General features: G+C 43.5%; 1 protein-coding gene across 2 annotated transcripts; it reads right to left on the reverse strand.

Moving 5' to 3' along the window:
* Window positions 1-4,989: 4,989 nt before the first annotated feature.
* CLTB (clathrin light chain B) lies at window positions 4,990-59,578 on the reverse strand. Of its 2 annotated transcripts, XM_073620452.1 has the most exons (6): window positions 59,203-59,578; window positions 36,211-36,260; window positions 34,547-34,664; window positions 22,647-22,758; window positions 10,976-11,029; window positions 4,990-7,964 (listed from the first exon to the last, which is right to left on the reverse strand). In XM_073620452.1, the coding sequence occupies exons 1-6, from the start codon at window positions 59,387-59,389 to the stop codon at window positions 7,793-7,795; spliced, it is 693 nt and encodes a 230-aa protein (XP_073476553.1). In that variant the 5' UTR covers window positions 59,390-59,578; the 3' UTR covers window positions 4,990-7,792. The 2 variants fall into 2 exon arrangements, with proteins under 2 accessions (XP_073476553.1, XP_073476554.1); XM_073620453.1 differs by lacking the exon at window positions 10,976-11,029 and having other exon boundaries at window positions 59,203-59,577.
* Between the last annotated feature and the right edge of the window lie 12,511 nt (window positions 59,579-72,089).

Below are 72,089 nucleotides of genomic sequence, written 5' to 3' on the forward strand. Positions count from 1 at the left end.
CGGCCAGCTGTCCACGGGTCCCTGTATCCCAGGATGGCTTTGGTGCTGTCTCTGGTGTCATTAGCCCCTTTATATGAGATACATCCTAGCTGTATGGACACCCAAGGGCATTGGTTCGTCCTTTGCCCGCCTCTGCCACTGCGCATTGGTTCAACTTTCTTCTTCCAGGTATCTCGCTGCCTATTGCGGCATCTGCATACTGCGCAGTGTCTGTGATGTATTTTCACATCACCATGGACACCACCGCTGTGCCTTCTGGACCTTGTAGGACCGGATGGACAGCGGGCGGCGCATGCGCAGTGGCCCCTTTTGTCTGCTCACGCGCGCGGTGACGTCAGACGCCGCTCGTGTGAGGGGGACATAAGAACACCGGCATCCCAGGCCATTAGATACGCCAGGGAACCACAGGACTCGGTCACACGAACTGTAGCACTATCGGGTAAGCACTTCTTTGCCTTGTTGGCTGTTCCCCCTCACTCTCCCTTGGATCAGGCTTATATTAAGCTGACAATACATACTTTTTATCCCCCAGCTTGTTCTGATTGGTGTTTCTATTGGCTGCAGATTGGCTTTTCTAGCCATAGTTTTCCACTCTCAATTACACTATTGGTGAGTGTAAATCTATTTACATTTTGATTTGTCACTTGCCTCAGTTGAATCGCAACTAGCGTTGCCCACTTACATTTTCCGGATAGCATTACCTGGCACATAAATGTTCCCTCTTTTTTCCTCCCCCTCTCTTACCATTTCAGTGACACTCTTCATCCTATAATTGAACTACTCCTAATATTGGCTGTTTCCCGATGTCCTGTTTCCTAATTTGGATATTCTACGTGTAAGTAAAATTAGAGACTATATTAGTCCAATTTGAAATTTCTTACCTCTACTGATATATGGTCCCCAGGCCCAGCTATATATACGTAACTTTGCCTGTATATATTTCTTTAGGCATATTCTCCGTCAGGTCTCTCTTATTGTCCCCTGCAGCTACCTACTTTGATCTTTATTTTTGAGGCTCTGCTCCAGAGGCATGTAGCATCTATCCCTGGTGAACTGCAGGTAATCCACCTTTTAGATAGCCTGTTTTGGGGCATTCCTGGCACCTTGGGGTGTGGGAGGGCTTCTAGAGGCCATTTTGGGTGGTGGGGCATAGTCCGCCTTGACGGCTCGCAAACATATGGTGATATGTGTATATATATATTATTTTGTATCTTAATGTATCAACTGCTCTAAAACATTCATTGACTGCTATATCTTTCTTTATAGAAAACTCTGTAGCTTCTTAGGTATCAAACAACTGTCCTTGAAGAACCCAAAACTGGCGAAACATGTCGGACATCTGAATACCCACTCACAGAACTGGCCGTCACAATCATCAGGCCAAGTGATGTGAAATATTTCTTGCTACAGAATTGATTTTAGAATTTCTCCGCACACCTCGTCTATGTGATTGTTATGTCTAAATTTTACTGAATCTTGTTAAATAAATAGAATTTTTTATTCTCAAGTATTGTATCCTGTTTCTCTTGGCACCGCCATAATCCCTATACTTCCTCCCCCTCCAATCTGATTTACATCCAAAGCATAATGTTTCCATCTCCATGTTTGACGGTGGGGATGGTGTTCTTGGGGTCATAGGCAGCATTCCTCCTCCTCCAAACACAGCGAGTTGAGTTGATGCCAAAGAGCTCGATTTTGGTCTCATCTGGCCATAACACTTTCACTCAGTTCTCCTCTGAATCAGATGTTCATTAGCAAACTTCAGACGGGCCTGTACATGATCTTTGTTTTTTGAAAATGTATTTTTATTAGACATTTTCTGTCATAAAACAATACAAGCAAAAAGAACAAAAACAACCCAGCAACCTCCCTGCCCCCCTCCCCCCTTTCCAATAGTGCAATATTCCAAAAGGTGCATAAAAATAAATAGGGACAATTAGCCCTTGCAGCTACACATGTGACTATACCAGAGCAGTTTTTAACAGATAAGCAATCAGAATAATGATCCCTTGGTCAGAGCTAATAACTCCAGTCTACATAGTATAATAAAATGTCAATACTGTTATAATACCATCAAATAAACATTTCAATCAAGAGTATCCGTAGCTGAGAGCCATCACTGCCATACCTTTTCGAACTTTTGGGGGCATCCCCTACTTAAGAACGTGGCTTTATATAGAGGTAAAATTTTGTTGACTATACCCTTCCAGTAAGATAAGGAAGGAGCCTCTGACTTCCAGCACAACAAAATGGCTTTGCGCGCATAAAAGAGGGAAAGTGATAGGAGGGTCCTATTGAGCCATGCGTGGTGCTACCTCCTTCACTAGGCCCAGCATGCAGACCGAAATTCTCAGAGGGACGGGAAGGGAAACCAGGACTTGAGTTTGAGTAACCCCTGTCCAGAACTTCTTGGCGTAGTCTGTCACCAATTGTTTTCTTGGTGATGATGGTCCCAGCTGCCTTGAGATCATTGACAAGATTCTCCCATGTAGTTCTGGGCTGATTCCTTACGTTCTCATGATCATTGAAACTCCACGAGGTTAGATCTTGCATGGAGCCCCAGACCGAGGGAGATTGACAGTTATTTTGTGTTTCTTCCATTTGTGTTTAATTGCACCAACTGTTGTCACCCTCTCACCAAGCTGCTTGGCGATGGTCTTGTAGCCCATTCCAGCCTTGTGTAGGTTTACAATCTTGTCCCTGACATCCTTGGACGGCTCTTTGGTCTTGGCCATGGTGAAGAGATTGGAATCTGATTGATTAATTGTTTCTGTGAACAGGTGTCTTTTATACAGGTAACAAGCTGAAATTAGGAGCACTCCCTTTAAGAGAGTGCTCCTAATCTCAGCTCGTTACCTGTATAGAAGACACCTGGGAGCCAGAAATCTTGCTGATTGATAGGGGATCAAATACTTATTTCACTCATTAAAATGCGTATCAATTTATAACTTTTTTGAAATGCGTTTTTCTGGATATTTTTGTTGTTATTCTGTCTCTCACTGTTAAAATAAACTGACCATTAAAATTATAGACTGATCCTTTCTTTGTCAGTGGGCAAACGTACAAATTCAAAAGAGGATCAAATACTTTTTTCCCCTCACTGTATCATTTTCCTTTCACTTTTCACAATTATGTGCCACTTTGTGTTGGTCTATCTCATAAAATCCCAATAAAATCCATTTACGTTTTTGGTCGTAACATGAGAAAATGTGGAAAATTTCAAGGGGTATGAATACCTTTTCAAGGCACTGTATTTTTGTATTCACTACATTACTATTTGGACTTTTATTTTATTACATATTTTTTGCACTTTTATATTCATCACCTAATTGGGATATCACGTTTATAATTTATAATCTAGCGCAGCACCTTTTATTGTTTGGGTATGCAGGAACCAGCATTAGGTCTCCCGAGATCAGGCTGTGTAAGGCCTCATGCACACTGGACATTTGCCCAGCTCTCCTGAACGCCTTTCCCGTGGTAGGAGAAAGGCAGAGTCAACATTTTTGTAAACGCGTTTAGGTGCGTGAAGCGCTTGAGACATTTCATTGGCCAGAATTTGGCCATTGAAATTAATTAGCGTTTAAGCACTAAACATGCTTATGCCCCGTACACACAGTCGGATTTTCCGACAGAAAATGTGTGATAGGACCTTGTTGTCGGAAATTCCGACCGTGTGTGGGCTCCATCACACATTTTCCATCGGATTTTCCAACACACAAAGTTTGAGAGCAGGCTATAAAATTTTCCGACAACAAAATCCGTTGTCGGAATTTCCGATCGTGTGTACACAAATCCAACGCACAAAGTGCCACGCATGCTCAGGATAAATAAAGAGATAAAAGCTATTGGCTACTGCCCTGTTTATAGTCCCGACGTACGTGTTTTACGTGTGTGTATGCAAGACAAGTTTGAGCCAACATCCGTCGGAAAAAATCCTAGGATTTTGTTGTCGGAATGTCCGATCAATGTCCGACCGTGTGTACGGGGTATTAGTGTTAATGAGTGTTTAGAGGCGTTTACATGTGTTTAGGCGCATCAAGCATTTTTCTGCTGCTGCTCCTGACCTGAACGCGCTGACAGTGGGGTTTTATTTCTGCCTCTAAAGACCTGTAAATGCCTATGCGAACATTGAGGGACGTTTAGAGACAGAAAAAAACCCCGCCAAACTCTCCTAAACGTGGCGTTTTTAACACCCCATGTGCATGAGGCCTAAATGAAACAATTGTGATTCCAGCAAAACTCAAGCTGGAACTACAGTGACTGCTGCTGTTTTCTCAACTTACAAATCACATCAGCTCTGCAGATTTGTAAACATCTCTGACCTTAAAGGCATTCACATTGTTATGTCTATGTGTTGCAGATGCTACCAAAAAATGCTAACATAGGAAGGCGTTGATACAACTAGGAGAAGCATAAGGACCCAGAAGAGCCAAAAATGCTTGTTTTAACATTTATCTAAACCCCAAAACAAAAAAATGATATATTACAGCTTTCCAGTAGATAGGGTGGCTGCATAAGTTTTCTTTTTTTTTAAGCTAAGAATATTTTCAACAAGTACAGAAAATATCTGTTGATTTTGGCAGAAATGCAATATTCTTGTCTCCTCCAGTGAGCTTAAAAGAAAGCACAAAGAGTCTTATCTTTATTGTGTAAACTACAAGTCCCATTAATCTACCATCTAGTGGAGATAAACAAAGGCAGATATGTTTGAAGCCCAGCCTATGTGACATCCATAAATACAATGGAGAAATTGCCCAGCCTATGTGACATCCATAGATACAATGGAGAAATTAGTGTAGACAAGAACAGACATGAACTAACTTATTTGCAGGAAGACCAGGTGAAAATATAGGGGAAAAAAAAAAATCTATGGACCGGTAAGCTGTAATATATAATTTTCTTTGTTTTTGAGGGTACATCACAGATGTCATGTACTTTTACAATTATAGATTAAATCTCTTTATGTCACAAAAACACCACAACAAATTTAAAGTTTATCATTTTAGATTTATTGATTTGGAAATGCATTGTGCACAGATCATGTGTCCTTTACAATGCAGTACTTTTCTCCTGCTTAAAACTCTTGTTCATTATATAGTGAATCCAACTTGTATTGCCATGGCTATAAACAACATTCCACCAAGAGACAGATTGCCTTGATGATCTATAGGAGGATGTGCAACAGGAATCCTTTAAATACCATTCAGCAAAGCAGAACAGAATGCTTACATTCAGCGTTATGGAACAGAATTGGAAAGATATAGTCCTCCACAGCAGCTGCTGCTGCATTTGCATGTTGGCTTTAGAGAAGACCTGTCAGCATTTTTAAATGGAAGATATGAGATGAGACTGATAGGTATGTATCACTAAATTCTATTTCCGTCTGTCTAGTGGAACTTGTGTGTTGTGCATTATATTGTTCAGTTCTCCTGCAGCTGCATCTGGTTGGGTGTAGGAAACCATGTACCTCATTGGATCCCATAAATGTTTTAGACCAGGGGTCTCCAAACTTTTCAGTGCAAGGGGCACATTGTGTATTTTACAAATATTTGTAGGCCACAATGAGTCCCCCCTTACATTAGGGCTCCCATAAGGGTCCCCCTTTACATTGGGGTCCTTGTCACAGCCCCCCTACTTTAGGAACCCCATTAGCATCCCCCTTACCTCAGAGTCCCCATCAGAGTGCCCAAATATATCGGGGTCCCCAACAAGGTTCCCTCCTCCCTCCTTACATGACAGTCCCTATCAGAGTCCCTCTTACCACTGTAAGGCTTACAGGAAGACTGTAGCTTCAGGGCGGGAGCGGTGGCAGGTCTGGACAGAGGAAGTTCCTAGTGGTCCTACCAACCAACAATGGGGATAATGACAACAAAACAGGGGGGAACCTGTGCTGGAGACTGGGGGAACCAAAGGCAGCCTCTACTGACCTGAATCCTCAATCTTGAGGATACACTACTGACTTTAACTGCGGCCTGGATATGACTTATGGGCTGTAGTTACTTTGGAGACCTCTGTTTTAGACAGGGAGAGCTGGATGAAGTCTGGATCTAGAAGTACACAATGCAAAATTGTATATGGGCAACCACTGCAGGGGAGGAATCCTCGTTGATGGATAATACATCAGCATTTTACTTGCAATATATAGCATTTCAGCACTGCAAAAACAGACATGACTGAAAAAGAAGAACTACACCAACAAATGCAGCTCCATATTTTGATCCAGCAATAAAGACTTGTGCCAAATTATACTTAAGCGATTGGACAAAACTGCCGCTTTTCTAAAAGCTATACCGAAACATATCTTTAAATTATATGAAATATTGATAGTATCCCACCCTTTAGAAATGAAAAAAAAAGTCATGTTTGTTGACATAAAAATAAATTAAAAGATCATTTTAGAGACTGCTTTTAAAATACTGGAATGACTGAGAGAAAAACAAACCCCACAAAAGCCTTTGTTCAAAATAATACTGGATTAGAACAATTTTATGTTTTAATACTACCAATAAATATAGCAATAGGATAGATGCTTGAAAGATGTATTGTGTATTATTAGTTTTAAATTACAGCTATTTTTTTCTTTTTCCATTGAAAAAAAAAAAGGCTTTGTAGATCCCAAAGTTGGTTTAATTGAAATCTGTTCAAAGGCTGAATAGGTCACCACTACAGGTAACATACAAGTCAAATACTTATCATAGTACAATAGGTAGGTAGGATCAAAAATATAAGCGTTCTATAAAAGGCAAAGCCTAGTACACACGGGCTGAGTGTCGGCCGGCACACTGGTACACCGGTTCGGCCGGCTTCTGACGAAGGCTCATGACAGAAAAAGTTCCACTAACAGGTCTCCCAATCAGAGCTCTCAGCCAATGTCTGAGAGGGCTGACTGGAGTCTTCTGGCCCATCCCCCTGTCAGAACACAATAGCACAGCAGGGGAGATTGATGTACTAACATCATATTGTTAGTACAGTGGCTCCGACCTGAGCTGTCACACTATTGGTGTGTACGAGGCTTAAGTTTCACCATTCAGCTGAGGATTCCTCTAGCTTCCAGCTAAGTGTCTCTGGAAACTGGTGCAAGTCAGCCATTCAGAAATTGTTCTGTTATTGGTTATGACAGAACTCTCTCTCTTAGCTGCTAAACAACCGAGAAGATCAATAAAGAAGACTGTTCTGTCAAGATACAGCTTACACATGTGTCAAGAGACCAGTTAGATAGAAGATAGAGCCAGACAGAGAAACTTGTGCAGTCTTACTGAAAGTGTTGTACAACTAAAATATTAAATTTTCTTTAAATAAAGGATCAGTTTTGTTAAAGAATGAACTTATTTGATGTTGGCTAACATATTTCTATCAAGACTATTGTCATAATGCCTCTGTGCATAGTTTTTGTACCCTATTTAGAGGGGATTTACAGTACTTCGCACCTTGCCTCACAAGCTTTACTTTTCTCAAACAGTTTATGACCAATATACAAGCAAGCATTCTAAAAAGACAGGCACACAGAGAAAAATCAAAATATCTCATAAGCTTCTCATCTACCCACCACATGCTTCCGTAACAACAGCCAGCATTCTTAAATGATCAAATCACAACTCAAAGTTGAAGTGGTGACGCTGTACTGAGAGTTGTAGTTTGAGTTCATTAATAGGTGTCTTAATGAGGGGACAATGCGGGATTGGTGCCTTGGTCATGTTTATAACATAAATGCATGGGCCTCCGACCAGTGTGGATGGATTCTTTGGTATAATGTGAAGCAGGGAGGTGAAGTGAGGTTGGATAGGAAAAGTTAGCGAGACAGAGGTGTCTGTTTCATGGAGATAAGCACGGATCTCATGCGGGACACATCTTTTGACTGCTTGCTGCTCTTGGGGTTGAAATCGCAAAGTCGGGCAACGCGTTCCCATTCAGTGCCGGTCTCCTCATCCTTGGTCTCAGAGACAAGAACCTCATCTGATGCTCTGGTATAAGAACAATAGAAAGGTTAGCAACAATACCTGTGCAGATTGCCAGTGAGCATGCTTCTAACATCTATACATGTTTACGTTAAATCTTTTCCAGGAGAAATATGGGAGCGGTCACTGTTAACCCCCTTCTAAAAATTCTACTTACCTAACTGTTTTGCAACCAAAGTGAAACAATATGCAAAGGGGCACACAGAAGAAGATTTTTTTAATAATAAACATAATAGGCACCTTGTGATACCTGGTGCTATGCAATACTTTTAAAAGTTTAGCACAAGGGATGGTACTTACATTGAATGAGAAGTGTCCCTTGTGCTGGTGTCTGCTCTCTTAGTTGAACTCTTCTGCCCTCTGTCTTCCTCCCCATTCCTCTGCAGCAGTAATCTTCCAGTGCTGTGGGGCTTAATACGAGCCACTGGACCTGCCATGGGCACTCGTCAAGAGAGCTGGTTATGCCGACCCTTTTGACCCACCTCCTTTATTCACAGAATCTGCACTTTAGCTTCCAGCAATGAAAAATGCTCTATGATCGGTCTAATTCCTCCATTAACAGTTAGCTTTTCATTGCTGGAAGCTAAAGTACATCTTCTGTAAATGAGAGAGGGGTACAAAAAGGGCAGGTATAGACAGCACTCTTAATGAGTGCCTAGAGCTCACCCGCAGCACCAGAAGATTACCGCTGTGGGGGTATGGGGCAGCAGAAGATGGAAGATTCCAACTAAGAGAGCAGCCACCAGTACAAGGAACACTTCTCATTTAATGAAAGTAATGTTCCTTGTTCTTGTATAACCTTAGAGAAATGAAGTCTACCATGTGGAGTTAGTTGGTCATGTGGTCTCTCCTAAAGAGAAGGATCAGTATTCAAGCATAGTTACTGATTGGATGGCTTTACACAAAAATTCATTTCTCCATTTCCCTTGGTAGAGACCACGACTGGGGCTGAAAAGGTAAAGAACTGTAAGAGCACTTTCACACTGAGCAGCACCAGGCGTTGGTGGTAAAGCGCCGCTATTTTTAGTGGCTCTTTACCGTCGTTTTTGTGGCGCTTTTTCGGCCGCTAGCGGGGTGCTTCTATCCCCGATAACAGTTGAAAAAGGGTTAAAAGCGTTTCGGCATACACCGCTCCTACAGCACCTCAAAGATGCTGCTTGCAGGACTTTTTTGAGCGTCCTGCCAGCGCACTGCTCCAGTGTGAAAGCCCTCGGGAGTAAAAGGAGAGGCGCTTTACAGGCGCTTTGCAGTCGCTATTTTTAGCGCTATAGCACCTGTAAAGTGCCTTTATGTGAAAGGAGTCTAAGTATGCCACAACGTTTTTCATGTTGGTTATTTTACAGTACAGGTCCACCGCCATGTTTTTTATATGTCTATATTTACAACAGGCTTCACACACAAAATGCAGATGATCTAAAAGAAATGAATAACCTAACATTTTTTTTGTTTTTCTCCATTTAATAAATAGAAGATCAGTTAGCATTTTCATTAACTGATGTTCATTTAAGAACCAATGTTGTGAAAAATATTGCATTTTTATGACTGTGAAATTAAAAAAGGAACCCATCTCTTGAATTCTATCACTGTATATACTAACCCCAAACATCTATATACACAGATCAGTCACAACATTATGACCACTGACAGGTACAGTGAATATCGTTGATTATCTTGTCACAATGGCATCTGAATGTTGGTGGGATATATTAGGCAGCAAGTAGGCATGCTGTCCCTGAAGTTGATTTGTTGAAAGTAGAAACAATGGGCAAGTGTAAGGATTTTAGCGACTTTGACAAGGACCAAATTGTAATGGCTAGGCAACTGGAACAGAAGTCAGAGCATCGCCAAAACCGCAGCTCTTGTGGGATGTTCCCAGTCTGCAGTGGTCAGGACCTACCTAAAGTGGTCCAAGGAAGGAAAACCAGCGAACTGGCGACAGGGTCATGTGTGGCCAAGGCTCAATAATGTATGTGCAGAGAGAAGAATGGCCTGTGTAGTCTGATCCAACAGAAGAGCTATTGTAGCTCAAATTGCTGAAAAAGTTAATGTTCATAGTATCATAGTATCATAGTTAGTAAGGTTGAATAAAGACACCAGTCCATCCAGTTCAACCTGAGTGAATGTCAGAATGTTGGTTCTGATAGAAAGGTGTCAGAACACACAGTGCATCGCAGTTTGTTGTGTATGGGGCTGTGTAGTTGCAGACTGGTCAGGATGCCCATAATGATCCGTGTCACAGCCAAAAACACCTACAATGGGCAGGTGAGCATCAGAACTGGACCACAAGAGCAATGGAAGAAGGTGGACTGGTCTGATGAATTCAAGAATGGTTTGAGGAACACAATAAAGACTGTGGGGTGTGCTGGAAAAACAAGTCTGACCCCTTAACTGACCCACCTTGCAACATACAGAATTTAAAGGATCTGCTACTGACAGCTCGGTGATAGATACCACAGCATACCTTCAGAGGTCTAGTGGATTCCATGCATCCATGGGTTTTGGTGAGTGGTCATAATGTTATAGCTTATCGGAGTATATAGCCTGTCATTGCCAAGTAAGCTTTGGCAACCATCTTGTTTCTCTCATGACCACATCATCACATTCTTCTCATGATGTGCATCTCTACTGGGTCACATTCTTCTGAGCCCCTGAAAGTTATAAAAAGGGTGGGGCTAGAGTATTCTATTGAACTCCACCCATACCTGAAATGAGCTTTGAAATAACACTTTATATCAATTTACATTTGAACACATGAAACGTAATTTTACCTAAAATGGCAAGGAAACTAACAGGTTAATAAACCGGGCACCAAACAGTAGTGCCATATAAATCCATTTCAGATGTACTACTACAGTATATATTTTACTAGACAGACATACAAAGCTATGCACAGGAACCCGATTATACCATATGACCACTATACTGTGATATTGGTAGTGGTTATCTAATCAGCAGCAGAAATATAGAAATATTACATCAAGAATTAAGAGATAAAGGATAGAATAAAGAGAACATACACGTAGCCAATGACCTCAGCATTAGGCTGGTGGTAAAATGCTTTGTCCGCAATCCTGGGTTAACAGCATGCAAAAGACAATAAGAGAGAAAGATGTGAAGAAGAAAACAGAGAGTTAGTGCACACTAATGTCAAAGTTAAAGCAGCTGCAACCAAAAACTGAACATAGACTTTAAGGACCCGTTTTTTCCTCCCTAAAACAAACCTCTTATAACATCAAAAAGCACATCTAAAATAGTCCCCTTTAAATGCTTACATCTGTGCACTGTGATTTTATATGCTGCGCTAGCTGCACCCTCCAATATATTTGATAGTGCACAAAAAAACTCAAAAAACGTTTTTATTAGGGCCCTCTTTAGGGGGAGACATCAAAATATTGAGACATATAAAATATCAAAGTTTTTATTTATCTCATTACCATTTAAATAATTATCTGAGTCACGTGACAATTCCTTTCCTTACCTATTGTTAGACTTGTTATTATTGGCTCTATCTACAGTAATATTTTTTTTAGATTACTGAATATCTGACCTTTTGTTTGCCTATTCTCATTTGTGAGGACTGTAATACAAAGGCCTTGCTGTATTATACCCATGAAACTATTTCTAATAAAAATTACATTTAAAAGAAAAAAAAAAGATAGAAATATTTAAAGAACACAGCATATAAAAAGCCTGCATGCTTGATTATTTTCCTTGTGCCCAATATACATGTCTGTGTTTGGTTTTTGGCTGTAGCAGCTTTTTCAAATGTCTGGATGTGGGACGATTAAGGGGAAGCCTACCCACAGACAATTTAAAAAAAATTGATATCAAAGTTATACCGCTGACCAAATGTTACTGATTTGAACAAGAACGAGTGGTGGAGATTTACTAAAACTAGTGCACACAGAATCTGGTGAAGCTGTGCATAGGAACCAATCAGACAGATTTTTAAATGAAAATTTGAATGAAAATTCAGTACATTCGATGACTGTCGTTTGAAAGTACTTTAAAATTTATTTGCTTTTAACATTTGATTTTGGAGTGAACGGATTTTCCTGAAGGCATACCCCACTTTTAAGTACGCAATGGGGTTTATTTACTAAAACTGGAAAGTGCAAAATCAGGCTCACTTCTGCATAGAAACCAATGAGCTTCCAGGTTTTATTACCAAAGCTTAATCGAACAAGCTGGGGTTAGAAGCTGATTGGTTTCAATGCAGAAGTGAACCTGATTTTGCACTTTCCAGCTTTAGTAAATAAACCCCATTGTGTACGTATAAGTGGGGTATGCCTGTACACTGTTAGAAATTAGTTTGTTCGAGAAAAATGCAGCGAATACCTGTGGATGACTGGCCCTGGACGCAGACAAACTGCATCAAGGGTCAATAATTTGCAAGTTATCGCTGCATAAGCAATTACATACGATTGGACCCCAATAGCTGTCAGATTGCTTTCAATTGGGCTGTCCACCCACAGCTAAATCGCAGGGAACCCACACTGGGTCCCCTGCAGCTAATCACAATCACCCCAATTCACAAGCGTGAATGGGGTCTTAGGCAGGCCATACACAGAGCGAATTTCTTTCCTGTAACCACGGGTTGCAGGAAAGAAATTCACTAGATTCCCCCATCAACACAGACAGTGTTGACAGGGGAATCCCTCCTGCTGATCCATTGTATTCTCCCGGCAGGGGTCAGGAGAAGCCATCCCCACTAGGAGAAGACAGTGATTATTGTTGGCGGCTTTACCAGCCACTAGCAATAATCTCATAGAAAATCCAGCAGGCTGGTTGTATCCAAGTTGATCGATCAACTTGGTAAATTCAGCCTGCCCATACATGGTTCGAATCTCGGCCGGTTCTATGGCCGGCCTTAGTTTTAATTTTTCAAGCTTTTTTTCCCCTTTATTTTCACCTGGTAATACTGACAGTAGCACACTTTCTGTCCTAGGTTGACAATGCTCCCTCACCATACTGTGTTAAAAGAGGAGCAGCTTTGTCACCCTAGAACAGAAAGAGGGAGGTGTTTTGTAGTCCACAGAGGTAACCCCTGAGAGGTTAACAACTCACAAGACAGCACTGGGTTTTTGCACTTTTTGAAAAGATGTAATAAAATGCTTTCAATTGTACATTTAACAGACCAATAGAAAGTATATAAGAGATGGTCATCATTAGGGTTTACATACACTTTAGGATCACTGGAATCACTGTAGGAGGAATGCTTTGCTTAAACTCACCTCCCATCACTGACAGCTATGACATAATGAAGGAGAAGGGCAGCAACAAGGAGTTCTTATTGCTTCTAATTCTTCCACATGTGTTATGACTGTTAGAGCAATGGCAATATTAAAAACATAAAGTGGCCCATCTACAAGGCGGTGAAGTCAAAATGATTTTGATTCTCCCATGGAATTCAGTAACGTATATTACAGCGAATAATAACTCTGCTAAGCATATCCCTTTAACAGAAGTTGATAAAACAATCAACCTCTGTCGAGAAGGGGAGCCCACTCTAAAATTTAGCCGGTCCAACTGAATTTTGATCAGTGTATGGCCAGCTTTAGTTGGACGGCATGGTACAAAGCAGTAGAGCCTTGACTGGTTTACAGTACTGCCCCTTCCACTCCCAGACCAAATGCTGCTGAAAAGAGGATTACAGGAGGCTGTTATTAACTGAGATTCTGGATCTTTTGCCAGCTCTGTGTAGAAATACGTTTAATGATTGTTCATGAAACAGTAATTGAATTAAATAATGTCTTTTTATATCTGCTGAATTTTCTGCCGACTCCTGAACTGGACTGAATCCAAATGTCTGCATTAATTCCTGTTCAGCTAGTTCCAGGTGTCTCCGTAGAGTACCATCTGTCTTCTACTGCACTCTAGTGGTCTCAACACCTACAGTGCTCCATTATGCACATACTGACGTTAATTAGAAGAATGGAACCCTTTTCTGCACCTCACTAGTACCTCATTACTAATAGTGAGGTGCCTGAAAATGATCAAAGCCATAACTTGCTTTTGTTCTTTGATTAAATCTGATCTCCAAGGAAAATAAAAGTCCACCCTTACAGTGGGGCTACCTTACTTAGTCTAGGACAGGGATCTCCAAACTATGACCCTCCAGCTGAACTGCTGCAGAACTTCATGTCGCATGAGGCATTGTAAACCTCTGACATTAACAGACATGACTAGGCATGATGGGAATTGTAGTTCCTGAACAACTGGAGGGCCGTAGTTTGGAGACCCCTAGTCTAGGAGATGGAAAAGCACTTTTACTTATTTGGTTCTTCACTTTCCCAGCAGATGGACTGTCCCTCAATATCCTCACGTCCAATGACAGAGGACCTTATCCCAGACCACCAGAGTGCAGAAGAGAATGGCTGCAGGGATCAGTCTAGCAGCACTGCACATAGGTTCCTGGAGATCGGAGGATCAGGTATGTAAATCTGCTTTGCTCTGTGCCATACAGTGGCTTGAAAAAGTATTCACACTCCTTGAAATTTTCTGCATTTTGTCAAGTTACAGCCAAAAACATAAATGTATTTTATTGGGATTTTATGTGATAGACCAACACAAAGTGGCACATAAACTGTGAGGTGGAGGGAAAATAATAAATGGTTTTCCAATTTTTTTTTTACAAATAAATATATGAAAAGGTGTGGCGTGCATCTGTATTCAGCCCCCCTGAGTCAATACTTTGTAGAACCACCTTTCACTGCAATTACAGCTGCAAGTCTTTTTGGGGATGTCTCTACCAGCTTTGCACATCTAGAGAGTGACATTTTTGCCCATTCTTCTTTGCAAAAAAGCTCAAGCTCTGTCAGATTGGATGGTGAGCGTCTGTGACAGCAATTTTCAAGTCTTGCCACAGATTCTCAATTGGATTTAGGTCTGGACTTTGACTGGGCCATTCTAACATGAATATGCTTTGATCTAAACCATTCCATTGTAGCTCTGGCTGTATGTTTAGCGTTGTTGTCCTGCTGGAAGGTGAACCTCCGTCCCAGTCTCAAATCTTTTGCAGACTCTAACAGGTTTTCTTCTAAGATTGCCCTGTAATTGGCTCCATCCATCTTTTCATCAACTCTGACCAGCTTCCCTGTCCCTACTGAAGAAAAGCACCCCCACAATAAGATGCTGCCACCACCATGTTTCACGGTGGGGATGGTGTGTTCAGGGTGATTTGCAGTTTTAGTTTTTCTGCCACACATAGCGTTTTGCTTTTAGGCCAAAAATTTCAGTTTTGGTCTCATCTGACCAGAGCACCTTCTTCCACATGTTTGCTGTGTCCCCCCACATGGCTTCTCGCAAACTGCAAACGGGACTTCCTATGGCTTTATTTCAACAATGGCTTTGTTCTTGCCACTCTTCCATAAAGGCCAGATTTGTGGAGTGCACGACTAATAGTTGTCCTGTGGACAGATTCTCCCACCTGAGCTGTGGATCTCTGCAGCTCCTTTAGAGTTACCATGGATCCCTTGGCTGCTTCTCTGAATAACGCTCTCCTTGCTCGCCCTGTCAGTTTAGGTGGACGGCCATGTCTTGGTAGGTTTGCAGTTGTGCCATACTCTTTCCATTTTTGGATGATGGATTGAACAGTGCTCAGTGAGATGTTCAAAGCTTGGGATACGTGTTTATAACCTAACCCTGCTTTTAACTTCTCCACAACTTTATCCCTGACCTGTCTGGTGTGTTCCTTGGCCTTCATGATGCTGTTTGTTCACTAAGGTTCTCTAACAAACCTCTGAGGGCTTCACGGAACAGCTGCAATTATACGAAGATTAAATTACACACAGGCACTTTTTCAAGGCACTGCAGGTACAAACAAGCAGTTTACCCCTGAAGTGCAGGTGCAGACTTTTAGTTTTTCCAGAGTTCCAGTTTTAAAGTGGAACTTTATTCAGAAAATGAAGCCCTGCTATATCACTTCAGGCTGGCCCCTTTTGCAGGTATAGCTGCAAAACATTACAAATAAGTGCCTATATTGTTTAAAATCCAATAATACACCTTGCTGTGCACATGCTCATTTGCAATCCATTTTTGGTACTGTGCCAAAAACCAGAGCCACTAGAGCAGGCATGTCCAAAGTTTAATGCGGCCCCACTGGAAATTTGGATATATATATCTTTTGTGGCCCCCAACGAATCCCCAAGCTCCGCATTGCAGCTTTGGAGGGGACAGGGAGGGAGCGGGATGAGTACCGTCAGATTACATACAGGAGAATCTCCTGTTTACTCAGCGGCCTCTGTATAGGAAGTCCTGTATTCCTGGGCTGGCATTGGACGACTGTTCTGTCTATCATAGGAGGTGGGACCTTGTATTAAAGAGGCCGCCGAGTAAACAGGAAATTCTCCTGTATGTAATCTGTTGGCGCTCATCCCGCCCCCTCCCTGTCCCCTCCGAGGCTGCAGATGGGCATCGATCAGGCTGCACTGATGGCAATGGTGAGGCTGCACTGATGGCAATGATGAAGTTGCATTCAGAGGCTGCATTCATGGCAATGGTGAGGCTGCAGATGGGCACTAATCAGGCTGCATTGATGGGCACTGACCCTTATTTTGCTTCACAGTTCTTTATTTAAAATTTAAGTTTTTTCCTGAAACTTCCCTCTTAAAGTGAAGGTGTGTGTTATGCGCCGATAAATACGGTATATCCAAATAACATGCCCAAGCTCATCCTTAGACTCTTCACCACACACAGCCACAAAGGCAAGAGAATTCTTGTTGGGCAGTGTATTAGTTCATTTGCATTTCATTTTAACGGTTCAAAGAATGTCAGGCAAAATGGTCGGCCCTCACGCATGTTCACTTCATCAAATCTGGCCCTCTTTGAAAAAAGTTTGGACACCCCTGCACTAGAGGCTAATCTGTTGACAGCCTAAAGATTTACTGCTGCTCAGGTGCTCTGGCTTCAGCAAAATGTCAGCCTCCAGTAAAAAGAAACAGGTGCAATACTGGCAATTTACAGCATACACTCATTTTGGCAGCATAATTATTAATATGGAATGTATGTTCCTTGCTAAAGAACATGACTTTTTTTTTATCAAGTTGTTATGGGTAAAGTTCTGCTTTAACTTTTTTTTAATTAACATTTGTAATAATCTATTACTATTATTCTCACTAAACTACAGCCAGCATTACTGAAAGTACATTCAAGTTTATTAAAGTAAATGTAAACCTAATCACTAAAATCTTATATTAGCTTTAACATACATTTCATAAGTCATTCTCATATTTTTAAATCTGTAGCTTTCATCTAAATAATACCTAGCAATCCTGTCTTACAGGTTCTTGTTTACACATTTCCTGTTATAGGGTGACAATGCCATTTCCCTGTTTCCCAACTGCGCTCTTACATTGTCATCCTGTGCTTTTAGACAGGGGACTGTATACAAATGGTTGTTTAGATACATTATGCAGGTATAGTCCACTGTTTTGACCATCAAGAAACCCACCCTGAGAAATGTCATGCATCCATTAGACCCCTTTCACACTGGGGCGGCGCCGGTGGTAAAACGGCGCTATTTGTAGCGCCGCTTTACTGTCATTTTAGTGGCGGTATTTGGCCGCTAGCGGGGGCAGTTTTACCCCCCTGCTAGCAGCCGAGAAAGGGTTAAATCCACCGCAAAGCACTGCTGCAGCAGCGCTATGCCGGCAGTATAGCTGCACTGCCCCATTGATTTCATTGGGTAGGAGTATACACCGCTCCTTCACCGCTCCAAAGATGCTGCTAGCAGGACTTTTTTGGACGTCCTGCCAGCGCACCACTCCAGTGTGAAAGCCCTCGGAATTTCACATTGGAGACACAGCAGCTGCTCTTTCAGGGCGCTTTGCATGCGCTATTTTTAGCACTGTAGCACCTGCAAAGTGCCCCAGTGTGAAAGGGGTCTTACTGAAATGCATGCAGGCAGACATAAAGTGGCTGCAAAAATGGTGTAGGAAATCAGCAGTAAGGCTGGCCATACATTATACAGTTTTCTTGTACATTTTTACTTTAGATTTACCAAAGCCATATAATATGAGATCAAACCTAAAGACTTTCAACATGTATGCAATCAGGCAGACCCTTGCACTACATAGTTGAAGGTAAATCTAAAGGAAATTGAATAGGAAAATTGTATAATGTATGGCCAGCTTTAATCAAGTGGAGCCTAGGTTCACATTGGTCCAGTTTGTAATGCGATTTGACATGTGAAATCGCATGCCAAATCTGTAGCTATTGCCGGCAATGGCACTGTCCGAAGTCTGTGCCGCACCCGTTTCCCAAAAGTAGTTCCTGTACTACTTTTGGCGACTTCGGGAGGCGATTCGTATAGACATCAGTGCAGGAACGTGCACAGATGTCTCTGAAATCGCTCCCAAAGTCGGACTGACATGCGAGTATGAAATGGTGCGAGTTCAGCTGAACTAGCATGATTTCCAACCCGTAGTCAGTGTGAACCTGGGCGGGCTGCAACTTTACAAAGTTCCTGAAATCTATGCTGCTTGAGTAACTCTTTGATCATGCTTTTACTGCATATACGAAAATAGGTGTTGCCTTACAGAACAATTGACTTTAGCTTAATGATTAACTCTGGCATCTGTTAGTGTTAGCTCATTGTCTGGTACACACCTTACTACTACTTAGTACAAAGTACAAGCAAGACAAAAAGGAGCAGAGTGCAAGAATTATACCGGCCATACGCAGCAATCTTCAGGCAATTGCAGCTTCTTCCATCCACTTTATAAGCACACAATGACAGAACATATCAATGCGAACTACCACCAACAGTTTAGATCATTTCATGGCTTCAACTGTAACTGCTGGAGGAAGGTTGCATTGATCTGGCATAGTACATTTTGCTGATCTCAGCATGACCTGAGCGGGAATCTGTCACATCTTCTTGGATGACTGCTGGAGTAAAGGCTTAGACCCCATACACTACTAGATTTTCTACAGATTTTTGTCTTCAGATTTACCAAAACCATATAATATGAGGTCAAACCTTAAGAGTTTCAATTTGTATCCAATCAGGCAGGCCCTTGCACTACATGGTTTTGTTAAATCTGAAGACAAAAATCTGCAGAAAATCTAATAGTGTGTATGGGGCTTTAGTGTAACCACAGTCTGACAGCAACACGGAGGCTGCCATTGATCATATACAGGGACAACATGACTTGAGATTACTTTTAGAGATACAGTGGTGATTTATTCTGCTTACTCAGGGAAAACATTACACTCTGCAGCAGGTCTCTATTATAAGCTATAATCTAACCCTAATCATTTTTATGCAAAAAGTTATGCAATGTGTCTAAAAAGTATAAATATTTCAATACATATTTTTTTAAAGAACAATTGTAGGCAAAAAAATCAACTGTTAATAATTCAATGGTGTTAAACAAAAAATCATATGGTTTATCTTAAATGTGACTTTTATGTTAGTACTTTACATTTTTTAATATCAGGCTTTCTGTACTATAGACAGCCATGAGCCTGCAGTGGGTGGGTTTGGTGATAATAACTCTCCTGTATCACAAGGGAGATTTGTAATGATCACCAATAAAATGAAGCAGAGTGGTCTGCTGCACTTCTGAAATGCCTGGATTAAAACCTGAATACGGATTAGGGATGAGCTCAGGCATGTTCCACCAAGAAGCTTTCACTGTACTGGGCAAATCATAAGTGACCGAGGCATTCCCTACCTTGCAGCCATACATGCTCCTTGGATACATGCGGCTGCAAGGCAGAGAATGCCACAGGTGATTGGCCCAGTATTCTGGCAAGCTCCCTCAGGTGGGCTCGTACTAGGATGCAAACACACCCAAGCTCATCCCCAAGGCTTCATTCACACCAATGCGTTTTATACTTTTTGCAGAAATGCAGGACATTTTTTTTAACATGGGTTCCTATGGAACATGTTTACATCAATGCATTTTTGTGCCTCTTCGTTTTTGGAAAGGGTCAGGGACTTTTTTAAATGCAAAACGGTGCTTTTTTTTTAGTTTGATAGATTTTAATGGAGAAGCTGCAGAAAAGCATGTAGTGCGTTTATACAGCGATTTGTTGTTTTAAATCTGCCAACAACAAATCCCCCAGAAAAAAAAAAAAGCATAAAAGACACAAAATGCAAATCATGGTAAAATCACATTAAACCCGCGGTAAAAAAACGCAGAAAGCACAGCAAAAAGCACTGCAGAAACACTCAAAAGCAACACTCACAATGGAATCAAGCCTAATGCCCTGTACACACGATAGGATTTTCCTACGGAAAATGTGTGATAGGACCTTGTTGTTGGAAATTCCAACTGTGTGTGAGCTCCATCACACATTTTCCATAGGAATTTCCGTCACAAAATTTTACAGCTTGTTTTCAAATTTTCCGACAACAAAATCCGTTGTTAGAAATTCCGATCGTGTGTACACAATTCTGACGCACAAAGTGCCACGCATGCTCGGAATCAAGCAGAAGAGCAGCACTAGCTATTGACCTTCATTTTTCTCGGCTCGTCGTACGTGTTGTACGTCACCGCGTTCTTGACGTTCGGAATTTCCGACCAACTTTGTGTGACCGTGTGTATGCAAGACAAGTTTGAGCCAACATCTGTCGGAAAAAATCCATGGATTTTGTTGTCGGAAAATCTTGTGTACAGAGCATTATACTGATCAAGCAGGCCATGCAGCTGTCATCTAACTCAAGTGTATCTTTAATACATTTATCCCCTGTTTACACCGGTGCGACTTGTCATGCGTTTTGACAGCTCCAAACTGCATGAAAAGCCACACCCCATTGCCGGCAATGGAACCGTTCATATCGCTGTGACTCATGTTGCAGAGATTATGAAAAAGGCACTACTTTTTACTGATTTCAGTACGACTTGCATAGACTTCTGTTGTATGAAGTCGCAAGCCACAATGAAATCTACAGTGCAATCGCACAGATATGCAGCTTTAAAATTGCGTTGAAGTAGCGCGATTTCAAAGCAGCACCGGTGTGAATGGGGGCTTAGGCTTGGTTTCCACTAGTGTGACTTTTCTTGCAACTTGGGACTGCAAAGTCACATGACAAGTCGACCCCATGATTTCCAATGAATAACGTTCATATCTGTGCGACTTCAAAGTAGTCCCTGCACTACTTTGGTCCCACTTTGATGCGACTTGAGGTCCTCAGACCTCAAGAATACACAGGCATTACTTCAAGTCGCGGCAGTAAAATTGTGGCAAAAAATTGCCGCAAAATCTCGCGACTTTGGGGTTGCAATAGTGGAAACTGAGCCTTAAAGTGAAATTATACTAATAATATGTCCCTAGGTAAAATACAATATAAAATGTGCAATAATGTTAGCAAACGTTGTTGCATTGTTTTATCTGTTCCTGTTCTGTAGATAATGCTCTTGCTAAAATCAGTACAAATGGAAGGCTTTGCCTTTACTGTAACAGCATCATCGGCCTCCATGGTGTAATAAGAAACACTGCAGCACCTCTGCTATGATAAATATTTAAAGCTCTAAGATGAAATGTGCAATGCAGTCTATCTAAAGACACTGCCATGGATGCCATGTCCCAAACAGGATGCTTTATGTAATTTAGGGTGTACTCACACTCTGGCCAGTTTAAATCCCCTTTCACACTGAGACACCCGTCTGTTCGCGCTAAAGCAGCGCTCACTGTAACATTGTTTAAGCGCCGCTTTTCGGCCGTGAGCGGGGCGCTTTTAACTAAAAAAAAAGCGTTAAAAACTCTCGTTTTGCGGAGCTTTCAAAGCACTTTTAAGGCGATTTGAAAGTGCTGCCCATTCATTCCAATGGGTAGGGCATTTTAATGAGCGTTAAATACAGCACTCCCAACCCACCCCAAAGATGCTGCTTGCAGGAATTTTCGGAACGTCCCGCAAGAACACCGCCCCAGTGTGAAAAGCTACACTGGAATGAATGGGAGGCGGTTTTCAAATGCTTTGCAAAGGCTAAAGCGCCTGAAAACCCCTCTGTGTGAAAGGGGTCTTACTGAACCACGCTCCGAGTTCGATTCTCTCCCCTCCCCTGCTGGTCTTCACTCACACCCGACTGTAAGAAAGTGTTGCCATGAACACCTACAAATGTTTCCAGGTACATTTACACATACTGCAGCTGCTGACTTTTAATAATAGGACACTTACCTACCCTGGAGTCCAGCAATGTCGGCACTGCAGCTGATGAGGGAGCTGAGCGGTGATGTCATCAGCTGCGGCCGAGACTTCTGGAAGTGGGGATAGGATACCTGTCAAAGACAGGTATCCGCTCCCCCTCTCCCCCCGAAAGGTGCCAAATGTGGCACCGGAGGGGGGAAGGAGACTAATGAGCAGAAGTTCCACTTTTGGGTGGAACTCCGCTTTAAATAGCGAATTGGATTGTGTAGCCATTATAGAATTTTTTTTAATAAGCTTTGTTTTTCCTTTTAATTTAAAGGCTTCTATGGGGTCATACCCAGAATAAATCCAGCCCCTTAGAAGTCCATGGGAAGCTAGAATTGTACATAGTAATAGATGGAGAATATTCCCTGGGGAGGAGGAGAGGCAGGAAACGTGACTGTATCTGATTTAAGGAGAGCTCATGGTGGGTGATCAATCTTTACACCACTCCATTCAAAAGTCAAAGAGCTTTAGATGGAGTTGCTATTTAAATGTAAATACAGGCTATTGGAGAAAAGTACTACTGAATAGGCAGTCAGGCTACTGACCTGTTTGTAATCTTATTCTTCTCTATCTGTTCGCTCTGTCTCTGGTACCACTCCTCCAGATCTTTCTTGGCTTTCTCTCTCCATTCCTGTTCCGTCACCTTGGCAGCCGCATCTGTTACATGCAAGTGACAAACATAATGGTAAATTGTGTAAAAGGAGACAAGAGCACTTAGGAAAGTTGGCAGGATTATTTTATTTGCTGAAAGAGAAGAATGTTAGCGTTTTAAATCAATTTAGCTTTTCTATTTTTTTTTTTAATCTGCGCTGGAAAATATTAAGTCGATTTAGATAAGCTGACAATGTATATGTTCCAGTGTGGGGGGAACATATATGTAGGGGGGCAATGCATACAGAACCTGGATGACAAGATTGTTTAACAATACCTTTTTTTTAATTGATTCTGGATTAAAAGTAATATATTACCAATGTTTACTTACATTCTTCTTGATCCAATGGTGTCCCCGATTTCCCCCTCTGTCTAGTGCCGGCAATCTTTTTCTGGGAAGGAGGACACTCTGTACTGTAATTCTGCCTATTTCCTGTGAGCCCAACCTATCATTCACATACCCCCCTCCCCCTTTCCAAGGGACATAGGGGGTTATTTACGAAAGGCAAATCCACTTTGCACTACAAGTGCAAAGTGCACTTGAAATTGCACTGGAAGTGCACTTGGAAGTGCAGTCGCTGTAAATCTGAGGGGTAGATCCGAAGTGCAGTCGCTGTAAATCTGAGGGGTAGATCCGAAGTGAGGGGAAGCTCTACTGATTTTATCATCCAATCATGTGCCAGCTAAAATGCTGTTTTTTATTTTCCTTGCATGTCCCCCTCGGATCCACAGGACTGCACTTCCAATTGCACTTTCAGTGCAATTTCAAGTGCACTTGTAGTGCAAAGTGGATTTGCCTTTAGTAAATAACCCCCACAGCATCATACAAGCTGGGCATACATTACTATAGGACTGAGCTGCGCTCATTAATTATTACAAGAGTTTAGCTCAGTCCTGAAAAAAAGGCCTGCAGCAAGCTGCTGCCACAAAAAAAAAAAAAAAGACGCTAAGGATGATGTCACAGGATGAGCAAGAAGATATCAGGAAAAAAAAAGGTACTAGGGGAGGGGTGCCAGGGGAAATCCTGGAGTTCCACCTTAAATAGTAAGTTACTAAGTTGATATGATGGATTCATTCGTAGAGTAGAAATGTACCTAACATCACAACTATAACTCAAAGAATCTGCAACTGAAACTGGGTATATACACTAGTAAAACCTTGAATGAAAATTTGTATGAAAATTGTTAGGAAAATTTGTACAAAAATTCTCAGTACATGCAAATGTCGTTTCAAAGTAGTTTAAAGTGTTACTAAACCCACAACAGTAAAATCAGTGTGTATATGCAGTAAAGCAGGCTTGTTATACTCACTGTGGAACTTAAGGGGTTAATCCTCTGCATTGTGTATAAAGGCTGTTTGATCCTGTCTTTTGATCCTCCTCTTCTTCCACTGTCTCCAAAAAAATAACCTGATATTTACAGAGCCAGTGGACGGGCTGCACATGCTCAGTTTGGTGTGCATTGCTAGAGTTTTTTTTTTTTTTCTTGGGAGGGTGCATGTGATCAGCACAGGGCCAATCAGCACTATCCAGACAGAGTATCAGGGGAGAATGAAAACTCCTCCTACAAGGTTTACTAAGAACTGATAGAAGTCACAAGGCTGCTATATACTGCTGATGGGAAATTATACCTAGCAATTTATATTTACTAAAATAATTGCATTCCCATGTTCTGTTTACTGTGGGAGACCAGATATAGTGAATGCAGGTTCTGGATTTAGTAACACTTAAAAACCACATACACTGTTAGAAATAAGTACATCCAAGTACATAAATAAGTACATTTTCTCGCCACTGAAGTTGAAAACAAATTTTAATCTGACCCCACTGATTAGAAAAATGAAATTCTGCTAGTGTATATCCAGCTTAAGTAAAGAGAACACTGACACACAGTTGCAATAATAATTGCTGTTGAGCTCATGTGAATATGTGAAGTATAATGCCCCGTACACACGGTCGGATTTTCCGACGGAAAATTTGTGATAGGACCTTGTTGTCGGAAATTCCGACCGTGTGTAGGCTCCATCACACATTTTCCATCGGATTTTCCGACACACAAAATTTGAGAGCAGGATATAAAATTTTCCGACAACAAAATCCGTTGTCGGAAATTCCGATCGTGTGTACACAAATCCGACGGACAAAGTGCCACGCATGCTCAGAATAAATAAAGAGATGAAAGCTATTGGCCACTGCCCCGTTTATAGTCCCGACGTACGTGTTTTACGTCACCGCGTTTAGAACGATCGCATTTTCCGACAACTTTGTGTGACCGTGTGTATGCAAGACAAGTTTGAGCCAACATCCGTCGGAAAAAATCCTAGGATTTTGTTGTCGGAATGTCCGAACAAAGTCCGACCGTGTGTACGGGGTATTATAATGAGACAGTATTGAGGGGTATTTGCTAAAACTGGAGAGTTCAAAATCTGGTGCATCTCTGCATAGAAACCAATCAGCTTCCAGGTTTTATTGCTAAAGCTTAATTGAACAAGCTGAAGTTAAAAGCTGATTGGGTACTATACACAGCTGCACCAGATTTTGAGTGCTCCAGTTTCGGTAAATCTCCCTGTGTTCTATGCAGTTCTCTGCCCAGCATCCCCCTGCATAGCCTATCCTTCATTCCCTCTAATCTGTTCATCACTGGGAGTGAAGAGAAATAACCAGTGTTTCCAGGTATTAGGATCATGCAACTCAATATGTTCCTCTTGCGTGACAGCCCTGATGTTTGGTGGCTCAGTGCTGTTGCATGAGGGCCCTGTGTAGTAGCCAATTGGCACCTGACTTGGGGCCTGTTCACACCAGGACACTGGTCTGCGCTGGTTAGTGCTCATCTGCACTGCTCTCATCACATTAAGTCCTACATGCCACAGTGTGATGCAAAGCGGTGGATTGCATTGCACCAAGCTGCGCTGAAAAAAAATACGCCACCCTTTATATTAGGGCACATCATTGCAGTCCCAACACACCTGGTGTGATCCGGCCCTAAAGCTTACATGGGGTTTCTTCTCCTTTCACCCAAGGACATGGTGGGGGAGTGATGGAAAACGAGGGGACCACCTAAACATGAATCTTTAATTTTTCAGTAACAGAAGCATGGGTTTGATCAGCAGTACTTGGTGGCGCTTGACCATGCCAAATATTGATTTCTGATGCAGTACTTAGCGAGTAGAAAGGTTTATTTTACTTTAAAAAGAAAAAAAGTGTAATGTTATACAGTGTACAGCTATGTTACCATTCAAATTTGAAAATCCTAAAAGTGGTGATATGTGACTTATTTAGTATGGAATGTATAAATAAACTGTGCTGTTTTTTGTACAGTCCATCAGTCTATCCAATCATAATTTTCCAGTACAGATTAAAAGGGAAAAGAAGTTTCTATGGGCAACAGTAACAGTTATTTCAGGCAGTTTCAGAAATCAGAACTGACACCATTGTGACAAGTTTATAAACTAAAGCAGTGGTCTCCAAACTGTGGCCCTTCGCTTGCCTTAATCCAGGACCTGGGGCACTATTCCTCCCATTGATACGAGGCACTAATCCTCCCACTGACACCAATGATGGAGCACTATTTCTCCCACTGACACCAATGATGGAGCACTATTCCTCCCACTGACACCAATGATGGAGCACTATTCCTCCCACTGACACCAATGCTGGAGCACTATTCCTCCCACTGACACCAATGATGGAGCACTAATCCTCCCACTGACACCAATGCTGGAGCACTATTCCTCCCACTGACACCAATGATGGAGCACTAATCCTCCCACTGACACCAATGATGGAGCACTATTCCTCCCACTGACACCAATGATGGAGCACTAATCCTCCCACTGACACCAATGATGGAGCACTATTCCTCCCACTGACACCAATGATGGAGCACTAATCCTCCCACTGACACCAATGATGGAGCACTATTCCTCCCACTGACACCAATGATGGAGCACTATTCCTCCCACTGACACCAATGATGGAGCACTATTCCTCCCACTAACACCAATGATGGGGCACTATTCCTCCCACTGACACCAATGATGGAGCACTAATCCTCCCACTGACACCAATGATGGAGCACTATTCCTCCCACTGACACCAATGATGGAGCACTAATCCTCCCACTGACACCAATGATGGAGCACTATTCCTCCCACTGACACCAATGATGGAGCACTATTCCTCCCACTGACACCAATGATGGAGCACTAATCCTCCCACTGACACCAATGATGGAGCACTATTCCTCCCACTGACACCAATGCTGGAGCACTATTGATCTTTTATTAAAAGAATCAAGCAACCAATTTTATACAAAAGTAAAAAACAAAACCATAGTACAAAACTTCAACAGAAATCCAAGGAATACACATTCATGTTCAGAATATATACAATATATACATAATCCACTACCAAAATTATTTACATAAAGCAGCAGAGAGGGCCTAAGAGGCACAACCCATCACCTATGTACGCAGCCATTTATCAAAAATTAATCCAAAAAATAATAATCTAGGGTGATAAGAGACAGACAGCCACACCCGGGAAAGAGACTCCTGGCAGTCAGGGAGGCTTGAAACCCCTCCACGCCTTCAACCAAGCCCCCTGACTCCGCTTGTCTCTCTCAAGTACCCGAATCTTCTCCACCTCATGCAGAATGTCATACACCACCACCTGAACAGGAAGGATTTTACGCCGAATGCAGACCTGACACCGTGCGTTCCAAGTGAAATAACGGACTACTAGGCTAACTAGAAAAAGTGTATCTAAACAAAAAACCCCACCAGTATTGAATGCTCCGTACACCCACTCAGCATAACCCAGCCTGGAGAGGAAAGGGACACCGAGGGCCCGCCCCACCTGTTTGTACACCTCTATGTTAAAAGGGCAATGAAGCAGGAAATGGTCCATAGTCTCCTCCTCACCTGCACACTCCTCCCGAGGACAGCTACGATCCACCCCACTGCGGAATTTCAAATTGCCCCTAACATAGAGTCTCCCATGGAAGCACAACCAGGCCAGATCCCTGAATTTAGGGGGTACTCTGTCCAAATTAATAAGTCTCAACCCTGCCCTCAAAACTGGGCCTGGGCAATCCCTTAAGGCCAGTGGGTCATGAAAGACTTCGCTCAAGACTCGACTCATAAGGACTTTCCTCGGAACCGATCTGAGATCTTCAGCCGACAATCGCCACTGCCGTAGTAACTTCAGGCACGGAGCGACATAGGCTGGTAGCTGACCACGATGACCCCTGAGATTCTTCACTTGGCCACCTTCTTCCCAAAGTCGTAGAAAAGGCCTAAACCAAGATCTAAATATGCCTGCCCATCCAGGAGGTTCCACTGCAAGCATATTACCAATATTAAACTTGAGAAAAAGCAGTGAAAAGAAAAGAACTGGGTTGACCATACCTAAGCCACCCTCCCTCCTGGATAGATAGGTGACATTCCTCTTGATGGGGTTCAGTCTGTTCCCCCACAACATCTGGAAGAACACACTACTGACCCTAGCATAGAGAGACACTGGCAAGATGCAGACAAAGCTGACATACAAGAAGATCGGAATCAGGTAAGTCTTAATCAGATCAACCCTTTCCCTCATAGATAACTTCCATCTCTTCCAGCTGACCACCTTAGTATTGGCAATTTCCAGTCTGCCTTCCCAGTTTTTGAGGCCATAATCGCCAGGTCCAAATTCAATGCCTAAAATCTTAATTCTTTCCTGGGGCACTGGAAAGGTGTCCGGGAGATCAAACCCCTCACCTTCCTTTCCCATCCAGAAAACTTCACTCTTTTCCTGATTGATCTTGGAGCCTGATGCTTCAGAATACCGTGATGTCAGAGAGACCACCTCCTCTGCTTCATCCGCCCCAGTGACAATCACCGACACATCGTCCGCATAGGCAACAACCCTCAAAGGCGGCTCACCCGGAAGCCCCACTGGCACCCCACACAACATGCCGCTCTCTAGCCTCCTGATGAAGGGGTCGATTGCAAACACATAGAGCAGGGGACTCAGGGGACAACCCTGGCGCACCCCGGAGCCAACCTCAAAGGACTGCCCAACCCAACCATTAACAAGAGGAAAGCTCTCTGCCCCCTCATACAAGACTTTTAACCAATCGACAAAACCACCCGGCAGACCGTACTTACTAAGGAGCAACCACAGGTACTCATGGTTAACACGATCAAAAGCCTTTGCCTGATCCAATGTCAGCAAATACTTTCCCCAGCCTGCAGCCCTGCACCGCTCCAAGGCCTCCCGGACAGCTAAAACTGCTGTGAAGGTGCACCTACCCTGGACCGAACAGTGCTGATGGCGAGAAAGCAAAGACTCTGCTACTGACGATAGGCGCCAGAAAATGATCTTTGCCAGTATCTTTCTATCGACATTAAGAAGGCTGATGGGGCGCCAATTCTCAATCATCGAAGGATCTTTACCCTTTGAAAGAAGAATCACAGCTGAGTGCCTCATGGAAGAGGGAAGTACCCCCTCAGCAAGGCAACTGTTAAAAACCTCTACCAAATGTGGGGCCAGAATAGACTTAAAAGCTTTGTAAAACTCAGCCGTCAAGCCATCCGGTCCAGGTGACTTTTTGATGGCAAGCTGTTCAATTGCCCTTATCACCTCTTCAACTGTGATCTCCTCTGTCAAATTCATCAATGGGACATCTTCATCATTTAGACCTGGAGTAGAGTCCAAAAAGCTTTCCATCTTGTCACGGTCAAGCTCTTTCCTCCCAAGAAGGTCAGCATAAAAGGACCTCACGACCTCCAGAATCCCTGACCTGGACTTTGTCAAGGAACCTGTACTGTCCTTAAGGCCAACGACCGTTTTAACAGCTACACCTTGTTTGCAGTTCTGGTAAGGGTCAGGCGAGTGGTACTTCCCATAGTCCCTCTCCAGAACCAAAGAGGCATGCCGGTCATATTGACACTTCCTGAGAAGGAGTTTCACTTCGGAGATTGCCCCAGGATCTCCTCCTCTCGAGACAAGAATATCCAGCTTCCTCCGTAAACGTTGGTAGGTCATGTATTTATTAAACTGCTTTCTATTGGCTAGGCCCCTGAAGAATCCAGCAATCCTCTTTTTGGTCAGCTCCCACCACTCAGCCTTGCTGCTACAAAAGTCCAGGATGGTCACCTGTGCCTGAAAGAATTCCTCAAAGGATTGTCTAACATGTTCTTCCTTGAGTAGAGTCGAATTCAATCTCCAGATGCCCTTGCCCCTCTGAGGGGCGTCTGAAGCATTCAGGACCACAGATAGCATACAGTGATCAGAGAACTCTACTGCCTGCACCACTGGGGGTGAGAAAGCAGAGGTCTCCTTCAAAAAAAACCTATCTATTCTACTCTGACTATTACCTCGATGAAAGGTGAACCCAGTGTCATCCGGGAGGTGCTTAATGTGCACATCCACAAGACCAGCATCCCTAACCATACTATTTAAAAAAACGCTATCATATCCCAGCCTGTCCTTGAAGTCCTTCCTGTCCTTGGGCCTAGTTACTGTATTAAAGTCACCTCCAAAGACCACTTGCCGGGATGTAAAAAGAAATGGCTTGATCCTTGTAAAAAGGCATTTCCTGTCCCACTTTGTGTGCGGTCCATAAACATTAATTAGGCGCAGGTCCTGCCCTCCCACAAGGACGTCTAAGACCATACATCTCCCAATCTCCACCTCAATAACCCGCCGGACAGTTACCATGCCGGTTTTAAACAACACCGCCACACCGCCGTAAGGCTCGGCCGCAAGAGACCAGTAAGATGGACCATACCTCCACTCTCTCTTGGCCATATGAATATCTGCCAAGGAGGTGAGCCTAGTCTCTTGCAAAAATAAAATTTCAGCATCTAATTGGCTGAACAAAAAGAAGGCCATAGAACGAGCTCTTACTGACTTAATGCTAGCGACATTTATTGTCACCACTTTTAACGGAGGGGGAACCGCCATTTGGGTTATTGGGTGGATTGCTTCTTAGCTCCCCTCTGCTGCTCATCACCAGAAGCCTCTCTCTTTCTTGAGGCCGCCTCAAACTCCATTTCGGAATCAGAACTTCGCTCCGAAGAAGCTCCAGATGAAGAGATATCCCAATTAGAGGACCTATACCGGTTGGAGACAGGCACTGGAGCCTGTTCTGTCCTCACCACCTGCTTCTTCCGCTTCCCAACCTTCCTTCTCTCCTCCAGGTACTGCAGGTCAGCTTCAGAGATGCCCTCATCTCTTACTTTTTTCTGTGAAGTCTTTACAGAAGACTTCTTTACAGAGGAAGAAGCAACCTTTTTAGTACATGTTACCACTCCTGGTGGGGGGGGGGCTCCCCTTGAGTCAGACTTAGGAGGGGTAGACTCCTGGGGGGGAACTGACTCGGGGGGCACAGACTTGGAAGGTTCTGACACATGAGGAGAGGGTACAGTAGGCTGGGGGGAGACAGATACAGATACAGAAGGAATACTTACAGACACATGAGGGGTGGCCACAGGAACTGGAGAGGGATCCTGAGCAGGACCAGGGGAGTCGGTCACCGCAGAGGAGGATGGTACACCAGGGGCCTCACCCTCCATCCTGTCCAACCTTGACATGTCATCAATTACCTCCTTCTCCATATTGTGCCAGGCTTCAGGACATCTGCTGTAGGGGTGGCCAAGGCGCAGGCACAGGTTGCACCTGATCATTTCGGTGCAGTCCTTAGCCATATGACCCTGACCCCGACACACTGAACATATCAAGGCTGAACAGGAGGAACTCAAATGCCCCTTTTCTCCACAGCGGTGACACAGCTTCGGCTGACCAGGGTAAAAAACAGTCATCCTATCCCTCCCTATAAAAGCTGAGGAGGGCAGGTGACGGACAACATTCCCATCCCTGGCCAACCTGACTGTAACTGACCAACCCCCAGTCCAGATGTTACGCTCATCAAGGATTTTATTGGGCTTGGTCAAAACCTCCCCATAGTTCCTTAACCAAACCTCTAGATCCCGGGCAGGGACACTCTCATTAGTGAGGATAATTGTGATTTTTTTTACTGTAGACCTCTGAGAAACTGCAACTGGGGCCAGACCTTCCCATTCAGGTCTTGACCTGCACCGAGCCTCATATCTCTCCCAGAACAGGTCAAGACCCTCTGGCCTGGTGAAGCTAACTGTATAATCCCGGCTCCCAGCTACATGTATAAAGGCATACAGATCATTTGCCCCAAAACCCATCTCCAAAATCAAATCCACCACTGCACGCCGTGCTGGAGGGATCGCACCACCTTCCCATTTCAGAATAACAACATTACGTCTGGGACCCCCAGCAGAAGCCAGAGACCCAAGACCAGATCCTGGGGTGCTCAAAGTGGTAGCCTGTAGGGGAAAACCCCGCTTGGGAGCAGAGCTACCAGGAGCAGAGCGTACCACCTGAGCAAAGGTAGGTTTATCAGGGCCAAGGCCCCACACTGAAGTCACATTAGTCTGTACATCATTATCAACTCTCTGAACTGAACTGAAAGAATCCATAGCAGGACGATTGTCCATCACACTGATACTGGGGTGATTGTTATCAGTCACACAAACATTCACATTCCCATCAGGAATAATCACAGTTTCTGCTGCAATACCAGCTGTCTCCTGAAGCTGTGCTGTAGAGTCCTCAGCAGCTGTGGGGCAAACAGCTTTGGACTCAGCTAAAGGGGGGTTAATGGGCTCTGCTGACACCTGTGGTTCTTCTACAGAAATGACATTTTTTAAAAGTAACTCTTGCTGCATTGCAGCATCAGCAGGCACAACATTGCTGCACACAGGATCAGCAGCCTGATTGTCATTAGGCACATTGTCGGTGTTGAAAGGCACAAAAACAGTCTTATCCACAACATGGGACTTGGCAGTCTTTACCTTATCAGGTACATCATCCGTAATGTCCTCCTCATTAAACATTAACTGATTCCTCCGCATAGGAGACTCCATTACCTGGATGGCCCTGAGCATGCCTCCTGAGTCCTGGGAAGGCATGGGGCTGCTTACCTCTCCCTGAGGGGGCAGGGGGTCAGAACTGGGGGTCTCCTCCTCCACCTCCATCTTTGTCATCCTTCCAAACCTCCTGTCATTTCCAAACTTCTCCTTAAATGGCCCATCTCTGCCTTCCATCATGGCCACAATGGTCTCCTGATGGTCCACACGGACTTTGGCCAACTGGATCTCCGGATCCATGGATCCACGCTTCTGGCTGTGTAAGCCCTCACGCTGCCTTCGCAGACGCTTCAGCTCTGCTCGTAGCTTGTAAAGCTTATCCCTCTCCCTATTTAGGACCTTAATCCCGGCCACCACTCGCTCCCGAATGGCTTCGGAACCTTCATCCCCACCAGGGGTAGAGAGATCAGCTTGTACAGGGGCAGGCATGTCACCCGACGGCCCAGGAGATGGCTGTGAGCTTCCAGCAGGAGAGGCCCTGCTGGCCTCCATGGCTTCCCCAGAAAGGGGCCAGGAGAGCTGGGATAGATTTCCTCACCAGTCCCCTCTCACACGGATCTGCAGCAGCTCCAGAGAGACAGCCTCCTCCTGACACACCTGTGCTCCAATGATGGGTGGGGCACTATTCCTCCCACTGACACCAATGATTGGGCACTATTCCTCCCACTGACACCAATGATTGGGCACTATTCCTCCCACTGACACCAATGATGGGACACTATTCCTCCCACTGACACCAATGATGGAGCACTAATCCTCCCACTGACACCAATGATGGAGCACTATTCCTCCCACTGACACCAATGATGGAGCACTAATCCTCCCACTGACACCAGTGATGGAGCACTATTCCTCCCACTGACACCAATGATGGAGCACTATTCCTCCCACTGACACCAATGATGGAGCACTAATCCTCCCACTGACACCAATGATGGAGCACTATTCCTCCCACTGACACCAATGATGGAGCACTATTCCTCCCACTGACACCAATGATGGGGCACCATTCCTCCCACTAACACCAATGATGGGGCACTATTCCTCCCACAGATACCAATGATGGGGCACCATTCCCCCCACTGACACCAATGATGGGGCACCATTTCTCCCGCTGACACCAATGATAGGGCACCATTCCTCCCACTGACACCAATGATGGGGCACCATTCCTCCTACTGACACCAGTAATGTGGCAGTATTCCTCCTACTGACACCAATAATGTGGTGGTATTCCTCCCACTGACACCAATGATGCGGCAGCATTCCTCCTCTTAATGGCCAAAGGCGCTATGTAGTTTTTTTCACCTACATTGACCACCAGTGGCATTGTTTATTCCCCTTCAGGTAATTTTCTACTCCCACTGGCCACAATCAGACCCCCTAAAGCCCGAAGTACAGTAAACGTACGCTTTGTTTATGTGCATTTAAAAAAGCAAAAAAGCAGCGTTCACATCAGAGTTCCAGTAAATCCAAGTCAGGAGTCTGCAAATGTTGTTGCTCAGGCTCCAAGTGTCCCCTTAGTCATTCATGTCAAATGCAAAAGAATATAGGGTGCTGGCAACTCAAAGCCTCTTTACTTGCTTTAGACAACTGGCCGAAACATGTAAGCTGTTTTTATCTGTCAACACTTTGTAGCAAAAAAAGATCTAACATGGATGCTTCAAGTTTCCGGCACCCTATATTCGGTTATCCTTTGTTTAGAAAGTTTGGAGACCCCTGAACTAGAGAAAGAGAAGACACAAGTTGTTGCCCAGGGAAAGCAGACTTCATCTGACATTTGGTGTTTTAATTTGCTCCATATTTTTAAATAAGCACCACCATGAAGTGAAACCATTACAAATCTTACCCAGCTCCTCCAATCGCTCTTTCTGCTCTTCTCTCCATTTGCGGAGACTTTCTGGCTCCTGAGTGAGGCGGTCAGCCTGTGCTATAGCTGCATATCCATCATTGTATGTTGAAGAATCCTAGAACAGGTACAGCATGTCGTGTTATTTCTTCCACATATTTATCGTATGCAGTGCTGAGATCCAGAGAACTACCCCCGTAGGCCTGTTTTACTTTGCAGCCATACAACGGCAGGGAGCTCATAACAAATAGTGTATTCTCCTTCTAATGAAATGTTAATTAACTATTGTTTCCAAGCTGCATGATTGCATAGAAAAGATGTTATGTTAGAAAAAAGAAACAAGTAACAGCTTGCCTCATCACCATTACATTGATATCCTAAACCAGTGGTCTCCAGAACTGCAGCCCTGCGCTTGCCTTTATCAGGCTCTTGGGGCACTGTTCCTCTTACTGATACAAGGCACTACTCCTCCTACTGACACCAACTATGGGGCACTATTCTTTCTACTGACACCAATGATGGGGTACTATTCTTCCTACTGATATCAATAATGAGGCACTTTTCTTCCCACTGACACCTATGATGAGGCACTATTTTCTCCCACTGACACCAATGATGGTGTACTATTCCTTCCACTATCAATAATAGGGCACTATTTTTCCCACTGACACCAATGATGGGGTACTAATCCTCCCACTGACACCAACAGTGGGGTAATTTTCCTTTCACTATCAATAATGGGGTACTTTTCCTCCCACTGACACCAACAATGAGGTACTATTCCTCCCACTGATACCAACAATGAGGTACTATTCCTCCCACTGACACCAACAATGATGTACTATTCCTCCCAATGACACCAACAATGAGGTACTATTCCTCCCACTGATACCAACAATAAGGTACTATTCCTCCCAATGACACCAACAATGAGGTACTATTTCTCCCACTGATACCAACAATGAGGTACTATTCCTCCCACTGATACCAACAATGAGGTACTATTCCTCCCACTGATACCAACAATGAGGTACTATTCCTCCCACTGATACCAACATCCTGCCTTCTTAAATTCTGAAGGACAGTAAACTGGCCCTTTGTTTAAAATGTTTGGAGACCTCTGTGCTAAAACTAGGCGCATGTGACCTTTCTACAAATCTGGGCCTGCTTGAGGGTCTATTGGAAAGAAATGAATCAAAATTCCAGCCAAATATAACAAGATAAAAATGAATAGCCTTTAAAAAGATAAAACAATAAATCAGCTTTTGTTGCAATTTTCAGTTTCAATCCAGAGATTTCCCCTGCAGTATTTGTTCCTACTACTTGATATCCTCAGTCTAATCTCCAGCGTCATTCAACCCACTTCCTCTGAGCCCAGGTCATTCTGTATCTGCCCCCATTCTGTGACTGGACAGTGAAAGGAAAAATAGCACAGCAATAAGCTAATTTCTCTGTCACTCTGCTGTCAGCATAAAAACTGATTGGCTCCTTGTCCTGCTTCTAACTCTCACACTCCAGCTTTGCTATACAGAGACTGCAAAAGGCTAATACCAGGTCAAACCTTCTACGTTCTACATTATCTCTTGGCAGCTCTTGGTATACCTTTCTATGAGAAAGGTATACAATGGTTTGTGTTTTACCCGTGCCCCATATTTTACACTCACCTGATGAAAATCTCCATTCACTGGAGTAGTTACCAGGTCATCATACCCACCTGAAAGAGAAAATTATAGCAATAAATTACCATAAGTAGTAAAAAAAAAAAGTGCACATAACAAACATCCCAGAAGAATTGCAAGTTGTTCTGCCATATACAGTGAAACAATAAACATTCCTAACATGTCTGTGAATCCCTTTTGCAATTTTTATGATTTATATAGTTAGTATAGCCATAGGAAGGAAACCTGCCCTGAAAGAAATACAACAGTTGCAAATGCAAAACTTTCCTAGTTGCCTGGCTATCTCTGACCTCAATACATGATGAGTGACCTGGAACAAGCATGCTGCAAGTAAAGTCAGAGTTGCAGACTTGTTCTGGATCATTGACTTGTAACATTGTGAAGCCTTTGGATCAGCATGGCAGATTTCAGCATCAGAGGCCTATGTATTTTACCAGTATAGGTTTTCTTTATAAAAGACAACAATGGCCAAGTATTGTCACAGAGCCTTAATAAACCATCCTGACATATCTATGACTGTGAATTCAAAGCGGTATCAAGTAGATTAAAACAACTGTATGTTCACTCTTCCAATCAACACTGATTATTTTTAATCCTCATGCTGCTAGCATTAGTAAATAGATAAGAAAGTATATCATATTAAATTGTTTTAACTTTTTTTTTGTACATTTTCTTCAGTTACTTCCTGGTTTCTTTCCTAGGCAAATTATGTCAGACATCCCAGGAGTCTTGAGGAGGGGAGGAGAAGAGGTGGGGTTTTCTCAGCTAAGCTCACTCTCCTTCAGCATGCTTGAGCTAAGGGAAGCTGGATTCCAGAAAGTAAATGCTACATGAATCATCTGCCCTTACTCAAGATGGCCATGACCAGAAATGCTAGGGGGTTGTTTTTCACAGTGATTTCTCAACAAAATAAAGCATGGAGGCATGGATAGATAGGGGAGTTTGCTTTTAATATTAAAATTAATTAAACAGTGTTTTTGGTTTGTGGTGTTCATATGCAGTGAAGATCCACTTTTAATATTTATGACTAGTAGAATTCTCTCACACACACACATTTTAGGACAGTTTTTTTTTTTTTATAATCTATTTTTTCCCAAAAAGCCATGGTTTTACTACATAAATACGTCTTAAAATATATTCGTCAAAATCTGCTTACAAGCAAACTCCTAGGGCTGATGTCAGACAGGCGACCACTAGTGATTGTGACGAAGTCGATGGGTCGCAGGGCAGGATTGCTAAGAGGCTGCCTGTTATCCCTATGAAATCATTCCTTTGCTAGCTCAGAATCCCTTGCCTCTGAAGCCTAGTTCGTGCTCGGATCGTGCTCCAGAGGCTACTGGCGGGCAGTGAGGAATGATGCAACACCTCCTTACCGCCTGTTTCAATCTCATTTTTGCCAACAGATGCGCTGTAACAAACATACTTGAATGTGTAGCACTTGGTGGGCTTGCCGCCTGCCGATTGCTACAAGATGGGTCAAATTTGCCACGGGCCCAAAGCATCACAGCCGCAGCATGTAAACATCCCTGCCTGCTGCAGGTTAAGGGCGGGGGGGGACAGTTGGCAAAAACATGGCTCAACCATGCACTTTTCTAACCGCAAGTCTAAACAAGGCCTTAGAATATTTATTTATTTATTTGCATTTAGAAATGTCCCATTAACACATATAATTGCTGGTTTGTCCATGCCAATGTGAATGACAGCTAACAGGCTAACCAACACACTTCCTAGATAGTATCAAGGCTAATATGACACAAGGCTACATTCGCACATGCACTTTACCACAGTGTGAATCCCAGCGGCTGGAATCCTGATTCCTAATGAGCGGCTAACTGTGGCTGCTGAGTCTGTACACCGTAATGTCAGCTGCTGTGGCTATTTGTGACCGTTCACACTGCCAGCGAATACCTGCCATGGTTACGCTTTGCGTGTGTCCAGCTGCAATCATCGCAGGTGACTGCTGGCTTTGAGAATAGGCACAAAAAGCTGTAGTTGCTGACGGCCGTGTATGCCGCACCTTTCCACTTGCAGATGTCAAACTCAGCAGCAGGAATTTGTAGATTCACATTGCAAAACACCTGTGTAGCCCTAACCACAACTGGAACTAAGGCCTGTGGCTGGATGAAGCTTGCTTTACACTGGATGAATAGAAGGCTCCATGCAGTGTTTAGCTGCAATGCATGGGACTTCAGCATTTAACTGCATAGGGAGGACACAGGTACACCATCCAGCCCCGCTGCTGGTAGCCTGTCAAACTCTATGAGAGACGGACAGCTGCTGCAGCTGGACGGTGCGACTAGTGGTACGAATGTTTAGTGCAGTATGTACTCAGAGATGAATGCCCAGAAGGAAGACTGCTTGTGTTCCAGGCATTCGCCCCTGGTTGCATAAACATTCATACCAATAGATGCACTGTCCAGCCTCCCATAGAGTTTGACAGGTTGCTGACAATAAGGCTGGACAGTGCACTTCTGCCCTCCACTTGCAGCTAAATGCCAGAGCCTAGAGCTGGGCGATTTAAAAAAAAAATCTGCGATTTTTAAAAAAAAAAAACCTTGATTCACGATTCGAATCTTTTTTTTTTTTTTATACATCACGCCGGTTCTGAGGAGCTGCGGGCAGGAGTTTTTAGGTGAGGCCTAGCCTGCGGCATCCGGCCTCGCGGACTAACCTAAAAACTCCTGCCCGCAGCTCCTCAGCGCCGTTCCTGGTGAAAAAAAAAAATAAAAATCTAAAGAAATCGATTTGCTTAAATTTTGAATCGATTTGACCTCTCAACTCGATTCAAGATTCAAATCTATTTTTTCCCCAGCCCTACCAGAGCCTCATGCATTGGGGGCCAAACGTCCACTTTGCATGGGGCCTAAGTTTTATTGCAGGTTTGGTAACTTACTATGGCACCAAGAGGAGAAGAGTTTGGGAGACTGGTGGAGTTTAGAAGCAAAACTGGAGAAACAACGTTTTGTGAAACTTGCTGTCATGATTTTATCCTTTGTGTTTTTTCAGCATTAAAGTGTATGCTGCCCCAACATTTCATATTCCTGATATGTGTCTGTTGTACCATGTACTTGGGTTAAAAAAGAATCCTGTGCACCCTCTGCGTGGGGGATCAGCTGTCTTGTTATTTACACGTGCAACAATAAAAATTATTGTACCAAAAAAAAAAAAAAGAATCCTGTTCTCTTTGCATTTCTTTTTTTGGTGAAATACCTGGTAATCCTGCTAATTCCCCTGCTTTTCTATTTCAAACTGACCACGTTAGGCATGAGAGTACATCCATCTCAGTGGGGTCAGTTTTCTGGCTCTGCTGGGAGCACAGCCTGCCTGTCCTCCAATGACCAGGGCTGACGCTGACACACCCCCTTGCACAGCTCTTCATTGGCAAGATCAGTGTATTGCTGCTTCCTGCTGGCACGCCCCCTGTAGTCTCCACCCCTACCTCTCTAAGCCCCTTATGCAGCTGAGAACCAAGGTCATGTGCTCAGTCAGAAAAAAAAAAAAAACATTTTATACTGTATTTATACGTAAATGTTTTGCCTTGCATTTCCATTTTAACCACTTCCCACCCAATGACGTCATATGACGTCGTGGACTGAGTGGGAAAATCTGAATGATGCCTGCAGCTACACTACTTTTACAGCCAGCGATTCCCTGCACAGTAAGAACAATCATAGCGGCCAATCAGCCGCTTGATCGCTCTTACAGGCAGCGGGAGGGGACGACACCCCGCCCTCTGGTGCTTTTTCAGCTCGCCTGTACGATCAGCGAGAAGGAGAAGGAATCGGTCCATGCCGGAAGTTGACCATAGAGAATCTGGCGGGCCAGGTGGCCCCTGGACGTCTCTATGATCTTTCACAGGGCGGGTGCGATGTTATGACGTCACGTCCGGCCTCTGCCAGGATCGTTTTGTTTTTTTCATGCTTCCCAGCCTAGAGGCGAGATGTGGGGACTTATAGACCCCAGATCTCGCTGTAAAGAGGACCTGTCACGCACTATTCCTATTACAAGGGATGTTTACATTCCTTGTAATAGGAATAAAAGTGTTAAAAAAACAAAAAAGAAAGTATCAAAATAGAAAAATAAAAGTAAGATAAACAATAAAAAAAATAATTAAAAGCGCCCCCCCGTCTCGCGTGCTGCTACAACAGCAGGTCCATTTTCAACAACAAAAAAAATTTCTTCCTCTTTAAAACACAGATTTATCACTATCTTTATTCATAATGTCACTTTTTTTTTGTTTTATTCTTGGATATAACCTTTAAGACATATAACATCACCAACAATACAGATATCTGTTCTGAAATCTGGGAGCATTTGCAATGCCTATTCAAATTCCGTACAGCCTGTGTTCCAACTTGTTATAATGTAAATTGCCACCCACTTCCAGAATTTAATGCAAAGTGAGCTGCTACGTACAAAAAGACACTAATGTGCTGCAACAATACAGTGTATATCTCTGTGAAGTGTTGGCTATGTGTGGCTCAATCCTGGAAGGCTTTGTTTGCAGAATGTATGGAAAAGCTACCCATGACCCATAACATTCAACACAATTCAAAGCAGCTCAATCCCTGCTCTCAGTCCTTCAGCCTCTGTGGTGGTGGTGGTGGTGGAGGGGCAGCACTGCTCCCTGCAGATACAAATAAAGAAGATGCATTGAAAATGCTTATTGATGGCTGGACTTTTGTAGTGGCAATAAGAAAAAATGTGATATGCACTTGTGTCTGTTAAATATGGGGCAATAGATAACATAGAGATACTGGTGTAAGAAATACAATTAAAGTGGTGTTAGTAATGCCAATTACCAGGCTTACCAATCCTTTAATAAGGTGGCTGCATTTGTTTTTTGTTTTTTTTCCGTTATGTTCAACTGGTGATCTGGCCAGTAACACCTCCTGTCTTAAGGTATCTCCACTCTGGATGAAGGACCAAGAGAGACACCTTTGGTGTCAGTGGTCTCCAAACGGTGGCCCTTTGCTTGCCTTTATCTGGCCCTTGGGCCACTATTCCATTAATTGACACGAACGATGAAGCACCATTCCTCCTACTGACAACATCAATGGAGTACTAATCTTCTCATTGTTATCAACAATGGGGCATTATTTATCCTATTAAAACTGATGATGGGGCACTGGTGCCAGGGCATTCTCTACTCCAGGGGTCTTCAAACTACGGCCCTCCAGTTGTTCAGGAACTACAATTCCCATCATGCCTAGACACGTAGTTCTGCAACAGCTGGAGGGCCGTAGTTTGAGGATCCCTGCTCTACTCCCACTGGACACAGCCCCCCCCCGAAGCCTGAAGCCTGAACCGCAGTAAACTGGCCCTTTGCGAGGAAAAGTTTGGAGACCCCTGAGTTACATCAAGTTTTTTTTTTTCCTTTTGGGATAAAGGTTTCACACACACTAATTAAATGAGAAGAATGGGTTTATGAAAAAATAAAACTCTATACTCACCTTCATGCTGTGGCTGTTCCACGTCCAGCTCTAAGACCTAGAACTGAGCGAGCACATGACTGCTGATCGCTCAGCTCTCTGTCAGCTCTGAGCAGAGAGCTGTGACTGTCAGTGGAGTGCCGAGCTGGGGCGGGGCCAGCTATCAATTAGGCAGCTGAGTTGATCCTAACAATACTGTTTGGATCCTTCCAGAGCCTGGAGCAGTTCTGCTCCGTTAGCTGATAGCAGACAATAACCCAATATAAACTGACTCTGGGTCACAGAAGTACGAAAGTGTCTTCATCGGACCTGCAGCTGACTTTTTCGGTCGAAAATCAGATGAAATTTAGATTTGGAACATGTTTCAAATCTTTAGGACGGACTCGAGTCTGGTCGGAAAATCTGCTTGTCTGTATGCTAGTCCGACGGACGAAAACCAATGCTAGGGCAGTTATTGGCTACTGGCTATCAACTTCCTTATGTTAGTCCGGTCGTACTTCATCACGTACGAATCCGTCGGACTTTGGTGTGATCGTGTGTAGGCAAGTCCGGTCGTTCGAAAGTTCGTCGGAAGTCCGTCAAAAGTCCATCGAAAGTCCGTCGGAAAGACCGTCGGACATTTGATGCCGAAAAGTCCGCCTGTGTGTACACGGTATAACTGCTACTTTGTCCAGACAGCTTGGTCTGTTAAAGGAAGTTAAAAAAATAACAGGCTCACGGGCTGGATCACCTGGTGAAAATAAAGGAAAAGAGCCTACAAAAAAACGAATCCAGCCTCTACGTATAAGAACTGGTAAACTGCATTATTATAAATTCTTGTTTTTGGAATTACCCCTTTAAATGGGAAAGTTGGAAATTTACAAACAATTCTATTGTTTTTATTGTGAATCGAACACTCACATACACTACGGAAAACAATGAAATTCAGTTATGTATTTTATTTTAAAAGAGCAAGAACATATTAATGTAAATTTATTAAAGGATAACTCCAGTTCTATTGAAAAAAAAACATTCTGGGTGATCTATATACATTGCACGGATTTTAAAAAATGTTATTGCAGATTCCTGCCTTTTGTAATTCTGAAGAAATCCCTTTTGTTCCTCTGTGCCCATGTGCGGGGGGTCTAATGGAAGTGGTTTCATAATTATCAATTAGCTGTGCACCTGCAGGGCACTAATGAAGAAAGCTGCTGGGCCTGCATCCCTTTAGACGTGCTCCTATTGGAAGTATCTCAGCAAAAATGACATTTTTGTTGCAGGGGATGCCCAAAATCTGACTTGCATCTTAGGGCAGACTTCTGGGAAAATCGGTGAGCCAATCACACAAGCAGGAAATGATGTTTCTGTGGGATGTTCTGTACACATTTTGTGTACAGAACACCTCCAGGTAGTCATATTGCATTGCATTTACAGAAAATTACAGCGGCTGTAGATTGAATAGGAAAGGTCATTTTTAGGGTTGCACCAATGCCACTTTTTTAAGACAGAGTACAAGTACCGATACTTTTTTTTTTCAAGTACTAGCTGATACCGATTCTTTTTTATTTTTAATGTCATGTGACAGTAGCACTGACGGGCACAGATAGGTGGCACTGATGAGGAGTGGACTGTGTCATTGGTATATATATTTTTTTTTTTACAATTTTATTTTTTACAATTTATATATTTTTTTGTTATTTTTTACAATGCTTGGAGTGGGCAGTGTCAGTGTTTTTTTGTTTATGTATTATTTTTACAATTTTACTTTTAAATGTTTATTTATTACAATTTTCCTTTTTTTTTTCTTTTTTTTTTCAACCCTGTTGGGGGGGGGCTTTGGTGAGATATCAGGAGTCTAAACAGACCCCTGACATCTCCCCTTTGAGACAGAGAAAGGGACTAAGGACACAGATTCCCCAGTCCCTTTCTCTGCAGCCTCAGCTGCACTAAAGATGAATGGGGAGGAGACAGAGGCTCCTCTCCATTCATAAACTGAAGCATTGTAAACAGTTTACGATGCTCAGTTATGAATGGACAGAGTCAGTGCATTCGGAAAAGGATGGAGCCAGCAAATGACAGATTTACCGACTCCTTCCTCCGCTCTCCATCCTGGCAGATCTGGGACAGGGGGGACCGGAAGAGGAAACGGAGGGGGACACGGAGGGGGAGCGGAGAAGGACTGGAGGACATGATGGGGGAGCAGAGAAGGAGCGCAGGAGGACAAGGAGGGGGTGTGGAGAAGGAGCGCAGGAGAACACGGAGGGGGAGCGGAGGAGGACATGGAGGGGAAGCACATGGCCGGGGACCTTAGGACCACGGAGGAGGACAGAGGGGACAGTCGGGGGTGATCGGTGCCGCAGTGGGGGCCATTACAAGCACCGATCTCCCTATTTAAATTTCCATAAAGCAGCTGAAAGCCGCGAGAGGGAGAGGAGGAGAATCGGCTGTCAGCTGCTTTATTGAAATCTATACAGGGATATCAGTGCTTGCAACGGCCCCCACTGCCACACCGATCATTCCCTGACTGCCCAGGTATCGGATTAGGCATCGGAGCAAGTACGCGTGCAAATGCTCAGAATCGGCACCGATACCGATACTAGTATTGGTATTAGTGCAACCCATTCATTTTTAATAACATTTAATTACAACATGACTTGTGTCGCAATTGTATACGCTATATTATTTTTTCTTTCCTATCTTTTTTCCCACGAAAGTGGAGTTAACCTTTAAAGTGAAACTAAACCTTCCTATCAATTTCAGCCAGGGAAGCTGCCATCTTCAACTGCCATGATGCTGCACATGTGATCAGTTATGACACCAGTGATTTCATGGTTTGACAGTTTGGTTGAGAGCACAATCAATATGACAGTTACATTCTGAACACATGCCAGGAATGTAACGGTTTTCTGAAACTGTTAAATTGATGGGTTTAGTTCTGCTTTAATAAGCCCTTATATCATTCTCTTGTAATCCCTTTTGCAGCAGTATTCAGACTTGGAGATGGAGAGGTAGCACTCTGAGCCAATCAGGCTCTGCTTAAATGCACATGTGCTAGGGCTAGGAGATTTTTAACAGAAAAAAAAAATCTGCGATTTCCTTAAAAAAAACTCGATTCACGATTCGAATTGAGTTTTTTTTCTTTTTTTAGGATACCGCGCCGGTCCTGAAGAGCTGCGGGCAGGAGTTTTTAGGCGAGGCCGCGGCTTCGCCTAAAAACTCCTACCCGCAGCTCTTCAGGACCGGCGCGGTGAAAAAAAAAATCTAAAAAAATCAATTTGCTTAAATTTTGAATCGATTTGACCTCTCAACTCGATTCAAGATTGGAATCTATTTTTTCCCCAGCCCTATCATGTGCTGCCAAGGAACATGCTGAGAGTAGGGCTGATGTCAGACAGGCAACTCTGCTACTAGCGTCTAACTGCTAGCTGCAGAGTGCCTTCCACCTACCTCTATGGAATTGCTCCCTTGCTGGCCGTGAATTCTGCTGAATCTCTAATGCTAGTGATAAGAGCGACATCTCGCTGCCTCAGCTAGTGAGGGAGCGATTCAACAGGGCCAGACAGGCGGCCATTTGTCGTTGGTGGTTTATTGCTTGCGCCAGAATCATTCCTCTGTCCTAACAGAAGTACAGTAAAATTGTGACTTAATTTCCTCACATTTAAGGCTTAATACTATTGGGGAAAGGTTCAACTTAGCGTCCTAAAAGAACATGGTCATTCGGTGTATAGTTAGTTATGTCACTACTGTACTCCAGGTATTTCAAATGGTGAAAAAAAAAAAAAACAATCTGAATTTAAAAAGTCGCTATATACAGAATGTGTTTCTTTTACAGAATTCTTTCTAACAAAAGGCATGTTAAATCCACCCCACCAAATCCCGAACAAGTGCAGCCAAGCAAGAGGCGCACTAAACACAGAACTGAACATTGCATTGTGTAAGGGTGCAAAAGTGCTGATGTGTTTATACAACACTTGTATGAGCTGCTCAATTGTACGCACATCCTCCAGTGTACATATAAGAGAATGTCTATTATTTCAGTTGTCTCTCAGGATGACTTGTTGAAAAACAAAACCTCATTGTTACAGAACAGCTCATATCAGCTTTGTGTTGGGTATTCCTTTGTTTTGAGACAACCCCACCACTGATTCTGTTTCAATCCATTGAATCCCCTCCCCTGATGCTGTTTAGATCCATTGCAGCCCCACCTTCGGCTCTGTTTAGATCCATTGAACCCCAAACTTGAACTCTATTTAGATTCACTGAACCCCAACCTTCAACTTTATTTAGATCCACTGAACCCCAACCTTCGACTTTATTTAGATCCACTGAACCCCAACCTTCGACTTTATTTAGATCCACTGAACCCCAACCTTCGACTTTATTTAGATCCACTGAACCCCAACCTCCGACTGTTTGGAACCACTGAACCCTCATCTCTAACTCGGGTTACATCTAATGAACCCCCACCTTTGACTTGGTTTAGATCCACTGAACCCCCACCTCTGACTCTGTCTTGATTCATTGAACCCCCACCTTCGATTCGGTTTAGATCCACTGAACCCCCACCTTTTACACTGTTCCGATCCATTGAACCCCACCCCCGACTCTGTTTAGATCCATTGAAGCCCACCTCCGACTCTGTTTAGATCCATTGAACCCCACCTCCGACTCTGTTCAGATCCATTGAACCCCCACCTCTGTCTCTGTCTTAATTAATTGAACCCCCACCTCTGACTCTGTCTTGATTAATTGAACCCCCACCTTTGATTCAGTTTAGATCCACTGTACCCCCACCTTTTACACTGTTCAGATCCATTGAACCCCACCTCCAACTCTGTTTAGATCCATTGAACCCCACCTCCAACTCTGTTTAGATCCATTGAACCCCACCTCCGACTTTGTTTAGATCCATTGAACCCCCACCTCTGTCTCTGTCTTGATTCATTGAACCCCCACCTTTTACACTGTTCAGATCCATTGAACCCCACCCCCGACTCTGTTTAGATCCATTGAAGCCCACCTCCAACTCTGTTTAGATCCATTGTACCCCACCTCCGACTCTGTTTAGATCCATTGAACCCCCACCTCTGTCTCTGTCTTAATTCATTGAACCCCCACCTCTGACTCTGTCTTGATTCATTGAACCCCCATCTTTGATTCAGTTTAGATCCACTGTACCCCCACCTTTTACACTGTTCAGATCCATTGAACCCCACCTCCAACTCTGTTTAGATCCATTGAACCCCACCTCCGACTCTGTTTAGATCCATTGAACCCCCACCTCTGTCTCTGTCTTGATTAATTGAACCCCCACCTTCGATTCGGTTTAGATCCACTGAACCCCCACCTTTTACACTGTTCAGATCCATTAAACCCCACCTCCGACTCTATTTAGATCCATTGAACCCCCACCTCTGACTCTGTTTAGATCCATATGCTAGCCATTTACTGCCACAAATAATAAAACATGAGAAAACTAGGTGAAAGCAAAACGTTTGTGTTCTTCAATCTTTACACAGCACACCCTTTTTGCCTACTGTTTTTTTTTATATAAACACATGGTGACATACAGTAGTGGCTTCCTTTCTGTGCTTAGGGAGCCACAGTTGGCATGAACAACGTATCTCAGTGCTGTTGATCAATGCAAACCGATCAAAAATATACCGTTCTGGCTGATCGACTTAGATTTTTTAAATCCGATCAAAATTGAGTCTAAATTGATCGGAAGGGAAGTTATGTTCTATTAATTATTCTGATTTAATCAATTGAAGTGTGTGTGGCCGCCATTATGGAGGGTTGTTACCCCTGTGATATGTGTCCCACTGGGGAGATTTCCACTCCCTTCCTCTCTCATAGCCATTCCCCACTATTCTTTTTCTGGGGAAACAAAATTGGGATTTTCTTTCACTTTTAATATCATAATGAAAGTGACCAGGACAAATAGAGAGGGGATGCAGACAACAATCAAGCCTAATTGTGACTGGTTCTCTAAGTTGTCATAACTGGAACACTCAGCTCCGTGGAAGCAGGTGGCTGGATTGTGTTTGAAAGAAATTGGCTAATCAAGGTGTGTATATTACCCCACCCCATACATGGCCTCCTCCCTTCATTATAAATACAAACATGTTTTATAGCATTCCAGTTCCTACCCCTCCCTGCTCAGCTCTGCTACAACCTACTGCTTTGTGTTGTCCAAGCTGCGTTCAGCTATTGTACGCTCGGTAACCACAGGAATCAGACGACGTGTACTCCAAATCCACAGACCCCTCTGGCTGATGCCAAGGGAAGTCTCCTGTTTGTTTTACAAAGAGTTTTTTTTTTTTTTTTTTAATTTTTAAAATTAAGACAAACAAACAGCAGCACTAGGGTCGCAGGTTCGAATCCTAACTACGACACTACCTGCCTGGAGTTTGCATGTTCTCTCTGTGTCTACATGGGTTTCCTCCCACACTCCAAAGACATGCTGGTAGGTTAATTGTATCTAAATTGGCCCTAGTGTGTTCATGTATGAATGTGAGTCAAGGACCTTAGATTGTAAGCTCCTTTAAATTAGGGACTGATGTGAATGTACAATATATATATGAGGAGCTGCATAAATGGACAGCGCTATATAAGTACCTGTAATAATAAAAGCACAGTAAAACGGTACAAACAGTCTAGTAAAGAAAGGCACATCCAATCAGGAACTACAGTGTCACAGTTGCATATATCGAGGATAGATCAAAATTGCTACCAATGAATGCACATGGAGATAAGAACCAAAGAGAATAATGAAGTGCAATGGTCAATAAAGGAGGATCTTTGCCATTGATAGCCAACACTCTAAAGCCTGGTACAAACAGGCTGAATGTCGGGAGACATCGGACGGGTTAAAAAGCCAGAAGCCGATTGACTCCCGATCAGCGCTCTCAGCCAATGGTGGAGAGCGCTGATTGGAGTGTTCTGGTGGGGGGGCTGTCATCCTGTCAGAACACAACAGCTCAGCGGGGGAGATCACTGCACTTACTTTGCATAGTTAGTACAGCTGCTCTGACCGGAGCTGACAATTTTTTCTGTTTAACCTGCTGGGTTATAAGAAAAAAAAAAAAAACTCATAGGGGGTTATTTACTAAAGGCAAATTCACTTTGCACTAAAAGTGCACTGCAAGTGCGCTTGAAAGTGCACTGAGAAGTGCAGTCGCTGTAAATCCGAGGGGGACATGCAAGGAAAATAAAAAACAGCATTTTAGCTTGCACATGATTAGATGATAAAATCAGCAGTTTCCCCTCATTTCAGATCTACCCCTCAGATTTACAGCGACTGCACTTCCAAGTGCACTTGCAGTGCAATTTCAAGTGCACTTTGCACTTGTAGTTTGCACTTGTAGTGCAAAGTGGAGTTGGCTTTCGTAAATAACCCCCATAGTGTGTACCAGGCTCACTCTCCCAATCAACAGATTATTTTGAATCCTCATGCTGCTACCATTAGACCCCCTGCACACCGGGGCGCTTTTCAGGCGTTTTAGCGGTAAAAATAGCACCTGTAAAGCGCCTCTCATGACCTCCCCAGTGTGAAAGCCCGAGTGCTTTCACACTGGAGCGTTGCGCTTGCAGGGCTGGAAAAAAAGTCCTGCAAGCAGCATCTTTGGGGTGGTGCGGGAGTGGTGTATACACTGCTCACAAAACGCCCTGCCCATTGAAATGAATGTAAAGCGATTTGGCAGCGCTGCAACACGGGCACTTTTAACCCTTTCTTCGGCCACAAGCAGGGGTTAAAAGCGGTAAATATTATAAAACGTGAGCAGCGCTAAAAATTAGTGAACAAGCATATAGAGTGATATATATGTAAACAAAAAAGCCCTGAAGGACTCGGAAATAGCATATATGAAACACAATTAAGGTCACAGAAAAAAAAAAAAGGGGGTAAAAATATGTCCAAATAGTGAAAAAATGTGAGTAAATGGATATTCAGTCCAGATAGAAGAGGGAAAGGAGTCCGACCAAAGATGTGCAGATAAAAATAATTCAATCACAAAACACCAGCATGTGAGGGGATCCACCACCGTGTGTATTATGCGCTTACCAGATGGCAAGCTTTAGTAAGCTTGTACAGCAACCTGATGGTCAATACAGGAACCATCACACCATGGCTTTCAATGAAGGACCAGGACTCAAAACAAGGCAGCTCAATCCAACCCGACATTCAATAGGCAGGACCCAGAAATATAAAACAACGCCTCTCCATAGTGTGAAATCGTTAAGACCAAGATTTAATGTAAATAAAGATTGCACTTACATGTGAACCAGAGATAAAAGCATATAAAAACACTGCAGCCGGCCAGCTAATGGACACCCGTTCAGGACGAGGTACGGGATATACTGTGATGACCTCAGCGCGTCTACCATCCAAGGGGTTAAAAGCGCCCCGCTAACGGCCAAAAAGCGCCGCTAAAACAGTGGTAAAGCGCCGTTAAAACCAACGGTGTTTTACTGCTAACACCGGCATTGCCCCAGTGTGAAAGTACCTTTAGTAAATAGATAGGAAAGTATATCATATTTACTTGTTTTCTTTTTTTACTTTTCTTCAGTTGCTTCCTGGTTTCTTACCTAGGCAAATGATGTTATACATCCCAGGAGTCTTCAGAAGGGGAGAGAAGGGGATTTCTCAGCTAAGCACACACTCCTACATGCATGCCTGAGCTAAAGGCAGATGGATTCCAGGAAGTAAATGCTACATGAATCATTTGCCCTTACTCAAGATGGCAATGGACAAAAATGCTAGGGGGGTGTTTCTCAAAGTGACTTCTCAGTAAAATAAAGCATGGAGACCTGGATGGATGAGGGAAATTGCTGTTATATTATAATTAATTATATTATATTAAATATTAATTAAATAGTGTTTTTGGCTTGTGGTGCTCAGATGCAGTGAAGATCTGCTTTAATATGTGGTATAGTAAAAGGGGAAAAAAAGGGGGGGGTTGTTCGCAAGGGAAAGAAAAAAAAGAGGACAAACGGGGAAGAGTAGATGAGGAGAATAGCGTATGCGAGGAGCAGCAGAAAAGAGCTGCCTGAGAACAAAAGAGAAGGGGGGGGTTGGGAAGAAGAGGGGGGTGAGACTGGGGGGGGCTCTCTCACGTGGTCCAGCCAGGTCACAATATTGTCAAGTCTCCAGGTACAGTCAAACTGAAAGCAAAGTCCTATCTATGTTCACTTGAGAGTTGTATGCAATCCAGGGATCCCAATCCGTTTTGTGTATTTATTAAAAGTCACCAGCTGCAAAAAGTGTATCTGCTCACTTTTAATAAACACACACTAACCTGTCCCACAATCCAGCAATGGGGCCGCTTGAACCCTCAGCTCTCTCCCTCCTGTCTCCCCGGCGCTGGCATCGTAAGTGTGGGCACCCGTCTGTGACAGCTTGTGGCCTCACAGCCGAGCGGGCACTGCGCATGCAGAAACCCCCCCGTTGACAGCTGGGAGAAGAGCAGCCGGAGATCAGCTATAAGAAGGTATTTGATTCAATTATATTACAGAAACACACACCTTTTACATTATATAATACTGTCAGAGTGGATTCTAGCAGTTTACAAACACTTTAATCTAGGGCTTATTTTTGGGGTAAGGCTTATATTGCAGCCCTCCCCAAAAATCACAGTAGGTCTTATTTTCAGGGTAGGTCTTACTTTCGGGGAAGCACGGTATCAGTTGAACTTTCGTGATCGGCTCTCAAAGGCTGTGTACTAACGATCAGATTATCGTACGATCAATTCGAAAGCGGTATTTTTTTTTTGTACGATTTTCTGTTCGTGTGTACAGGCCTTTAGGCATTCAAAGGTTGAAAGACAGAGGGTCAGTATGAATTGCAGGCAATTAGTATGGCTTCCTCCATTTTTTTTCTGGGAAGCTTTCCTGTTAAAACATCTCTTTGTTACCGTTGAAACCACAAAGCACAAAAACACACAGGACAAATTAGTAAATCAATTAAATATATCAGGAGATAAGACAAAATGTTGGAATGTGTCACACAGATCCATACTGGCTGAATGCCTTGTGTACAAGCTGGCTTCCTGCACTACATTGCTTGTCATTTGATCAAGTCAATTTGAGATAGCCAAGGCTTTTCAAGATCAGTTACTATACAAATATTGCAAGACAACACCTCTATAGAAATTTACATTTACTGATTGAGTCATTTTGTGTTTCTATTATACTGGACAGATGTGAGCGTCCTATCATCCTTGCTTTAAGTATGTCCATGTGGAATGTAACTGATGAAAATTACATTACGCCTTCATTTTAAAAATGGAGGTTATAGAATAAAATAATTGATTAGGTGCTATAGGCAACAATCATATATTTCTACTGCTCCGCTCCAGCTTTCAAGTCTTTTATCTCTAGACTGCAGTTGGCAAATGTATGGGCTGCAGATGGATGAGCTATCCATTGGGAAGGGGGTCATTCGGTTATATTACTCAGCTAATTAGGGCAACAGCTGCAGGAATCGCCTTGTGTATAACAGTCCTATTGTGTGTGCAGTGCAGGATTATTGGTCTGTCTAGAAGAAGAGGTCCAAGGCATAGATTATGTAAAAGGATGCAGTTAAAGAAGATATCAGGTGTCCTACACATGGAGTCAAATCTCCATACCATTCAAATAACTCAGTGTAGCTGTGTACAGGAAAACAATGACCACACAAGCTCAGACTGGATTGTTCACACCTTTATACTTTCTTGTTATGCAGAAATCAGCCAACATTAGGGCATCTATTTCTATTCGTTGGATGAATGTCACACACATTAATGCAAAAAAAAAAAATTTCCCATCATTTTTGTAATAGAATAATTACTATGATCATGGCCAAAATGTGCCATTGTTTTTTTTTTTTTAATACATCAATGAGAAAATATACTGCATTTTGGCTACTAAATCATAGGAATTAATCTAATACAGAGATTAAAGTGGTTGTAAACCTCAAATGTGAAAGATGAACAATGCATAGCCCTCTATTATGTGTGCTTGTCTCAATAAAGATCACAAAGCGTGATTTCTGTCTGCTGCCTTGTTCCTCTGCTATACTGCTATAAAATATACTGCATTTTGGCTACTAAATCATAGGAATTAATCTAATACAGAGATTAAAGTGGTTGTAAACCTCAAATGTGAAAGATGAACAATGCATAGCCCTCTATTATGTGTGCTTCTCTCAATAAAGATCACAAAGCGTGATTTCTGTCTGCTGCCTTGTTCCTCTGCTATCAGTATGAGTCCCTTCTGACAAGTTTTCCTGATGCCAAGAGAAAAAAAGGTGACAGCGGAGGGATCTCCAGCTGATTGACAGCCTCAGCTCTGTTCCTGTGTGCTGAGTAAAGGGGGGGTGTGCCAAATCAGCTGTCAGAGCTCTGCAGAGTGTAAAGCCTCGTACACACGAACAGATTTTCGGACGACTGGTCGTCCGTTTGTTTGATGCATGCTAGTCTCATGCCGAAAGTGAAGAGGTTACTCACAATACGAAAATTCTCGTACGAAAGACTACAACTTCAGAAGTGACGTAATGTGTTGATTAGTTTTGTATGTATCTTTTCTTTTCTGAGCATGCGTAGTCTTGCTCTTACGATTTTATTTTGGATGAAAACTGTACTAATTAAACGAAAATCCGACGTTGAGTTCACGTACGACAAAAATTTTATAGTCTGCACATCCAGCTTCTGTCTGACGAAAAACCAGAATCAGCTGTCTAAAGCACCATACTAACGATCCGAAAATCGGCAGATCGTTAGTCGGACAAAATTTTATTTCCGATTTTCGTATCGTGTATGGGCCTTAACTTCAGCTCTCCGCCCCTGTTTTCTGACAACTCAGACTAACTTTAGCAATTATGTACTTTGGAAGAATATAGAGAAAAGAAAACTGCAGATAAAAAAAAAAAGGTACAACTTATGTAGTAGTATTTGTTTCATCTCTGTGTTGGGATAGGCAGGAAATTTGGGATTTAGTGCCCAGCCGCTATATGTATGGGTCCACAGCGAGCTGAGGTTCTGTGCTGAGAACATGCTGAACAAGCTGTCTCTGACAGCGGTCAGCCATGGCTTCTGATTGAGAGTGAGCGGGACGGGCTCCAATTTTGTAAGACCCAACCACAGCAATCATATGATAGAGAAGCTGTGCCGCCTCCTGGTATTAAAGCCCACTTAAAGGGCTGCTGGGAGACAGTGTTAAGAAAAAGGTACATTTTTACACATATTTTGGGAATGTGAAAAAGTAGCTCCTACATGCCAAGAGGCATTTACTTTTATTAACACCGTGGTTGGCAAACAGATGAATTAAAAATCCATTCTATGGCATGTATTAATAGTGAGGGAGGGGGCACAATTCTTGATCCTTGCCCTGGGCGCTGAACAACCCTATCCCGGTACTACCTGACTTGCCCTTATTTTTGGTAAATTTAATACATACTATTTGTGTAGTCACCCACTGGACCATTGCCCTACATTGGAAATCAACGACCATTCCATTCTCACAAATTATAGCAAGATTAGATGATATTATGTTAAAGGAAAAAAAAATGACTCTACATAGCTGTAAATGGCTATTTGATTCTAAATCGGACCCTTGGTTCTTATAGAGACATCCTCATAATCTTGAATTTGAACATTTTAATGATGTAATCGTTATTTTTTTCTATATGCAGTACCTTATTGTTGAGTCATTGCAGTTACCTTTCTCTTTTTTACATGTGATACCTATACCTAATTTGTGCCTTATTTTATTATTTTCTCCCTTTTTTTTAAATATTTTTTAGCTATATACTTGAATATATATCTTTGAGATATAACAAAATAATATATATTATGCAGTGGTGTCACTAGGGGGGGCAGAGGGGACCATGGCCCTCCAAACATTATACTGTGCCCCCATATTATTATGTTATGGTGTACACTGCTGAGAATCAACAAGAAACATTTAGAAACTTTTGGGTGGGGTGGATGTACTATGCGTCAGAGATACCAGATGATTGAGTATATCCTCTTTTAAACCTCATGGTAACCTATTTGTATGTTTTGAACCAGATTTGCATCATAATTTACCCCCACTTTTTAGAATTTACAATAACCGGGTGATAGTAGGTAATGCCTTCTTCTTACTCTTTTTCTTCCATCCCTTTTAGGCTGGGTTCACACTGCTGCGGTGCGGGAACGCAGCGAATTTACTGCGGGTTCCCGCATCGCAACAACTCGCACGGCAGTTCACACTGCCATATGCGAACTGCTGGGGAGTGTCATACAATGTTAATGACACCCCCAGTTCAGCCCGCATATCGCACTGCGAACTGACAATTCGGACATTTTCGGATCGCATAGGTGTGAACACCCATGCGATCCGATTCTGGTCCGAACAAAAAAAAGGGTCCTGTGCGAGTTTGGACCGAATGCGGTGCGATATCAGCCATACTATCTGTATGGCTGATATCGCACAGCACAGACATCGCATGTAATGTGAACAGCAGTGCGCTGCGAATCACATACGATGTCTGCCACCGCAGCAGTGTGAACCCAGCCTAAATCCTCACTTTTCTTTTAGTTCTCTGGGGTATTCCAGGTAATGAGCTACCATCTTTTCTCTTCACTATATTCATATGTACTTTGGAATAGGATGTCGTTTCAGAAGCACTTTGTTTACTAAGCTTTGTCTACTCGTTATGTACATGTCATGCTGTACATTGTATGTTCCCAGAGAACACTTGAAATTGTACTTAAAGTGACTGTAAGTGATCACCTTGTAAAACAATCCATTAATTTTACAATAGAATGAAATGCAAAACATTTGTATATAGATATAAAAAAAATTATAAATACCTTTTCCCTTTTTTTTTTATAAGTGATCACATTCCCTCTGTTTTGTTGCTGGGGGAGGAGAAGCAGCAGCACACTGAGCTTCTCAGTGAATGGCTGTGCAGGGGGGGGGGGGGTGTCAGGACAAGTCTGATCATTGGAGGAGAGCACACAGAGTTCCCAGCATAGCTAGAAAACTGACCATGGTGTGCTCTCCTGCTTAGTGTGGTCAGTTTTTCATAGGAAAGCAAGCATACTGACAGGAACACCAGGGATTTCACATAAAGGAAGCAATACAAAGAGAACATGATACTTTCTCATACAAATACATGGTACAACAGGCACATATCAGGAATATAAAGTGTTGGGGTAACAAATGCTTTAACTGGTTTGTTCCTTTTCTACTGTTTGAAAATCAATAAAACTTAATTATACAAAAAAATATGTGATGCACCGATTATATGCTATTTCCTGGATGTACTATGCTTGTTACTTCTCATGTTGTTATATAAACTACTCTTCATAAAAGTTTGTAAAAAAAGAAAAAGAAAAGAAAAGATATGTAAACAAAAAATAAATAAATAAAATGTGGGTTTTATAGATTGTGGAGGGGCAAAGGGTTGGGAGTGAGGCTGGGTTTACACTGGTGCGCTATGCAAGATCGCATGTGATTCGCACCACACTGCAGTGCAAATCACATGCAATGTTTGTGCGATGCGGTTTCAGCCATACAGATAGTATGGCTGAATTTGCATCACATTCGGACCAAACTCGCACAGGACCCTTTTTTGGTCCGCACCAGAATCGGATCGTTCCTGCACTGCGATATGCGAACTGAAATAGGGGTGTCATTAACATTGTATTGACACTCCCAGCAGTTTTCATAGGGCAGTGTGAACTGCCTTGCGAGTCAGGTGTAATGCGGGAACCCGCAGTGGATTTGCGGTGTTCCCGCATCGCACCTATGTAAACTGGGACTGAAGGTCCACTTTGATGGAATGGATTGTTTAGGTTTGTCCTCATATTATATGTACAGAGATTGTACAATCAGATTGTATGGTGTACAACCACTAAGGGCTGATTCACACCACAAAAACGAGCTTCAGATTCTTTCCGGATGTGTTTCTGCATGTGCGCTTTTAACATGTTTTTGGCAAGTTCCGGTGCGTTTTTGATGCATTTCCAGATGCATTCCAGATGCTTTTTTTTTTTCTTCTTTTTTCCTGTTTTGTTTTATTGCATTTCAGTACAGTCCAGTGCAGGAAAAAATGCAACATGCTCTACTTTTTTTTCTGGAACTGGAGAGCCCTGGAACTGACTGCACTGGTGTGAACTATGCCATTGGTAACTATATAACCTACTTTCCATGCCTTTTTGATGCAGAAAAAAAACACGCATTGGGCTGCATGTGTTGTGAACTGGCCCTAAGGCCAGCAGCAGGAACCGGCCGAGATTTGAACCGCTAGGCTGGGTTCACACTATCTTTGCAGGGGTCCGGTGCATCCTCGTTCACTGCTTCAGGTCCGATTTCAGCCTGAATTTTTGGCTGAATTCGGACCTGAAACGGACCAAAAGATGCATAAGGCTCCTGTGCAAATTTGCACCGGAGATATGTGAACCGACTCCATAGAGAGCCCGTCAAAATCTCCTGCTATTGCAAATTGCCAATTAGCAATAGTGTGAACCCAGACTTAATGGGCAGGCTGGATGTACCAAGTTGATTGATCGATCAACTTGGGTACAACCAACCTGCCGGATTTCCTTGTGATTATCGCAAGCGGCTGCTATAGCTACTAGTAATAATCACTGCCTTCTCTTGGCAGGGAAGGCTTCCCTCACCAGGAGAAGACAATGGGGGTTATTTATGAAAGGCAACTCCACTTTGCACTGAAAGTGCACTTGGAAGTGCAGTCGCTCTAAATCTGAGGGGTAGATCTGAAATGAGGGGAAGCTCTGCTGATTTTATTATCCAATCATGTACAAGTTAAAATGCTGTTTTTTTTACTTTCCTTGCATGTCCCCCTCGGATCTACAGCGACTGCACTTCCAAGTGCACTTGAAGTGCAAAGTGGATTATCCTTTAGTAAATAACCCCCAATGTCTTGGCAGGAGGGATTCCCCCGTCAGCACTGTGTGTGTTGATGGAGGAATCGTGTGAATTTCTTTCCTGCAACCCGTGGTTAAGCACCGTGTATAGCCGGCCTAACACAAATGATAACAACACACAATCTGTCTTACTGAGGCAAGCAGCACCTTTAAATTTAACCGCTTTCCGCCCGCCGGCTGTCGAATGACGGCTGAGCGGCGCAGCTCTCGTTCCGGGCGGACGTCATATGACGGCCTCCCAGAACGACCGCTCTCGTGCGCCCCATGCGTCTGACACACCGCTACACCAATCTCAGTAAAGAGCCTCTGACAGAAGTTCTTTACCACGTGATCAGCCGTGTCCAATCACGGCTGATCACGATGTAAATAGGAAGAGCTGCTGATCCACTTTTCCTCACTCGCGTCTGACAGACACGAGTAGAGGAGAGCCGATGGGCTGCTCTCCTGACAGGGGGGGGCTGTGCTGATTGTTTATTAGCGCAGCCCCCCCTCGGATGCCAACACTGGACCACCAGGGATGCCACCCTAGACCACCAGGAAAACGCCAATCGGTGCCCAGGCAGCTGCCAATCAGTGCCCATCCCCAATGCCTGCCAGTGCCATCAGTGATGCCTATCAATGCCATTTATCAGTGCCCATCCATCAGTGCCCAGGAGTGCCACCTATCAGTGCCCAGCAGTGCTGCCTATCAGTGCCTGTGCCAGTGCTGCCTTTCAGTGCCCATCAGTGTTGCCTATCAGTGCCCATCAGTGTTGCCTATCAGTGCCCATCAGTGCCGCCTATCAATGCCCATCAGTGCTGCATATCAGTGTCACCCATCAGTGCCGCCTACAAGTGCCGCCTATCAGTGCCCATCAGTGACACCTCATTGGTGCCGCCTTATCAGTGCCCATCAGTGAAGGAGAAAACTTACTTATTTACAAAATTTTATAACAGAAACAAAAGAAAAACTTTTTTTTTTTAAAAATTTGAGGTCTTTTTTATTTGTTTAGCAAAAAATAAAAAACGCAGAGGTGATTAAATACCACCAAAAGAAATCTCTATTTGTGGGAACAAAATGATAAAAGTTCTGTTTGAGTACAGTGTTGCATGACCGCACAATTGTCATTTAAACAGTGACAGCGCTGAAAGCTGAAAATTGGCCTGGGCAGGAAGGGGGTGTAAGTGCCGGATATTGAAGTAATTAAAGGAACAACACAACGTCAGCTGAAAATTTCCATACTGACTACCTTTCACGGTGTCTGATCCCCAAGAACATCGGATTTGATGTAAAATAAGAAATAGATATCCCATGTATTGATTATGAAGGGACGTGCGTTCTATGAACCATCCCATCACAGTGACGGCCTTTGTGGGAGGCAGGAGGGGTGTGATAATGTGCAATGCAGAAAATGGATCACAATATGAGCCATAAGGGTTGTAAATTGGGATTTGCTCCCATAGGACATGGCTATGGTAATAGAAGGAGCTATCTTCTACAATGGGCCCCCCATCCACCCATGAATCCAGGGAGGAGGGATGCTGATAGGATGGGATCAGCTCCATGTTCCCCCATCTACATCCTGTACAGGATCCTGCACCTGCTCTCCTGTGACCTTGACAAAAGCCAGCACAAAATGTCAGCTCTGCGGCCAAGCGGATCCATGACTCACCCAGGTCGGACTGCTCTATGGAGGAGGCTTGGCTGGTCACCAGCACGGCTCCGAAGCCCTCGTCATTCTCGATGCCGGCGATCTCGCTCTCTTGTTGGGCCAGGAAAGCGGCGGCTGGGTCTTCTTCTGTCTCTGCTGGGGCCCCGGCACTCTCCGAGGAGGAGAAGAAGCCGAAATCATCAGACATGTTTACTGAGATGTGATCCCTCCTGTGCTGTGTGTGTGTGTGACCTCCTGGATCTACAGATCGGCCCAGATCCTAGCAGGAGGTCCGAGCCATTCCCAGTGTGTACAGTGTGTACGGCACCCAGCCCTGTGACTGCTGATCTCCCATCAAGAGGCAGGACTATGACATCAGGACATCTCCACACCAGGCCGCCAGGTGGCGCTCTTCTCCAGGACTATCCTGTGCCCACAGAGAATAAGGGCTGTGTCATCCAGTATAGGCATAGGAGGCATCACAGGGCCTGCAACAAGATCATTTCTACTTATATAGTGTGCTGCCTACCAAAATCCCACATCTCACAGCCTTCTTCTTCTGGAGCCTAATGCCACGTACACACGAGCGGAATGTCCGTCAGAAAAAGTCCGACGGGAGCTTTTCACCGTATATTCCAACCGCGTGTATGCCCCATCGGACTTTTTCCGTCAAAAATTCAGACGGACTTAGATAGTGAACATGTTCTAAATTTTTCCGACGGAACTAAGTACTATCAGGAAAACTGCTCGTCTGTATGCTGCTCCGACGTACCAAAAACGACGCATGCTCTGAAGCAAGTACGAGACGGAAGCTATTGGGTACTGGTTATTGAACTTCCTTTTTCTAGTCCCGTCGTACGTGTTGTACGTCACCGCGTTCTGGACGGTCGGACTTTGGTGTGATCGTGTGTAGGCAAGACAGCTTGAGCGGAATTCCGTCTGAACTCCATCAGAAAAACCTACAGAGTTTATTCCGACGGCAAAACCGGTCGTGTGTACAGGGCATCACTGTTGCTTATCCAGACATACCAAGTCAGACATCCCAACCTGCAAAAACTCATTTCAGGGAGGTGGCAAACTAATTTCAGGGAGGTGTCTGCCAAGTCTTCTGCAAGGTGCTGGAGTCTCCCACATTTCTGCGGCGGCTCCCGCGCACCAGCAAGCGCCTCTTGATCTCCCAGGTGTGATCGGTGCGGTGGGGAACAGCTGCGAACACCGATCTCCTTTGTTTCGATTTTTAGCTGACAGCCGCTTCTCCTTCTCTCCCTCCCGCAGCTGTCAGTTAAAAAGCTGTACAGGGAGATCAGTGTTCACAGCTGTCGCACCAATCATTTCCAGCTATTTCCCTTGTGCTCCTCTTCGGCCCCCTCCGTGTCATTCTCCGCCCCCCTGTTCTCCTCCGGTCCCCATGTTCTCCTCTGTACGTCCTGTCCTCCTCCACCCCCCCCCCCCTTGTCCCCGCAGCCGGCTCTCCTCCTCTCCCGCCGGCAGCGGGATGATCTGTCAGGAATTGGAGGGACACAGTGAGCGAGATCGCTCCTGTTATAACTGAGCAGAGTAAACTGTGTTTACTCTGCTCAGTTTATGAATGAACAGGAGCCAATGGGGGTTATTTACAAAAGGCAAATCCACTTTGCACTACAAGTGCAAACTACAAGTGCAATTGAAATTGCACTGAAAGTGCACTTGGAAGTGCAGTCACTGTAAATCTGAGGGGTAGATCTGAAATGAGGGGAAGCTCTGCTGATTTTATCATCCAATCATGTGCAAGCTAAAATGCTGTTTTTTATTTTCCTTGCATGTCCCCCTCGGATCTACACTTCCAAGTGCACTTTCAGTGCAATTTCAAGTGCACTTTTAGTGCAAAGTGGATTTGCCTTTCGTAAATAACCCCCACTGTCTCCTGTTCATTCATCTTCAGTGCTGAGAAAGGGACTGGGGAATCTGTGTCCTCTGTCCTTTTCTCTGTCTCAAAGAGGAGATATCAGGATTCTGTTTAGACCTCTGACATCTCACCAAAGCCAGCGCTGGTTCCATGGACAGATAATTGTCCTTTTTTTTAAGGCCGTAGCTTCTGAGTTTAATTTTTTTTCTCTAGAGTGAAGAACCGCTTTAATGCATTCATTGCGTTAAAGTTAAAAATGTTTAGGCATCCGTATCACCCCCTGAACCCCTCCCGCCCTTATACTTACCTGAGCCCTCATTTAATCCACCTCTGTGCCCGTCTGCAGTGGCTCTCTCCCCTCACTTCCTGCTCTCACAGGCTTTGCTAAGGCAGCAGGAGCCAACAGCCCCCGCTGCTGTCAATCAAAACCAGTGACTGGGCGGGACCTAGCCCCCTGTCTGTGTCTTAAGACTGGATGCGAGCCTGCACGAGTGCCCGCATAAGAAGCAGCTTTCTTTGGGGGCACTCACCAGAGAGGAGTAGCCAGAAGCACCGACAGGGGACCCAGAAGAGGGTTCCATTGCACAGAGCAGGTAAGTATGAACCGTTAAGGCTTAGTTCACACTACTACAATGTGATTTTACCGTGATTTTCACTGCGATTATGTAGTGTGACTTTGTTTTGACTTTGATGCGATTTGGCCTTGTTTTTGCATATTCTATTGAGCCAAGTTGCACTGTTAATCACATCAAAGTAGCATAGGAACCTTTTCCAAAATCACACTGTGCTGAGTCACATTGATGAGAAAGGGTATATATAATGTGATTCCCCTCGTCATGTGATTCTGTGAGACTCAAGTCACATCAGAAATCACACTAGTGTGTACCAGGTTTGAACCCTAGTGGGTCAAAAAGGAAAGACGCACTAAATGGAGCGTCATTAGTGACTCCAGAGAAGGAAATTGGGACAGACTTGAACTAATGCAATTTAAAGGTTTATTAAAGAATTTTTTTATGATTTAATGTTCTTTATCATTTCTATTGTTAGCATTGTGATGAGCCTCTGCTGTGTTGCTTATGCCCCTCTCTGGGTCACTAATGACGCTCCATTTAGAGCGTCTTTCCTTTTTGACCCACTAGGGGGCCCCCTCGTTACTGTTGTCCTAGCTAAAGGCATGCCCTTATCGAACATGGCTGCCCCTGACTCGTTGCCATGGGGCGCAGTGTTTGTATGGCAGCTGGTATTTGGCTCTCTCCGGTGGGTATGTTGCCCTGGAGGGGGGCTGGAGTAGGCGCACAGCACTGCCTGGGCCCTGGCAGTGGAGGGCACACTCTAAAAGATGCATTAAAGATGGTGCAGCCATCTGGGGATCACCCCACTCCCTCATTAAGTACCTCTCATTAGTGTCCGCTTGTGTCATGGGTGGAGACCTCAAAGTTCTCCCATATAGAAGAGTGTATGGCTCTCATGGTTCAGAGAAGCAGGATCTCACAATCTATGGATAGTGTAGGACCCACTAATCATGGGGTACTTTGTCGCAGTAGGCGTGCCTAGCACCATATAGCAATATGGTGTGACCAAATCCCCATATTTTTTGATAATGTTTTTTGAAAATGTTTAGGTGTTTTAAACTAGCCTTGCTGGAGGTAAATGTCTTTTTTGCATGTGTGCGCTGTAATATTTTGTTCTTTTATGGCCATGCACTAACGTTGTGGTGTGGTGTGCAGGGTACCGTTTTTGGACACCGCGTATGCGCTGCTTTTGGCGCATGCGCACTCCGGGGCTGGTGACGTCAGACGCCTCCTGCGTCGTGGGCGTCGCCGGATAGGAGCTCATTTGCTGTCACTGGGGCTGTGCTGGCGTCCTAAGCGTTTAGGTAGGTTTAACAGACTTATGGTTCACTTCTTTTACCCCCAACCCCCCCCCAATTTTTGATTGTTCATAGCTCTAATTCGTACCCATGCTTGCACTGTGTTTTATTCCAGGGGCCTTATTATTCCCAATAACATCTGGTGGAGACTTTTATGCCTCTCTCCTCTCTTCTCATGGGTGTCTTTGATTGTTACAACTATTTAAGGTGAGATCAATGCACCTAGTGGATTTTGCTACACAATAGTGAGTGTGGCTTATCATTTGCCACATTCACTGATGTTATCATATTATTTTATTATTTTATATCTAGGTGCTGATTTCAGGCTGTCCTGAGTAATATCAGTCTGAATATTGCCCTAAATTTCTATTTTCAACTAATATACACATGTATTATAGATACATATATGTGTGTATATATATATATATATATATATATATATATGTATCTATATATTTACCTGTATGGGCATATGCACAATTCCATGCAGTGTTAAATATTCATTTTTTTTTTTTTTTTAGATATTTTTATCTCATAGACTCAAACCATCCTATAGGGACCCTTTGAGCATTTTTTGAAGCCCCTCTGACTAAGCTAAGCCCCTTTGGTATGATAATCCACAGCTGCATATTTTTTGTTACCTTTGACCATATATGATATCTTGGTCAGAACCACTCTAAACAATTTTCATCTATTAATAGAGCCTTACCCCGTGTCCTGTGCCTTGTTGGGGGCTCCCATGCCCTCTGGGGTGGGCCATCCTCCTTTGGGCCTCCAGCAACCCGGCATTCATGGTAAGACAACTAAACCAGGGGGTACTCACAGCAGATGCTTTTTCTACCTTACAACATGTTATTCTAAATACACCTTTTTTGCTTCATTGTGTACTAATGTATGTTTTCTTCATTTCATAGTTATGTGATAATCATCTTTTAATTTACGTGTATTTGTACAGTAAAGCTCCTGAAGAAGCAGTTAATGTGATCCGCAAAACATGTAGAGCAATCAATACACAGATGGTTATGTTCATGTTGTCACACTTGGGTGCGACTACAGAACCAAGAGTTTTGTTTGATTATTACTGTTGGTTTTAATATCAAATGTTAAATGTGTATATATGTGGGTGTGTATATATTTGTAATAAACTTTTTCAAGCACTAAACTTAAACTTATTTACAACTGTCTGCTTCAGTTGGTATACAGTACCATCAAAGTCCAATATAGCCTCCCCATTCCAATTTTCTCTTCATATTGTTGGGACGAAGGTACCATAAGGCAACAAATACTATTGTTATGACATTCCTCTACACCTCTCTCCTATGTTAGGATGTGAATAAATACCGTGTAAACATGAAGTGCTTAAAAGTAAACCAGTGCTCTAAATTAATCTACTGTATATACAAATATATATTGTTATTATACAGGTTTTATATAGTGCCAACAGTTTGCGCAGAGCTTTACAATGTAGAGGAGGGACAGTACAATTTACAATACAGACGTACATAAATATTTCATACACTTTTTTTTTTTTTAACAGTTACGTTTTTATTCATCTCCAAAGGAGAAAAGTTTCAATACAAAGATAAAAAAAGACGTACATTCACAAATATATATAAATAGATGTACATATATCTATACATAGAGATATAAAAGAGCACAATAAGAGAGGGTTACATAAGAGAGGCAAAGACAAACCATTTCCAGAAGGAAGGTGACAATCTAGGTTAAATAATCTCAAGCATTATATCAAAAAGCAAGGCATATCAGTTCAGATCTTAGTTATAAGTATTCATATTATATATGTTCAGCGAGTTCTCCTGGGGGGATCCGCATCAGTGGCCATTTACTTAGAAACCCATGGACCCCAAATTTTTTCAAACTTTTGGGGACACTTCCGGCTCATAAATGTGAGCTTATATAGGGGGAGGGTCTTATCAATGAGTGTTCTCCACTGTCCCACTGTTGGGGGATCTGTCTGTTTCCATTTAAATAGAATGGTTTTCCTTGCATAAAATAGAGCATAGAAAACGAATAGCCTCTTATGGGTGTTCGCGATGAGGGTGTCACAGATCCCCAGGAGAAGGACCCGGGGATCCAGTGTAAGTGTCAGGTTCCCAATTAAGTTGATGTACTGTACCACCTCCCCCCAGTACTGTTGAAGAAGGGGGCACGACCACACCACATGTAGGAAAGTACCTATGTCCGTATTGCATTTTGGGCACCTATCAGAGTGAGAGGGATATATTTTAGCAAGCCGTTGGGGTGTGTAGTATGCCTGGTGAAGAAATTTTAACTGGATGTACCTGTCCCTGGCGGATATCATCAAAGGAATATATTGTTGGACTCCTTCTTCCCAATCGTCATCCGTCAGGGAGGGCACAACCAGCTTCCATTTGTTAAATAGCCTAGTCCCCTGGTTATCAGTTCCCAGGGACACCCGGAGATACAAAGAGGAGAGGACACGGTCCACATGCCTGGAAATAAGGAAGCGCTCCACCATATGTGATTGTAGTTGAATTTCTGAAGGGAATTGAGCCTGAATTGCGTGTCTCAGTTGCAAATAGCGGAAGAACATTTTGGTAGGGAGTTGGAAGGTATTACGTAGTTCGTCAAATGTAAGAAGTTTACCCTCTGGCATTATATGCTGTAAGATTTTAATTTCATATTTAGTCCAGGCTGCTGGGTCTGGGATCATTAACAGATGTGGTAGTTTAGGGTTACCCCAGAGTGGTGTATATGGTGAATAAGTTTGTGGTGGGTTGAGCTTAGCTGTCAGTATTTCATACACTTTAAATAATGGATCCACATAGACATTTAACAGTCTCTGTGCGCAAATTCAGTTGTAATCTTGATAAGGCAAGCTTAAATGTGCTGTTTCCATGCAGGTGTAAAAGTGCTCCCCCTCCAAAACCGCACTCGCTAAAATGTAAGACCCCTTTGGGTCAGGTGGAGCTTTGCAAAGATAACTCCTCTGGTTGTTAGCAGCAAATAAGGGCTCCTCCTCTTTTTTTAAAAAAGTAGTAGATGAGAGGAAGGAATACCCAAAGGGACCTTCCAAATGTTGGACACAAAATGTCTGGGTCCACATCCTAATGCCTCGTACACACGGTCGGATTTTCCAATGGAAAATGTTCGATGGGAGCCTTTTGTCGGAATTTCCGACCGTGTGTAGGCTCCATTGGACAGTTTCCATCAGAATTTCCGTCGCACAAAATTTGAGATCTGGTTCTCAAATTTTCCCACAACAAAATCCGTTTGCATAATTCTGATCGTGTGTAGACAATTCCAACGCACAAAGTGCCATGCATGCTTGGAATCAAGCAGAAGAGCCGCACTGGCTATTGAACTTCATTTTTTTTGGCTCGTCGTACGTGCTGTACGTCACCGCGTTCTTGACGTTCGGAATTTCCAACCAACTTTGTGTGACCGTGTGTATGCAAGACACGTTTGAGTCAACATCCGTCGGAAAAAAAACATGGATTTTGTTGTCGGAATGTGCGTTCGTGTGTACGAGGCATAAGAGAAATCTGTACAAGAAAACCCCTAGAAACTAAATTAAGGACTTTAACAGTACCACCTTAAGTATGATAAAGTATCAAATATTTATTATACAAAGATTAAAAACATGTAAACAGTGAAAAGACTCATACAGCGGGGAAAATAATTATTTGATCCCCTGCAGATTTTGTAGGTTTGCCCACTTACAAAGAAGTGAAGGGTCTATAAGTTTTATCATATTTTAAATGATAGAAACAGGACATCAACCAAAAATCCAGAAAAAAACACATGATATAAATGTTATAAATTGAGTTGCAGTTCAGTGAGTAAAATACGTATTTGATCCCCAAGCAAAGCATGACTTAGTACTTGGTGGAGCAACCATTGTTGGCAAGCACAGAGGTAAGACGTTTCTTGCAGTTAGTTACCAGGTTTGCACACATCTAAGGAGGGATTTTGGTCCACTCTTCTTTACAGATCTTCTCTAAATCCTTAAGGTTTCTTGGTTGTCATTTGGCAACTCGAAATTACAGCTTCTTCTATACATTTTCTATAGGATTAAGGTCTGGAGACTGGCTAGGCCACTCCATGACCTTAATGTGCTTCTTCTTGAGACAATCCTTGTTGCCTTGGCAGTATATTTTGGGTCATTGTCATGCTAGAAGACCCATCTTCAGTGTTCTGGCTAAGGAAAGAAGGTTCTCATCCAAGATTTAACAATACATGGCCCCACTCATAGGCCCCTCAATGCGGCAAAGTCAGCCTGTACCTTTAGCAGAGAAACACCCCAAAGCATAATGTTTCCACCTCTGTGCTTGACTGTAGGGATGGTGTATTTAGGGTCATAGTCAGCCTTTTTCTTCCTCCAAACATGGAGAGTCGAGTTAATGCCAAAGAGCTCAATTTTGGTCTCATCTGACCACAGCACTTTCTCCCAATCCTTCTCTGAATCATTTAGATGTTCATTGGCAAACTTCAGACGGGCCTGTACATGTGCCTTCTTGAGGAGGGGGACCTTGCGGGTACTGCAGGATTTCAATCCATGGCGGCGTATTGTGTTACCAACGGTTTGTTTGGTGACTGTGGTCCCAACTGACCTTAATTTGCTTCTTCTTGAGACAATCCTTGTTGCCTTGGCGGTATATTTTGGGTCATTGTCATGCTAGAAGACCCATCTTCAGTGTTCTGGCTAAGGAAAGAAGGTTCTCATCCAAGATTTAACAATACATGGCCCCACCCATAGGCCCCTCAATGCGGCAAAGTCAGCCTGTACCTTTAGCAGAGAAACACCCCAAAGCATAATGTTTCCACCTCCGTGCTTGACTGTAGGGATGGTGTTCTTAGGGTCATAGTCAGCCTTTTTTTCTTCCTCCAAACATGGAGAGTCGAGTTAATGCCAAAGAGCTCAATTTTGGTCTCTGACCACAGCACTTTCTCCCAATCCTTCTCTGAATCATTTAGATGTTCATTGGCAAACTTCAGACGGGCCTGTACATGTGCCTTCTTGAGGAGGAGAGCCTTGCGGGTACTGCAGAATTTCAATCCATGGCGGCGTATTGTGTTAGCAATGGTTTGTTTGGTGACTGTGGTCCCAACTGCCTTGAGATTATTCGCAAGCTCCTCCCGAGAAGTTCTGGGCTGATCCCTCACTTTTCTCATGATCATCCTTACCCCATAAGGGGAAATCTTCCACAGAGCCCCAGACCCAGGGTGATTGATGGTCATCATAATCGTAATACTCACGTGTACATTAAAATACACCAAGGGGTGTAGTTGGGACATTTTAGGGCCCCTTATCAATCTCATGGATCCTTTCTTTTCTTTCAACAATCCTGGTTATGATTATTTTAATGTACACTTGAGTATGACGATTATGCCATTTTCCGTATTTCCTAGATATCTACCATTACTAAGACAGCTTGTACCGTGGCATGTGGTGACACATTGGACATATGCCTGACGAACTGCCATATCTTTTATAAAAGTTGGCAACAACTGATCGTAGTACTATTGTGTTTCTTTGTATGCTTATTTATACTTATATGATAGGTATGTAGAGCATATATTCCATCTGGTGCAAGAAGCTTTATTGAATAGCCTTTATACTAAAGTTGACAATCCATATATATTGTTTATTATTATAGAGCTTGGCTGTAGTTTTCTTCCTGATGAAGCGGGCAGTCACACGTCAGTCACAGCAAGCAACCCATTACCCAATTATAGCAGGGATGATGAGGAAACTACCATACAGTATCATACAACTCTTTGTACTTGTGTAATGTTTGTATTGCTATATGAGTCTTTTTTACTGTTTACATGGTTTTAATCTTTGTATAATAAATATTTGATATTTTATCATACTTAAAGCAGTACCATTAAAGTCCTTAATTTCGTTTCTAGTTTCTATTTAGTTTTTTTTGCGAAGGGCTCCTCCTCCTCACTCCATTTATCAGTCTTCTATTATTCACAAGCCAGGGCCGGATGGAATGAAATGAACAAAAAGCAAGCTTCCATAGCATTATACCGTTGATTTTTATTATAAAAAAAGTATAAAAATGCACTTGCAACATACACTATTAGATGTATGGGGCTTTAAGAAAAACAATGGCCAGGATGCTCTACGCTCCTCGGACCTGATATTCCAAGAACCGGAAGTACTGCAATGACGCAAATGGCCCTCAACGCGTTTCATTAACGTGACGTCATCAGGAGCGGCCTTAAAAAGCTAAATATACCTTGCTTCTCTGCACAGCCAGGCAGCCGACACCATTGTTTTATGGTTCAGATTTGCACTTTCCTACGTCACCCCCCCATCTCCAGCCTGCGCATAAGATAATTAATCTTTATCATCACACTTCTGTATTTTTCAGTGAACAGGCAGGTGACATAGTAAGTTGTGGGTTTATCTTCCTGGCTGTGCAGTGTGGAATCATTATGTGAATCACAAGACTGGCAGAACAAAATTACAAAAAAGGTCCCCATGAAAGTACACTTCAAGCTGTCTGCCTATGGTTTAGAAATCTGTTGTCAGATGTTGATTATGCCATAGACAAAAAGCAGCAGAGAGTGGATTATCAGCTGATGAAATGTTTTGTAATTTGTATAGAATCACTCATTTAAATATTTACTGCACTTAATAAGCAAGTGAGTCTGGTTTGCCACTAGACTTGTAAACTGCTGTGTCCAAGCAGCCCAAAAAAAACTTCAGTGTATTAAAGATCAGTAGAAGTAGTTATTATTCTGCATGCTCCCACTTAGAAGAGAAGTATGCATCTGTCCCCCGCCGGCTCTAAGGCTGAGAACCAGTCGATCAAACACCGCAGATCGCTCGTTTCTCAGTGCTCCCTGAACAAAGAGCTGCTGACTGTCAGTCACTGCTATCTGCTCTGCCCCCCCATGCTCACTGGAGCGCTGGGCTGGGGAAGGGGGTGGGAGCGGCTGGCTCAGGCTCTCAGTGGCTTGCTTAAAGTCTCAGCAGGGTGCCGGTCCAGGCATGTGGGTGGATCCCGACCATATGGCCGCCTCTATGATGGGTCACAGGAGTGCAAAGCAATCTGCACTTCTGTGATCCACAGGAGAAGTACAACCAAACGAGCTTTGGCGGTACTCCTCCTTTAACATCACTGCACTAATATTTTTTGGGGGGCATCTCCTGACACTTCCAGCACTCTCACTTAGATGAAAATTACATCCCAGTTTCCTAAAGCTTTTTGGAATACTGATATCATGCATCACAAAAGGCCCTGGAGTTCTCTACAGCAGGGGGTGCCAACTAGTGGTCCGTGGACCACTGATGGCCCACGAGAAAATTTTGGTGGTCCATAGGGATTCTGCCGCAAATTAACATTTTGCCACCCAACGTTGTTTCCAGTGTCTTTCTCAATGGACGCTCACAGTCAATACTGTCATCAGAAGAATGGTAGTAGATTGCGCTGGACTGACTCTATCGGTCAGTGTTATAGATTAGTAGGGTGTGGGCAGAGGGAAAGCATTCGTTTCCAGAGGTCCATGCCCAGTTTGGAAAATAGTGGTGATGAGCCCTGTTAGCGCTTGGGCTGCTACCTCAGTGTGCATCCTTACGGTCGACTCCATGTGTAATGTAGAAGAAATGAGGATAAAGGAGCGCCCAGCGATCAAAGAGTTAAGTAATTTGTATTTTATTTGAACTTTCAGCAATAAAAAGGGGCCAATGCATTTCAGGGAACTAAAGACTCCCCCTTCATCAGGGCTGCTAGCAAAAATAGTTGTGGGATGATCCTGGTGGGGGGTGCCTTTGGCACATGGATCTGGACTGTCAGAAGTCCTCAGCGCTGGCTGTGTGTTCAGAGGCAGCCTCTTGCTGAAACTTCAAATAAAATACAAACTTCTTCGATCACCGGGCACTCCTTTATCCTCATTTCTTCTACAATACTCTCATCAGGCATTAAGACCCGATGCCTCCTCTGCAGGTCCGGCTCCTGTGAACTCAGTGAGAGGTGACGGGAGTAGTGCGGATGGCGGGAGGTAAAGAAGGAGGGGACTTCCAATGGCAATGCTGATCACAGACTGTGGGAGCGAGCACAGAGCTTGAGTACATGGCTGGATAAGGAGGTGAGATCCAATGAGGAGTCTGTGTAATGTAAGGCAGCAGTGTGATGCAGAGTGCGGGGGGGGGAGGCAGAGAGCTGGAGCATGTGTGATCCAGCGGGAGTGGGGTAGAGAGATGGAGACTTGTGTGTATAAGGCATGTAAAATTCATGTTAGTGGTCCACGGCATTCAAAATTGTGAGTTTAGTGGTCCATGAGGTCTGAAAGGTTGGCGACCACTGCTCTACAGCATATATGCTGACACACAGCATCAGGGGGTCACTGTCTTCTCCTGGTTCTTGCAGATGGCCCGTTGATAGTGTATACTGGTCATCATTGGGCCACCTGCAAGAACCTAGAGCAGAGATTGGTCCCACGGAAACGTAAGTATTTAACATGGTGGCATGGGACCTGGGGTGTAACAACAGTTTGGTAGGTTGCAGCACAACACTGGATTTCCTGAACACGCGAGTACTGTATTTATTAACAGGATAACCCAGAAAACCAGGAAAGAGATGATTTAAAAAAAATATATGTGGAAGGGGGAGGTTGAAGTTCCTCTTTAAAGAGCAATTTAACTGTTGCCTTAATTTTTATCAAAATTGCAAAGCAATCAAAAACATAAAATGATGGTTTTGATCAACCACAAGGAGATGGGATTGAAATTACCCCAGTGGATCTTTGCATATGTAGAGCTGGTAGATTTTCAATCTACTGCTTATAGGTAAATTTAGTGTGTTATCCGTTCATACATAGTCAGATTTGCCTCTGTTCCAACTTGACTGAGTTGCGTGTAGTTTCACACTTTGCCTGTGGGTGTCGTTGTCACCATGGGTCGGTGTTGGAAAGGCAACAGAAGTGAAGTGTATGAGTTCTCCTCTGCCCGGAGATAACTCGGTGGAGGTAGTCCTCCGAGTTGCATTCTGGGAGAGGGTATTTATGGGACAGACGCCATGTTCTAGGGTTCGTTTTCGTTCCACCTGCTGGCCCTCCTGGCCGACAGGTATGTGTTAGGAGTACTACCGCGTGGTCCTCCGATCGGGAGGCCCACGTTGCTGCAGCGTGTGGGTGGGCCCAGAAGCCTGTCTG

Source organism: Aquarana catesbeiana, linkage group LG03 (assembly GCF_042186555.1).
Source record: "Aquarana catesbeiana isolate 2022-GZ linkage group LG03, ASM4218655v1, whole genome shotgun sequence".
Classification (NCBI taxonomy): Eukaryota; Metazoa; Chordata; class Amphibia; order Anura; family Ranidae; genus Aquarana; species Aquarana catesbeiana.

Coding starts and splice junctions, on each gene's coding strand:
- CLTB (XM_073620452.1), bottom strand. CDS start 59,389: ATGTCTGATGATTTCGGCTTCTTCTCCTCCTCGGAGAGTGCCGGGGCC. Junction 36,261..59,202: donor CATAGAGCAGTCCGACCTGG/GTGAGTCATGGA, acceptor TTTCTCTTTCAG/GTGGGTATGATGACCTGGTA. Junction 34,665..36,210: donor TGAATGGAGATTTTCATCAG/GTGAGTGTAAAA, acceptor TACCTGTTCTAG/GATTCTTCAACATACAATGA.